Source organism: Entelurus aequoreus, linkage group LG07, assembly GCF_033978785.1.
Source record: "Entelurus aequoreus isolate RoL-2023_Sb linkage group LG07, RoL_Eaeq_v1.1, whole genome shotgun sequence".
Lineage (NCBI taxonomy): Eukaryota > Metazoa > Chordata > Actinopteri > Syngnathiformes > Syngnathidae > Entelurus > Entelurus aequoreus.
The window spans coordinates 56747200-56808147 of NC_084737.1; the positions used below are offsets into that span (position 1 = coordinate 56747200).

Consider the following 60948-nt stretch of genomic DNA (forward strand, 5'->3'; position numbering starts at 1 on the left):
CTTCCCCCCACATTAGGTCAGCCTGGGGGTCTTCAAAACCCTCCTTAAAGGCCTACTGAAACCCACTACTACCGACCACGCAGTCTGATAGTTTATATATCAATGATGAAATCTTAACATTATACCACATGCCAATACGGCCGGGTTAACTTATAAAGTGACATTTTAAATTTGCCGCTAAACTTCCGGTTCGAAACGCCTCTGAGGATGACGTATGCGCGTGACGTAGCCCGGCGAACACGGGTATGCCTTCCACATTGAAGCCAATACGAAAAAGCTCTGTTTTCATTTCATAATTCCACAGTATTCTGGACATCTGTGTTCGTGAATCTGTTCCAATCATGTTCATTGCATTATGGAGAAGGAAGCTGAGCAAGCAAAGAAGAAAGTTGTCGGTGCGAAATGGACGTATTTTTCGAACGTAGTCAGCAACAACAGTACACAGCCGGCGCTTCTTTGTTTACATTCCCGAAAGATGCAGTCAAGATGGAAGAACTCGGATAACAGAGACTCTAACCAGGAGGACTTTTGACTTCGATACACAGACGCCTGTAGAGAACTGGGACAACACAGACTCTTACCAGGATTACTTTGATTTGGATGACAAAGACGCAGACGTGCTACTGTGAGTATGCAGCTTTGGCTTCTAAACATTTGATCGCTTGACCGTATGTGCGCAACTTTTTTTTGCGTATGTACGTAACTTTTTTAAAATATATAAGCTTTATGAACCTTGGGTTAGGTGAACGGTCTTTTGGGCTGAGTGATTGTGTGTGTTGATCAGGTGTTTGAATTGTATTGGCGTGTTCTATGGAGCTAGGAGCTAGCAGAGGAGCTAGGAGCTAGCGTAACAAACACGCAGGTGTTTTTATGCAGGATTAATTTGTGGCATATTAAATATAAGCCTGGTTGTGTTGTGGCTAATAGAGTATATATATGTCTTGTGTTTATTTACTGTTGTAGTCATTCCCAGCTGAATATCAGGTACCGTGAGTATGCAGCCTTGGCTGCTAAACATTTGATAGCTTGACCGTATGTGCGCGTCACGTACGTAACTTTTTAAAAATATATAAGCTTTATGAACCTTGGGTTAGGTGAACGGTCTTTTGGGCTGAGTGATTGTGTGTGTTGATCAGGTGTTTGAATTGTATTGGCGTGTTCTATGGAGCTAGGAGCTAACAGAGGAGCTAGCATAACAAACACGTAGATGTTTTTATGCAGGATTAATTTGTGGCATATTAAATATAAGCCTGGTTGTGTTGTGGCTAATAGAGTATATATATGTCTTGTGTTTATTTACTGTTGTAGTCATTCCCAGCTGAATATCAGGTCACCCCCGGCTCTCACAGCATCTTCCCTATCTGAATAGCTTCAACTCCCCACTAGTCCTTCACTTGCACTTTACTCATCCACAAATCTTTCATCCTCGCTCAAATTAATGGGGAAATTGTCGCTTTCTCGGTCCGAATCTCTCTCACTTCATGCGGCCATCATTGTAAACAATAGGGAACTTTGCGTATATGTTCAATTGACTACGTCACGCTACTTCCGGTAGGGGCAAGCCTTTTTTTTATCAGATACCAAAAGTTGCAATCTTTATCGTCGTTGTTCTATACTAAATCCTTTCAGCAAAAATATGGCAATATCGCGAAATGATCAAGTATGACACATAGAATAGATCTGCTATCCCCGTTTAAATAAAAAAAATTCATTTCAGTAGGCCTTTAAGTCCTACCTCTTCTCGTTGGCCTTTGACCCGAGCTGAGTCCGCCCACTATGCCACCATTTCTAGTCCCCCCCCCTCCCACCCCTTCTCTTTAGTTGTATTTTTCAATTTGTTGCACTTTTATTATTATTATTTTTTATTCAGCAAATTTTTTAAACTTTTTATTCGACCCCTTTTACCGTATTGCATTTGCACTATCTTGTTTAGCACATTCATTGTTTATGTTCTTTGTATGTTTTTTGTTTTGCTTAGTTTTTTTGTTTTTTGTTTGCTCCATGCTTTTTTAACCTGTAAAGCACTTTGGTTCAATCTAAAAAGTTGTTGAAAATGTGCTATATAAATAAAGTTGACTTGACTTGACTTGACTTGACATCCTGCTTCAAACCACCTGCTCACCACCTCATCCATCCTTTATTAATGTTTAACATTACATTGTTATTGAACTAAAAATTATAAAAAACAATAAAAAAAACATGGTAAAAAAAGTTACAGTTAAAGTACCAATTATTCTCTGCTTTTGACCCATCACCCTTGATCACCCCCTGAGGGGAGCAGTGAGCAGCAGCAGTGGCCGCGCTCGGTAATAATTTTTGGTGATTTAACCCCCAATTCTAACCCCTGATGCTGAGTGCCAAGCAGGGAGGTAATGGGTCCCATTTTTAGTCTTTGGTATGACTCGGTCGGGGTTTGAAGTGACAGTGTGCACAAATGTAACTCGTGGTGAAATAGGTCAATAGGAAGTAATGTAGTTTTTGCCCATGCAGGAACCAATGGTGACTAACAAAATTACAACAAACTATTGCTGAATGTTTCTAAAGAGCAAACGCTGCAGGAAGTGTTCAACTACCATCCTTCATTAGCTCTCACCTGCTGGTGTGCTTAAGACACATTGTATTAAAAGAATGGAGAAAGTAACATAAACTTCTCTCCTAAAGAAAGCAAAACAAACAGGGCTGCTAAATATGAGATCCATCAAATATTGTCTCTACTTTTAACTAATCACTATAAATTATTATCTAACAGTATTGCTTTATTTCACTTTATCTCCACCCCCCCCCCCCCCCCATGAATCTAGACTGAATATATGGATCATCAAAACATCCATCCATCTATTTTCTACGCTGCGGGGGTCGCGGAGGTGCTGGAGCCTAGCCCAGCTAAAATTGGGCGGAAGGCGGGGTACACCCTGGACAAGTCGCCACCTCATCACAAATAGACAGCAAGCAAAACTAGTTTGTCTTCTACAGTCATTTGACTCGTTTACTCCAGGGGACCTGGAGTATGGAGTGCCAAATGTAAAAGTTCAGTCACACTTTTCTAGCAGATATATTTCTCACATTTAGCTCTTTTTCATCACATTTAAAGGCCTACTGAAACCCACTACTACCGACCACGCAGTCTGATGGTTTATATGGTTGACAAGATGGCGGCGCATTGCTATGTAGCGGCTTGCTAACGTTCTTGGGAGTGTAGAGCGATTTGGCAAAAAACACCCGTCATTTCTGTCAATTTCATGGCTGGCTCAAAGCGTGAACACTCTGTGATCACATACGACCGACAGACAATTCTGGATGTGGATGGATCGGGTCGTTATAGACTGAAAGATGCATGTACGGTGGACCTCCTCGCTAGCATGGGAATACTTTGCGGGCTACATCGAGCGGCCTTTGTAGCAGCGGAGTCAAGTGCTAGCGGTGACCGCCAACGGAGACGACGTAAGCGGTGTGAGCGGAAGCAGAAGCGGGGATGCCGAGCGGGGCTAACAACAAAGGGAAAAGCTAACAAAAGAAGCGTGGAGTCTCCGGGTAAGAAGCCATTTAAACTAGAACTAGCCGGCGCCAGGCTGGATAATCCCTGCACACATAGCAATTCTCTTAGAATAAAACACAACTCACATAATGTTTTTTCTTTTGTGACCGTGTCAGAGGCAGACATACATTGTACTGAGGTGGCTAACTATGATGCGTTCAGTTTATCGCAACATCTAGCAAACAATCGGACAATTCCCGTCGTATCAATTCCTAGATATGGTCGAAACTATTTAAAGTGCACTACGCATAATAAACGCAACATTATTAATATTGCTACTTCGGATAATTTCAACAAACAATCCTCAAAACAGCCCACTACCTATAATATGGGCTTTTTAAACATAAGATCATTATCTTCCAAAACGCTATTAGTTAATGAGGTCATTAGAGACAACAAACTTGACGTCGTTGGTCTTGCCGAGACCTGGCTCAAACCAGACGATTTTTTTGCGCTAAATGAGGCATCTCCTCCTAACTATACCAATACACATGTTGCCCGACCTCTTAAAAGGGGAGGCGGTGTCGCACTAATATACAATGAAAACTATAATTTTACACCTAACCTAAATAATAAATATAACTCGTTTGAGGTGCTCACTTTGAGGTTTGTCACACCGCTGCCTCTCCACCTGGCTGTTATCTACCGCCCCCCTAGGCCCTATTCGGACTTCATCAGTGAATTCTCAGAGTTTGTTGCTGATCTAGTGACGCACGCCGACAATATAATCATAATGGGGGACTTTAATATCCATATGAATACCCCATCGGACCCTCCATGCGTGGCGCTCCAGACTATAATTGATAGCTGTGGTCTTACACAAATAATAAATGAACCCACGCATCGCAACGGTAATACGATAGATCTAGTGCTTGTCAGGGGTGTCACCACCTCTAAAGTTACGATACTCCCGTACACTAAAGTAATGTCCGATCATTACCTTATAAAATTCGAAGTTCTGACTCATTGTCAACAAACTAATAATAATAACTACCGCTTATAATAACTACTATAGCAGCCGCAACATTAATGCTGCCACAACGACGACTCTTACTGACCTACTGCCTTCGGTAATGGCACCATTCCCAAATTATGTGGGCTCTATTGATAACCTCACTAACAACTTTAACGACGCCCTGCGTGACACCATTGATAGTGTAGCACCGCTAAAGCTAAAAAGGGCCCCTAAAAGGCGTACCCCATGGTTTACAGAAGAAACTAAAGCCCAGAAATGATCATGTAGAAAGCTGGAACGCAAATGGCGTGCGACTAAACTTGAGGTCTTCCATCAAGCATGGTGTGATAGTTTAATAACTTATAAACGCATGCTTACCTCAGCTAAAGCTAAATATTACTCAAATCTCATCCACCTCAACAAAAATGATCCTAAATTTTTGTTTAGTACAGTAGCATCGCTAACCCAACAAGGGACTCCTCCCAGTAGCTCCACCCACTCAGCAGATGACTTCATGAATTTCTTTAATAAGAAAATTGAAGTAGAAAAGAGATTAAAGACAATGCATCTCAGCTACAACTGTGTTCTATTAACACAAATACGACTGTATATACGACGGATACCGCCCTCCAAAATAGTTTCTCTCTCTTTGATGAAATAACATTGGAGGAATTGTCAAAATGTGTAAATGGGACAAAACAAACAACATGTTTACTTGACCCAATTCCTGGGAAACTTATCAAGGAGCTTTTTGTATTATTAGGTCCATCAGTGTTAAATATTATAAACTTATCACTTTCCTCTGGCACTGTTCCCCTAGCATTCAAAAAAGCGGTTATTCATCCTCTACTCAAAAGACCTAACCTCGATCCTGATCTCTTGGTAAACTACCGGCCGGTGTCCCACCTTCCGTTTATCTCGAAAATCCTCGAAAAAATTGTCGCACAGCAGCAAAATGAACACTTAGCGTCTAACAATCTCTGTGAACCTTTTCAATACGGTTTCAGGGCAGATCACTCTACGGAGACAGCCCTCGCAAAAATGACTAATGATCTATTGCTAACGATGGATTCTGATGCGTCATCTATGTTGCTGCTTCTTGATCTTAGCGCCGCTTTCGATACTGTTGATCATAACATTTTATTAGAGCGTATCAAAACACGTATTGGGATGTCAGACTTAGCCTTGTCTTGGTTTAACTCTTATCTTACTGACAGGATGCAGTGTGTCTCCCATAACAATGTGACCTCGGACTATGTTAAGATAACGTGCGGAGTTCCCCAGGGTTCGGTTCTTGGCCCTGCACTCTTTAGTATTTACATGCTGCCGCTAGGTGACATCATACGCAAATACGGTGTTAGCTTTCACTGTTATGCTGATGACACTCAACTCTACAAGCCCCTAAAGCTGACCAACACGCCGGATTGTAGTCAGCTGGAGGCGTGTCTTAATGAAATTAAACAATGGATGTCCGCTAACTTTTTGCAACTCAACGCTAAGAAAACGGAAATGCTGATTATCGGTCCTGCTCAACACCGACATCTATTTAATAATACCACCTTAACATTTGACAACCAAACAATTACACAAGGCGACTCGGTAAAGAATCTGGGTATTATCTTCGACCCAACTCTCTCGTTTGAGTCACACATTAAGAGTGTTACTAAAACGGCCTTCTTTCATCTCCGTAATATCGCTAAAATTCGTTCCATTTTGTCCACAAGCGATGCTGAGATCATTATCCATGCGTTCGTTACATCTCGTCTCGATTACTGTAACGTTTTATTTTCGGGCCTCCCTATGTCTAGCATTAAAAGATTACAGTTGGTACAAAATGCGGCTGCTAGACTTTTGACAAAAACAAGAAAGTTTGATCATATTACGCCTATACTGGCTCACTTGCACTGGCTTCCTGTGCACCTAAGATGCGACTTTAAGGTTTTACTACTTACGTATAAAATACTACACGGTCAAGCTCCTGCCTATCTTGCCGATTGTATTGTACCATATGTCCCGGCAAGAAATCTGCGTTCAAAGAACTCCGGCTTATTAGTGATTCCCAGAGCCCAAAAAAAGTCTGCCGGCTATAGAGCGTTTTCTATTCGGGCTCCAATACTATGGAATGCCCTCCCGGTAACAGTTAGAGATGCTACCTCAGTAGAAGCATTTAAGTCTCATCTTAAAACTCATTTGTATACTCTAGCCTTTAAATAGACTCCCTTTTTAGACCAGTTGTACTGCCGTTTCTTTTCTTTTCTTTTCTACTCTGCTCCCAACCCGGGGTGGACCGCTAGCCTGTCCATCGGATGGGGACATCTCTACGCTGCTGACCCGTCTCTGCTCGGGATGGTTCCTGCTGGCCCCACTATGGACTGGACTTTCGCTGATGTGTTGGACTTTCACAATATTATGTCAGACCCACTCGACATCCATTGCTTTCGGTCTCCCCTAGAGGGGGGGGGGGGGGGGGGGGGGTGTACCCACATATGCGGTCCTCTCCAAGGTTTCTCATAGTCATTCACATTGACGTCCCACTGGGGTGAGTTTTCCTTGCCCGTATGTGGGCTCTGTACCGAGGATGTCGTTGTGGCTTGTACAGCCCTTTGAGACACTTGTGATTTAGGGCTATATAAATAAACATTGATTGATTGATTGGTATATCAATGATGAAATCTTAACATTGCAACACATGCCAATACGGCCGGGTTAACTTATAAAGTGCAATTTTAAATTTCCCGCTAAACTTCCGGTTGAAAACGTCTGTGTATAATGACGTATGCGCTTGACGTCAATCGTTGAAACGGAAGTATTCGGACCCCATTGAATCCAATACAAAATAGCTCTGTTTTCATCTCAAAATTCCAAAGTATTCTGGACATCTGTGTTGGTGAATCTTTTGCAATTTGTTTAATGAACAATGGAGACTGCAAAGAAGAAAGTTGTAGGTGGGATCAGTGTATTAGCGGCTGACTGCAGCAACACAAACAGGAGGACTTTGAGGTGGATAGCAGACGTGCTATCCGACGCTAGCCGCCGACCGCATCGATGATCGGGTGAAGTCCTTCGTCGCTCCGTCGATCGCTGAAACGCAGGTGAGCACGGGTGTTGATGAGCAGATGAGGGCTGGCTGGCGTAGGTGGATAGCTAATGTTTTTATCATTGTTCTGTGAGGTCCCGTTGCTAAGTTAGCTTCAATGGCGTCGTTAGCAACAGCATTGTTAAGCTTCGCCAAGCTGGAAAGCATTAACCGTGTAGTTACAGGTCCATGGTTTAATAGTATTGTTGATTTTCTGTCTATCCTTCCAGTCAGGGGCTTATTTATTTTGTTTCTATATGCAGTTAAGCCCGATGCTATCACGTTAGCTCTGTAGCTAAAGTGTTTCGTCGATGTATTGTCGTGGAGATAGAAGTCACTGTGAATGTCCATTTCGCGTTCTCGACTCTCATTTTCAAGAGGATATAGTATCCGAGGTGGTTTAAAATACAAATCCGTGATCCACAATAGAAAAAGGAGAGAGTGTGGAATCCAATGAGCCAGCTTGTACCTAAGTTACGGTCAGAGCGAAAAAAGATGCGTCCTGCACTGCACTCTAGTCCTTCACTCTCACGTTCCTCATCCACGAATCTTTCATCCTGGCTCAAATGAATGGGGTAATCGTCGCTTTCTCGGTCCGAATTGCTCTCGCTGCTGGTGTAAACAATGGGGAAATGTGAGGAGCCTTTCAACCCGTGACGTCACACTACTACCGGTACAAGCAAGGCTTTTTTTATCAGCGACCAAAAGTTGCGAACTTTATCGTCGATGTTCTCTACTAAATCCTTTCAGCAAAAATATGGCAATATCGCAAAATGATCAAGTATGCACATAGAATGGATCTGCTATCCCCGTTTAAATAAAACAATTTCATTTCAGTAGGCCTTTAAGTTTTAATGTTGACTCTAAATTTTATATCTAAATCGAAATGTTAAATCTAATTCTGAATCTTAAATGTTAAACCGAAACCTAAATTTGAAATCTAAATGTTAAATCGAAACATTATATCTAAAACTATATGTTACGTCTAAATCTATATTGTTAATCTAAATCTGAGCGCTAAATGTTACATGTAAATCTTAAATCTAAACCTAAATGCTAAATCTAAATCAAAAGTTTAAATTTAAATGTGAGCGCTAAATGTTCAATCTAAACCTAAATGTTAAATCTCAAATCTAAATATAAATGTTAAATCTCAACCTAAATGTTAAATCTGAATCTTTCATTTGAATCTTAAATGTTAAATCTAAACGTAAATAATGAATGTTAAATGTAAACCTAAAAGTTACATTAAAATCTTTCATTTAAATCTTATCTAAATGTGAGTGCTAAATGTTAAATCTAAACCTAAATGTTGAATCTAAATCTTTAATTAAAATCTATTAACCCCCCCCTCCCAACAAGGCTTACACCCCTGATCTAAAACATTAAAATGTTTGTACATCCATCCATCCATTTTCTACCGCTTGTCCCTTTTTTTTGGGGTGAGGTGGTGACTTCTCCAGGGTGTACCCCGCCTACCGCCCGAATGCAGCTGAGGTAGGCTCCGGCGACCCTGAATGTTTGTACAATCACAGGAAAATTCAATGTTATTGCAAAATATATATATATATATATATATATATATATATATATATATATATATATATATATATATATATATATATATATATCAAAACATTGCAACATTTGCTGCAACTTTGTGAAAGAAAAAAAACTGCTGTGAAATCAAGCATCAATCACAAAAAAGTGGGTTTATTTACTGTCTCACACTCGGGGATAGGATGAGGAGTTTGTTATCTGCTAGGAGCTCAGAGTAGGAGAGGGCTCCTGGACGCCTCCTCTGTGAAATGTTTCAGACGTGCCAACCAGGAGGAGGCATTGTAGTACACCTGTGTAGTATATATAGTACATAGTATATAGTACATACACTATATTGCCAAAAGTATTTTGCCACCTGCCTTGACTCACATATGAACTTGAAGTGCCATCCCATTCCTAACCCATAGGATTCATTATGATGTGGGTCCACCTTTTGCAGCTATTACAGCTTCAACTCTTCTTGGACAGCTGTCCACAAGGTTGCGGAGTGTGTTTATAGGAATTTTCGACCATTCTTCCAAAAGCGCATTGGTGAGGCCTCTCAGTCTCTGTTCTAATTCATCCCAAAGGTCTTCTATCGGTTCAGGTCAGGACTCTGTGCAGGCCAGTCAAGTTCATCCACACCGGACTCGGACATCCATGTCTTTATAGACCTTGCTTTGTGCACTGGTGCACAGTCATGTTGGAAGAGGAAGGGGCCCGCTCCAAACTGTTCCCACAAGGTTGGGAGCATGGAATTGTCCAAAATGTTTTGGTATCCCGGAGCATTCAAAGTTCCTTTCACTGCTTTACACCACTGCATCCGACACCTTGCATTGGACTTGGTGATGTATGGCTAAGATGCAGCTGCTCGGCCATGGAAACCCATTCCATGAAGCTCTCTGCGTACTGTACGTGGGCTAATTGGAAGGTCACATGAAATTTGGAGCTCTGTAGCAACTGACTGCGCAGAAAGTCGGCGACCTCTTTGCACTATGCACTTCAGCATCCGCTAACCTCTCTCTGTCAGTTTATGTGGCCTACCACTTTGTGGCTGAGTTGCTGTTGTTCCCAAACTCTTGTATTTTCTTATATTAAAGCCGACAGTTGACTTTGGAATATTTAGGAGCGAGGAAAATTCACGACTGGATTTGTTGCACAGGTGGCATCCTATGACAGTTCCACGCTGGAAATCACTGAGCTCCTGAGAGCGGCCCATTCTTTCACAAATGTTTGTAGAAACACTTTCCATGCCTAAGTGCTTGATTGTATACACCAATGGCCGGGCCAAGTGATTAGGACACCTGATTCTGATCATTTGGATGGGTGGCCAAATACTTTTGGCAATATAAAAGAGGGAAGACTGCCTGGGCTCCCAGACCCAGATAAAGTGGGAAAAAAATGGATGGAGGGATGTTATTCAAGAAACATTTCCCTTTTTAAAGTAATTGTAACTTCATGTCATTAAGGTGGGAAAAATACTTTTTATTAGGACATCTTCAAAATCCTCACCAGCAGGTTTGCATTTGTCATAATTGAGAAAAGTTGATAGTTCTCCCCGATGTCGCCTGGAAAAAAACCCACCCACATTAAGCTTTTGAAATATTTCTATCTTAATGTGATGAAAACCAAACATAGCAGACATGAAATATTCCGAACAAAAACAACAAGAGAAATACAACACAATGCTAAAATAACACCAGGATGTGCGAATACACACGTTTAACAGTAGCAAACAACAATAATATACAACAGTTAAGCTGGTCAAATGTATTATGGTAAAAGGCAGGCTGCATATGAAGCTGACATGGAAAAGATGGACTGTCGTTCCTTTCAGCGCGGACTCATGCAGACGCCGCTCTAGGATGTGTTGAGCAAGTTGCTGAAAACTGAAAAAGATGAAAATAAATATGTTGAATTCACAAATATGTTCTTAGGAATATCATCTTATTTGTGCTTGGAAACAAACATTCTCAAAAAAGAATATTTATGTGGAATTTACAGAAAGTTATTTAAAAAAAGTGACAAAATGTGATAATTATTTCTGATAAGTTCAATCTTACAGAGATCATCATTTTTATGGTAGGTTTATTGTAAGAGAGCATAGAATGTAAATAAAAACTGATAATAAAGTGTATAAATTAATTAGTATTAGATTAAAGTCAATTTGTATTTGATTCCAATACAAAAGTGATTTAGTACTTGGTAAATTTAGTATTATTGCCATGTTGGTGTAGAGCAGGCCACACTTTGGACACTTTTATTCCACACAAAAAGTGGAATACAACAGCAAACAGATGTAATGTAACGAGAAAATGTTGCAACATTGACACTAATAACAGTGTGTTTTACTTAAAAAATGCCTTTGCTCAAAAAATAAAAACTTATAATCGACAGATACATCTGAAGTTGATTTAGAGCAGACATGGGCAATTATTTTGACTCGGGGCCCCATTGGTCGGTAAAAACGCGTCTGGGCGCTGGTGTGTTTGTCTATATATACTGGGCTGCAACTAACGATTAATTTGATAATCGATTAATCTGTCGATTATTACTTCGATTAATCGATTGACAATCGGATAAAAGAGACAAACTACATTTCTATCCTATCCAGATTTTATTGGAAAAAAAACAGCATACTGGCAACATACTTATTTTGATTATTGTTTCTCAGCTGTTTGTAAATGTGGCAGTTTATAAATAAAGGTTTATTAAAAAAAAATATATATATATATTTTAAAAATAAATGAATAAATAAACTCTGCACATGCGCATAGCATAGATCCAACGAATCGATGACTAAATTAATCTGCAACTATTTTAATAATCAATTGTAATCGATTAGTTGTTGCAGCCCTAATATATATATATATATATATATATATATATATATATATATATATATATATATATATATATATATATATATATATATATATATATATATATATACACATACATACATACACACACAGTACAGGCCAAAAGTTTGGACACACCTTCTCATTCAATGTATTTTCTTTATTTTCATGACTATTTACATTGTAGATTGTCACTGAAGGCATCAAAACTATGAATGAACACATGTGGAGTTATGTACGTAACAAAAAAAGGTGAAATAAATGAAAACATGTTCTCCCCGTGACTGCGTGGGTTCCCTCCGGGTACTCCGGCTTCCTCCCACCTCCAAAGACATGCACCTGGGGATAGGTTGATTGGCAACACTAAATTGGCCCTAGTGTGTGAATGTGAGTGTGAATGTTGTCTGTCTATCTGTGTTGGCCCTGCGATGAGGTGGCGACTTGTCCAGGGTGTACCCCGCCTTCCGCCCGATTGTAGCTGAGATAGGCTCCAGCGCCCCCCGCGACTCCGAAGGGAATAAGCGGTAGAAAATGGATGGATGGATGTTTTGTATACTAGTTTCTTCAAAATAGCCACCCTTTGCTCCGATTACTGTTTTGCACACTCTTGGCATTCTCTCGATGAGCTTCAAGAGGTAGTCACCTGGAAGGGTTTTCACTTCACAGGTGTCATAGTTCTGATGCCTTCAGCGACAATGTACAATGTAAATAGTCACTAAAATAAAGAAAACGCATTGAAATGAGAAGGTGTTTCCAAACTTTTGGTCTGTACTATAGTGACTGACTGATGATTGTGTTACAAAATTTACCGGTCTTATGCTTTTATTTCAGATTTTTAACATGACACTGTGAGTTTGTCTGCATGTGGTGTTTTTTGACACAATATTTTAGTTGCAAAAAGTGTCACACATTCCGCAGTGTGTGTGCTTGGTTCCCTTTTTTAAGTAAAATTTAAACACGTGCATGTTGTTCAGCATCGGTGAAGTAATTGCTAAAATGCCGTAGAAAATGGTAAAAGCTAAACACACAATACAGACTCACAATATTACTGATAGAATACTAAAAGTATTTTGACAGACCATCTCAAAATCTGAATGGAATTTTACAGCCTTTTTGCTGAATAAAAGAATGTCATGAAAATAAATAATGTAGGATTTGTAATATTAACTATGATCAATAAAACACCGAATATTAAAAACATATGAACAGGTCTCCTCTTTACTTTCCAGACAACCGTCTCAAAATCAATCTTTAACAATAAAGAAAAATGCAACAAATATGCAACAAACGCGGCGAAACATTAACGCAAAGGATAAAAGAACACCCACAGATCCATATAAAAATAATGAACATAATAACACGTTTCTGCAGAACAGACCTTTGTTGTAAGAATCTGCTCTCGTGTTCCTGACACTCAGGTTTTCAGGATGGCGGCTGTAAACAAACCCCGCCAATGTCCTTAATCCTAACCTGACTCTCGCCAGATCCTTGTAGTTCGCTGAGCTCCACACAAAGATCTGGGCTCGAGAGTAATGCAAACTCCTTCAAGAAAGCAAAAAATAATGAACCGATCAGGATTGCCGGGCGGGATTTGATGGATGTGACGAAGCGCCGAAGCGACTGTTTGGTTCAAACAACAACGGAGCGAGGAGTCGTGTGCTGACATTGATTCTGCATATTTTCTTTGCACAAACGACATCGATCGTCTACTGACATTTCTGCGTTGTTTCAGTAAAAGTTATCTAACTTTTCGCTCTGTCGTTATCTAATATGTCGGCTGTTTTGTTTTGGATTTCTCATCAGCGTCACGGGTTGATTTGGATGTGAGCGGTTGAAGTAGCACGTCATTCAAGATGATGGACAAGTGGTTTATCCAATCACATACAATGATTTTTCTGAAATACAGCATGACTCCAGGATCTCATGTATGAGGGGCATGGGATAGGCGTCATGCTGGGTTTTGGCGTTCAAGCCCCTGTAGTCCACACAGAATCGGGGTGTTCCATCCTTCCTGGGTGTCAGAACAACAGGAGAGGCCCACGGAGATGTTGATGGCTCTATCACTCCAGTGCTGATCATTTTTTTTATTTGTTCCTCGATTATTTCTTGTTTTTGACTGGACACTCTGTAAGCCCGCTTCCTCACAGGCATCTCATCCATGGTGGTGATTTGATGTTTAATTACCCTGGTGGCCCCAGTAGTCTCAGTCCACACAGTTGGCCACTTCTGCAGCAGTGGTCGCACCACCTCAGGTTGGGATTCGAGGAGGGGGATGGCAGACTGATTAACTTGGGGTTCTTCATTTATGGCCATGTAAAAATTAATGGAGGAACCAGGGTGAGTCCAGCGAAGCATTTCTCTGCCTTTGGGGAGAAATTTGAATTCTCTCCCTCCGGGCATGACATACCTCCTGAGATGAGGTTTGAGTACCATTTGTGATGTGGTCATGAAGTCGAGACCTAACAACAAGGGCATACATAAGTGGCCCTCAGCCATCACATGAATCTGTAGGGTGGTATGACAGTCATGCAGATTGAGGAGCAGGGTGGCTTTTCCAACTGCTTGGTTTATTTGTCCATTTGCCATGACAAACTTTGGAATTCCGCTTGGCTCCAGAACCTCGCCGCACTTCCTCACAGCCTTCCACAGCGTATGACTCATTAGTGAGTACGTGCATCCGGAGTCCAGGACTCCATCTCCTTTAGAGCCGCGCATGCTAATAGGGACCACCAGGAGGGATTGTTCGCCCATAGCAGCAGCAAGGTCGGCCCCACTTCGACTCGGCCCATGCTCCATCTTCTTGCCAGATCTTTTTGGAGGGTTGCTTTGTTGGACACGACTCCAATAGTCTTTACTATTTGTCCAATCTCGTTCAATCAGGGATCCCACCTTGACCAGCTGTTCTACCGTTGTCACGATTCCACGTAGACTACTGGCCAACCTGGGATTGCAGGCACCGAGTATGCGGCGCACGATCTCGGCTTCCTCCATGTCATGTCTCCACTTCAGGCAGAGGGCACGATAATCATATGCGAAATCTCGCAAGCACTGATTAGGAGTTTGAAGAATGGAGTGGAGCTGCATCTCAATCTCGGATTGGTAGTCAGTTGGCAAAAAGGCTTCCAGGAAAGACTGCTTAAATGTAGACCAGCTGGTTATGTTACTGCGGGCTGCCGACCACCAACTCCTGGCAGGACCTTTTAAGACAGCATTGAGTGTTCCCACCAGCTCAGCATCGCTCAGAGGGCGGAGTGCTAAAAAGTTTTCACACTGTTCGATGAAATCGGTGACATCGGCTGAACCTCTGGACTCTCCAAACTGGGGAAATTCCATCCTGATGGGTGGTCTGGCAGTGACAGCAGGTGTAATGGCGGTGACAGCAGGTGCAGTGGTGGTGACAGCAGGTGCAGTGGTGGTGACAGCAGGTGCAGTGGTGGTGACAGCAGGTGCGATGGTGGTGACAGCAGGTGCGATGGTGACAGCAGGTGTAATAGGGAAGGTGATGTCTCTGACAGGCGGGTGGTGGCGGACTGGTATGGCGGCTGCAGGAGTGGAGAAGCTAGCTGGTCGCCAAAACCTTCGGGTTTTAGCAAGGGTATTTTTCAATTCCTCTCCCCACCTTTCATCTCTTCGACGCAGACATGCTACGACAGCTTGGTCGAAGTTCTGCACCTTCGTGTCCACATAGGCTTTCATCCCTGCCGCCATGGCCTCCATCGCTGCCCTAAGTCCATCCTCCCGGTTAAGGGTGCTGTCGACCGCTTCTGTAAGTCGGTTCTCCAGAATGTCCACTCGTTGTTGCAGCGTTAGAAGTTGCTCCAGGACAGCTTCTGGTTCCACCCCATCCTCTTCCTCTGCTGCCGCCTCCTGTCTGGACTGTTCTAAATACATAGAGTCCAGCAAGTTAGTCAGCTCAGCAACACCATTTGGATTGGGCCTACTGGTGACATGGCGGAAAGGGTCAAGGGGCGGAGTTGAGTCCTGGGCTGCATCAGCAAAGTCCTGTCTGTCATCTTCCTCCATTAGGGAGTGGCTGCTGGTTGACATTGCTCCAATTAACCTAATTATGTGTAAGTATTTATTAACTGTCGTATATGTAAGTGTCTATGTGTGTAAATGTATAAAAATAGTATGTCTTTATGTACCAGAAAATGGATGTATATATGTATCAAAATGTAGAAAAAATGGTGACACAATAGGAGTGTGTGTCACACTGCTGACTATTTAGGGAAAAAAGTGAACCCAATATACATTTATATTTTAACAAGACAAATAATGTTTATGTACTACTTATTCCCCTTAACGTGTTTCGCAAAAAAACAACGAAAATATGAGCCGCTGATATCAATGATACACTAAGCCCCGCTTTCCCCCGTACGGGCCACCACTCTGTAACAAACGCACCCAAGTTCCCCGGGTGTCTTTGCCACTACGCAATTAAGGAGTCACGGGTGGGACCTGATATTCAGCTGGGAATGATTAATATATTAAATAAACACAAGACATGTATAACTATTAGCCACAAAACGATCAGGCTTATATTTAATATGCCACAAATTAATCCCGCATAGCAAACAACTCCCCCCTCCCGTCCATATAACCCGCCAATTTAAATCAAACACCTACACAACACACTAAATCCCACAGCCCAAAGTTCATTCAACACATATATTCCCCCAAAGTCCCAAAAATTACGTACGTGACACGCACGTAGCGTGACATGCACGTACGGGCAAGCGATGATTGTTTGAAAGCCGCAGCAGTGTACTCACGGTACCGAGACTGCGCATCCAACTCAAAGTCCTCCTGGAAAGAGTCCCTGTTCTCCCGGTTCTCCACAGGCCAATGGAAAGCACACCAAAAAAGTCAAAAGGCAGATTATTCCAAGAAGTGGCTCCGTGGCAAAAAACACTGCGTCTGACAGGTGCTCCAGGTGGTTAGTGACGTCACTTTCCGCTTCCGCCATGTCACCAGTAGGCCCAATCCAAATGGTGTTGCTGAGCTGACTAACTTGCTGGACTCTATGTATTTAGAACAGTCCAGACAGGAGGCGGCAGCAGAGGAAGAGGATGGGGTGGAACCAGAAGCTGTCCTGGAGCAACTTCTAACGCTGCAACAACGAGTGGACATTCTGGAGAACCGACTTACAGAAGCGGTCGACAGCACCCTTAACCGGGAGGATGGACTTAGGGCAGCGATGGAGGCCATGGCGGCAGGGATGAAAGCCTATGTGGACACGAAGGTGCAGAACTTCGACCAAGCTGTCGTAGCATGTCTGCGTCGAAGAGATGAAAGGTGGGGAGAGGAATTGAAAAATACCCTTGCTAAAACCCGAAGGTTTTGGCGACCAGCTAGCTTCTCCACTCCTGCAGCCGCCATACCAGTCCGCCACCACCCGCCTGTCAGAGACATCACCTTCCCTATTACACCTGCTGTCACCATCGCACCTGCTGTCACCACCATCGCACCTGCTGTCACCACCACTGCACCTGCTGTCACCACCACTGCACCTGCTGTCACCACCACTGCACCTGCTGTCACCGCCATTACACCTGCTGTCACTGCCAGACCACCCATCAGGATGGAATTTCCCCAGTTTGGAGAGTCCAGAGGTTCAGCCGATGTCACCGATTTCATCGAACAGTGTGAAAACTTTTTAGCACTCCGCCCTCTGAGCGATGCTGAGCTGGTGGGAACACTCAATGCTGTCTTAAAAGGTCCTGCCAGGAGTTGGTGGTCGGCAGCCCGCAGTAACATAACCAGCTGGTCTACATTTAAGCAGTCTTTCCTGGAAGCCTTTTTGCCAACTGACTACCAATCCGAGATTGAGATGCAGCTCCACTCCATTCTTCAAACTCCTAATCAGTGCTTGCGAGATTTCGCATATGATTATCGTGCCCTCTGCCTGAAGTGGAGACATGACATGGAGGAAGCCGAGATCGTGCGCCGCATACTCGGTGCCTGCAATCCCAGGTTGGCCAGTAGTCTACGTGGAATCGTGACAACGGTAGAACAGCTGGTCAAGGTGGGATCCCTGATTGAACGAGATTGGACAAATAGTAAAGACTATTGGAGTCGTGTCCAACAAAGCAACCCTCCAAAAAGATCTGGCAAGAAGATGGAGCATGGGCCGAGTCGAAGTGGGGCCGACCTTGCTGCTGCTATGGGCGAACAATCCCTCCTGGTGGTCCCTATTAGCATGCGCGGCTCTAAAGGAGATGGAGTCCTGGACTCCGGATGCACGTACTCACTAATGAGTCATACGCTGTGGAAGGCTGTGAGGAAGTGCGGCGAGGTTCTGGAGCCAAGCGGAATTCCAAAGTTTGTCATGGCAAATGGACAAATAAACCAAGCAGTTGGAAAAGCCACCCTGCTCCTCAATCTGCATGACTGTCATACCACCCTACAGATTCATGTGATGGCTGAGGGCCACTTATGTATGCCCTTGTTGTTAGGTCTCGACTTCATGACCACATCACAAATGGTACTCAAACCTCATCTCAGGAGGTATGTCATGCCCGGAGGGAGAGAATTCAAATTTCTCCCCAAAGGCAGAGAAATGCTTCGCTGGACTCACCCTGGTTCCTCCATTAATTTTTACATGGCCATAAATGAAGAACCCCAAGTTAATCAGTCTGCCATCCCCCTCCTCGAATCCCAACCTGAGGTGGTGCGACCACTGCTGCAGAAGTGGCCAACTGTGTGGACTGAGACTACTGGGGCCACCAGGGTAATTAAACATCAAATCACCACCATGGATGAGATGCCTGTGAGGAAGCGGGCTTACAGAGTGTCCAGTCAAAAACAAGAAATAATCGAGGAACAAATAAAAAAAATGATCAGCACTGGAGTGATAGAGCCATCAACATCTCCGTGGGCCTCTCCTGTTGTTCTGACACCCAGGAAGGATGGAACACCCCGATTCTGTGTGGACTACAGGGGCTTGAACGCCAAAACCCAGCATGACGCCTATCCCATGCCCCTCATACATGAGATCCTGGAGTCATTGCAAGGTGCAAAATATTTCAGCTCCCTTGACCTGCAGAGTGGCTACTGGCAGGTTGCCATGGATGAGGATAGCAAGCCAAAGACTGCCATGATCACACATATGGGCCTATATCAATATAAAGTCATGCCATTTGGACTGCGCAATGCTGGGGCGACCTTCCAGCGTTTAATGGAGACAGTTCTGGGTGAGCTTAGGGGAAGGATCTGTTTCGTGTACATTGATGACATCATTGTGTTTTCACAAACAGAAGAACAACACCTGCTTGACCTTGAAGTGGTGTTTGCAAAATTACAACAAGCAAACCTTACTCTCAACATCAAGAAATGCCACCTGCTTCAAGATCAGCTCACCTTCCTTGGACACCTAATATCAGGCAAAGGAGTGGAAGTAGATCCGGAAAAAATATCAGCAATAACTGCATACCCCCCTCCCACAGACCTGAAGAGTCTTCAGAGGTTTCTTGGCATGGTCGGCTGGTACCACAAGTTCATCCCCAGGCTGGCCGACATTTCGTCTCCTCTAAACCAACTAAAGAAGAAGGATGTTCCTTGGGAGTGGAGTCCTACCTGCCAGGAGGCCTTCGACCACCTCAAATCCCTTTTACAGTCTCCACCAGTGCTTGCTCAGCCCCATCCACAAATCAGTTTCCAGGTTCACTGTGATGCCAGTGACTTGGGCCTCGGCGCGGTCCTGATGCAACGCCTTGAAGGTGAAGAACGGCCAATTGCCTTTGCCTCCAGAGCGCTCCAAGGAGCTGAAGTCCGCTACTCCACTGCCGAAAAAGAGTGCTTGGCTGTGGTGTGGGCAGTTGAGAAGTGGAGACATTTCCTCGAGGGAACAACTTTTGATGTCTTCACGGACCACAGTGCTCTTGCCTGGGCATTCAACTGCCCTAAGACTTCGTCCCGACTTACACGATGGACGCTGAGACTACAGGGATTCACATTCAGAGTCCATTACAAGAAGGGCTGCTGCAATGTGGTACCGGATGCACTGTCACGGGCACCCCAATCACCAGAAGGGAAGATTTGCCTTGTTGTTCCGAAAACCTACTGGTCAGATCTCCCCAGCACACTGCAAGATCTTTCTGAGGCTCAAAAAACTGATACAACATGTCTGGAATGTGGACCTTCTGTTGACCAACCTACACCTGGCCGGATCCACTATCAACTTCAGCAAGGGGTGTGGTACCGGGGAGTACCATCTAAGTATGGCGGCTTCAATTATCAGCTGGTAGTGCCATTGTCTCTGGTGCCGCAGTTCCTGGCCTACTTTCATGACAGTCCATTCGGAGGACATCTGGGGAGAATGAAGACGCTCTTGAAGATTCTGGAAGTAGCTTGGTGGCCGACAGTAAGGAAAGACGTCTGGAGTCACGTCCAAGCATGCAGGACTTGTCAACAATACAAAAACCCCTACGACAAGCCAGCTGGACAACTCCAGTCCTCTACTGTCAACGCCCCAGGAGAGATGCTGGGGGTGGACTTCATGGGACCTTTTCCCCTCAGTAAGGACCGGAACTCTGTGCTGATGGTGGTGGTGGACTACTACTCCAAGTGGGTAGAGCTTTTTGCCCTGAAAGACGCCAAAACTCCCAAGGTCTGCCAAATTCTCAAAAATGACATTTTCACTCGCTGGGGAGTTCCCACATATCTTGTGTCTGACCGAGGGCCACAGTTCACAAGCCAACTGATGTCCCGTCTGTGCGAATCCTGGGGGGTAACCCATAAACTAACCACAGCTTACCACCCCCAAACCAACATGACAGAACGAGTCAATCGCACCCTCAAGACCATGATTGCCGCCTTCGTAGGGAACCATCATCAGGACTGGGATAAGTGGCTGCCTGAATTCCGGTTTGCCCTTAACACCGCTGTCCATGAGACGACTGGTTCAACCCCTGCCAGGTTGACTCTCGGGCGGAATCTGATGGGACCCCTGGAACGACTGGTGCACAAAGCTCCACCACCACACACATCTGCATATCACACCATACTTACACACACACACCTAAAGGAGGAAGTGGAGAGACATGTAGGCGCGTCCAAAGCTCGACAAGCCAGATATTATAATGCACGACACAAAGATGTACACTTTGTAGTTGGGGATCTGGTCTGGATTAGGGCGCACCCACTTTCCAAAGCTTCAAGTAAATTCTCTGCCAAACTAGCACCCAGATGGTTAGGGCCTGTGCGGGTAGAGAAGAAGTTGGGTCCTGTAAATTACAGTATTCGTTGGTTGACTGATAAGTGTAAGGTGGATACTATTAATGTGGTAAACATGAAACCCTATTATGGTCCCCATAAGCCGCTGGCTGGGGGGGGGGGAATGTAATGGCCATAGGGGTCCATCGATATATATATATATAATAAATTGCCAGTCACAGTTAACTTGTGCTCAGCTGGGAAAATAAATATATATATATACTTATTGTCATCCATTTACTTATTATAAACTGTTACAGGCGTATTTAATAATCTTGTTAATATTAAATATGTACGTAAATAATATGTGGGGATATAAAAGGCATCCGGTTCTATCGGACCGGGCGGAAGCGGAAAGTGACGTCACTAACCACCTGGAGCACCTGTCAGACGCAGTGTTTTTTGCCACGGAGCCACTTCTTGGAATAACCTGCCTTTTGACTTTTTTGGTGTGCTTTCCATTGGCCTGTGGAGAACCGGGAGAACAGGGACTCTTTCCAGGAGGACTTTGAGTTGGATGCGCAGTCTCGGTACCGTGAGTACACTGCTGCGGCTTTCAAACATCCATCGCTTGCCCGTACGTGCATGTCACGCTACGTGCATGTCACGTACGTAACTTTTGGGACTTTGGGGAAATATATGTGTTGTATGAACTTTGGGCTGTGGGATTTAGTGTGTTGTGTAGGTGTTTGATTTATATTGGCGGGTTATATGGACGGGAGGGGGGAGTTGTTTGCTATGCGGGATTAATTTGTGGCATATTAAATATATGCCTGATCGTTTTGTGGCTAATAGTTATACATGTCTTGTGTTTATTTAATATATTAATCATTCCCAGCTGAATATCAGGTCCCACCCGTGACTCCTTAATTGCGTAGTGGCAAAGACACCCGGGGAACTTGGGTGCGTTTGTTACACATCTCCTATTGAGAAGTCCCAGATCCTTGTGTGGAGCTCAGCCAACTACAAGGATCTGGTCAGGTTACTTTGATCCAGCCACACACAAAGAAGTTGTAGACCTCCATGCTTTTCCAAGTTTCTCTCTGTTTTGTCGTGTAAAATGGCGTCTGGAGTACAAAAGTTCGATACGTCTAGGAAGGCGACCGACGTATAATCCTTGATATCACTCCTGTCTTCAATGCGGACTATGATGCAGCTTACTGCGTGGATTGTTTTCCCGGAATGCAATCGGACCAGACCAGTCATGGCTTGAAGGTAAATACATAAAAAGGGTACAAACAAAAAGCGCTCACAGCGGAGGCACAAACTTAGCGTGGGAAACAAAAACTAGCACTTAGGCCGACTATGGACATGAAACAAAAGTCACTAACTGTGGCATTGATAAACAAAAACTTACTTGGCAGAGCATGAATCCATGGCATGAAGCGAGCATGAACAGAGCAGATACAGAGTAGGAAATGAGCAATGTCGCCAGGCCGACTACCTGGCAACTACAGGCTTAAATAATAATGTCTTGATTAGTGGCAGGTGCGTGAGTCCAAATGAGCCAGGTGCGTGAGTCACATGAGGACAGGTGAACTAATCGGTCGTCATGGTAACAAAACAAACAAGAGTGCACAAACAGGAACTAAAAGAGTCCAAAAACCAACAGAACATAACCAAACAAAACATGACCACATAACATGACAACTCCGCAAATCTTTTTTTGATAAATAATAGGCATCTATTCCATTGCATAGTTAGATTTTTTTGCCCGTACCTAGTTTTTGTAGAAAGATTTAAGCCTCTTGTACTCAGATAGTTTGCGCGCTCATCTTGGCTTGGTTGACCACCACTGGTTTTCACTTCGGGGAAGAAGTCATGTATTGGAATACAAACTATTGGCGGTTCCAGTTTCAATGGTAAAGGTTTAAAAAAAAAAAAATGTCGGAGACGTCCAGTGGGCTGGGTTGAAAACCTTAACGACCGCATACAGCCCATGTCTGATGTAGAGATTGAAGAGTTGAAAGTAAAAATATTATATATTAATATACAACTTATTTTTAACACTTTTATGAGTGGAGGACTTTTGGATCCCAGTCTGATTGTTTTTTTAAACTGTGATTGTTCAAAAAAAAATAAAAATGAATCAAAAGCAATGTTCTTATGAATGATTGAGTACTTCACATCAAATATTCCATTAAAAAAAAATGTTTTGGTGGAAATTTTGCACAGTTTTTGTTTTCGTGATTGATAAATACGTTTTTCTTTGGAAAAATAAAAAAAAAAACAGGAAAAAAAAATAAAAACTTCATGGCAGCGAGGAGATATATTTAAATATTGAAAGTAAAAAAATATTAATATTTGATTATGTTTAACACTTAAAATGACTGAGACCCTTTTGGGGCCCCGAGACCTTTAATAGTCACCATATTGAGGGGAGCCCTAAGGGTTACAATATATATTGTATTGGTTTTGAATATGAAAAATATCAAAATGGCCCCCGCATGCTTTCATTTTTCAGAGTTTGGAATTGAAGAGAGTGTTTGGGTGACAGGCATATTTTATTCACACAATGAGTTGAGATTAGGAGTATTTTCTTAAAGGGACAGGACTCATTTATGTGTTTCATAGACACATAACCACTATGTGGGGTCACAATGATTAATGTGTAGTAAATATTTCCCATTTTTTCTCTGGGTTTTTGTTAGCATTCTCTCTCTCATTTCCAAAATGAGTAGGGGATGAAATATTAGTATTTCTTCACAGTACAGTACAGTGATATATGTCTCCAAGTGTTGTGGACGCCTTGCACACATACTTTGCATACCTTTAGGTTTATTTCTGGTCCTCTCTATGGCAACACCGAGGTGCTGCTGCTCGCCACTATTTGTACACTAACTGGTGACCAGTACAGAGTGTACCCCACTGTATATTGCCTAAAGTAAACTGGGGTAGGCTCCAACTCACCCGCAACCCTTTCTGTATGTGGAGAGCTTACATTGTTTTTTTTTTGTAAAATTGCATGAATATGTGTGTATAATTTAAACACTATATAAACAATGTATTGTACAATGAAGGGTTTTAGTCATTGTTACTATACAGAAAGAATGCTTACAGTATTATTCATGTTTCACTATCACCAGTGAATTTACGTTCCAAGTATTTTTACATTGTGAACATTTTCTCACAGTATTTGTATTACTTAAATGTTCAACAGCAAATTAAATTAGAAGGTGTATTCCTGCATTTCTCCTGTGCTTGTCATTAATTTTGCCATATTGGATGTTTTGAAGTTAGCCAATATTAAAATAACTGCTAAAAACCTACCTTGAGGATTAGACTGGGTACCATGATGGCCTTTGCCCATCTCTGGGTCAGCACCTGCACATAAACCAGTTGTACAACCTCAGCACCAACATAAACTATACTATGTAAGAAAGGGTCCAGAATTACCTCCTTGAATCTTGAAGCACAGTTTTTTCTTTTGGTAAGCAAAGTAACTTGATGCTGCTCCTAGAATAGCCACTCCAATGGCGCTGGCAATTCCTGCAATTGTCCCGGATCCAGCCTCTTCAAAACAAATCAAAATACATCTGAGAATTTTGCTTGATGGACCTTGAAGTGAAGCAGTCTGAATTGTACTTATTGATTTATTCACAGCAGCAGATCAAGAAGTTTGGACACACCTTCTCCTCATTCAATGTGTTTTCTTTATTTTCATGACTATTTACATTGTAGATTGTCACTGAAGGCATCAAAACTATGAATGAACACATGTGGAGTTATGCACTTAACAAAAAAAGGTGAAATAACTGAAAACATGTTTTATATTCTAGTTTCTTCTAAATGGCCACCCTTTGCTCTGATTACTGCTTTGCACACTCTTGGCATTCTCTCGATGAGCTTTCAGCACACCTGTGAAGTGAGAACCATTCCAGGTGATGCTCATCGACAGAATGCCAAAAGTGTGCAAAAAAGTAATCAGAGCAAAGGGTGGCTATTTTGAAGAGACTAGAATATAAAACATGATTTCAGTTATTTCACCTTTTTTTTGGTAAGTACATAACTCCACATGTGTTCATTCATAGTTTTGATGCCTTCAGTAACAATCTACAATAGTCATGAAAATCAAGAAAATGCATTAATTGAGAAGGTGTGTCCAAACTTTTGGCCTGTACTGTATATCTATGCATGATTAAAATTAGTCAAGAAAAATAAAAAATAATGTACATAAATGCAATTTTATTGTCAGAATGTTATCCGGGAACATTTTTAAACATTGCGCGGTCAAAATAAATTTAATGATTAATCTAAATGTGTTCATGAATAATACGATCATTTTTGTGATTAATCACAAGCTAACTTGTTAATTTTGACAGCCCTAATAAAAAAAATACATCTGTGAAAATGATTCAAAAGGAGTATGATGTGTGTCAGAAGAGTTCTTTGATGAGCCCTTGAGTTTGGGAAAAGGTAAACAAAATCACACAGAGTCAGGTCAGGTTGCTCCAGCTCCGTGATGTTCTCTCCACCAGGAACTGTCGAGAGGTCAGATGGTGGCGCTTTGAAAGTAAGTGGCCTCGAAGAGTCTAATTCTGCACGAACTAAGTAAGGTATTAGTGGGGTGTACAACATGTATATATGTACTGTATAGGGATGTCCGATAATGGCTTTTTTGCCGATATCCGATATTGTCCAACTCTTAATTACCGATACCGATATCAACCGATACCGATATATACAGTCGTGGAATTAACACATTATTATGCCTAATTTGGACAACCAGGTATGGTGAGATAAGGTCCTTTTTAAAAAATAAAATAAAATAAAATAAGATAAATTAAAAACATTTTCTTGAATAAAAAAGAAAGTAAAACAATATAAATACAGTTACATAGAAACTAGTAATTAATGAAAATGAGTAAAATGAACTGTTAAAGGTTAGTACTATTAGTGGACCAGCAGCACGCACAATCATGTGTGCTTACGGACTGTATCCCTTGCAGACTGTATTGATATATATTGATATATAATGTAGGAACCAGAATATTGATAACAGAAAGAAACAACCCTTTTGTCTGAATGAGTGTAAATGGGGGAGGGAGGTTTTTTGGGTTGGTGCACTAATTGTAAGTGTATCTTGTGTTTTTTATGTTGATTTAATAAAAATAAAAAAACGATCCCGATAATTTCCGTTATTACATTTTAAAGCATTTATCCGATGTCCGATATTATCGGACATCTCTAGTACTGTGTGTAGTATATTTTGAAGTATCATTTTAACTGTGTGCGCATTAGAAAAAAGTCCAAAGTAAATTCAGACTTCTGCACCAAATGCTCGTTTTATTAATTTGCTTTTCTTTTTTTTTTTTTACAAACTGTTTCACCCTAGAGAAAAAAATTATAAATAAAATCAATCAAACAAATATATCCTTAAAAGCCCCAAAGTAATATGACATGGACAGTATCCCCATGATGAGATAATGTAGATGGTGTCACCATACAATGTTTCATCACACTTACATTTCTACTCTAACACTTGTAGCTCTCATGATCTTGAATGAATCAGAATCATGATGAAAAAATGTGCAGCTTCATTAAAACTGACACCTGGCACCATTTTTGGTTGATATTTACATCAAGTACTGCTAATAATACAAAAACTGTGACCTACATTCTGCACACAAAACAAATAGCAACAGACTATGAATACACAACCCAAACAATGAAAGCCAAAAACACGAAAATGAGACAGGAGAGAAGAACAAATGTTCCAACGAGAACTGTGACGAGGAAACCCAAGTAGTTTTGGCTGTAATCGTTGGAAATGCTCAAGTTGTTTGTGTGACATTGACAAATGTTGCAGTGATTTGTGGTCCTTTCCTAAGAAGGGACAACTTTGTAACTAATGTGTCTGACATCAACAAGGACCTGGCGAAAGTACATTTCCTGGGCCAAGCCTTCAGTCTGAGTTGAGAAAGCCCCGTAAATAAAACAAGACAAAAAGTCCATTTGAATTGGACTTTCTTTGAATACCCATAATAAAGTCCCTTAGTAAAAGGTACAAAGCTGAGAGATATCTAAATGTCAATCCTCTTCAAGAATTAGTCCAATCAGACCAAAGTTTGGACCAGTTCCAAGATCCTCTCTAAGATCTGTTTAGCATTGGACAGCCACATAAAGAATTCCTCCGGCATGTTAGAAATTAGCATCTTCAGGATTTGGCGCCACGGAAGATCTGGGTCTGCAACAACACAAAATTGGACCATAGTTTTAGCCACATAGACCGGACCAGACCGACACCACACCAGGGTGAAAAGTCACACTTGAGAGCTAAGTAAAATACAATCAAAGTAAAAACGCTCATGAAATTAAATAATTGGTGGAGCTGCCACAGTTGAAAGAAAAAGCAAAGTATTGTTTCACTGCACCTCTCATAAGTCAGAATTAGGAATGGGAACCAAAACCCAATTCCATTATGGCACCGGTGCCGCCTTAAACCATAGTTCCAGTAAGTGGTAACTAAGTGAATGCAGACTCATGCACCTGAAACGAGTGCTTAAAGATGATGTTATACAAGTAACATCTTGTAAGTAATGTAGCGTCCCAACAGAAGTCCAATGCTCTGTATAAACTTTATTGCTGACCTGAACACTTTAACAGCAGCCCTCATAAAAACGTTAGTGCCGCAGCCCTGGGCTAGTCAGTAGCCACATCAACAACACATCACTTCCTCATTCTGCACCAATGGTGAGTGAAGTAGCATTCAGGAACACCGGGAATTAAGAGCATCAAACATTACATTTCCAGTAAGTCGTTTTTTGCACGTTCTAAATGTTTTGAATTGCTGTAATAGTAATGACAATTTGTTGTACATTCCATTTATTAGTTTTGAATAAATTACTCGTAGGGATGGTTATCGGTCACATTTGAACCAAAACGGCAACACTCCTCCGGTACCTGGTAATCGATACCAGTGCTCAGTGTGTTAATAAATATTAATTGTTTTTGACAATAAAACACTTTTTTTTTTTTGCAATCTTTACAAATAATCTGATTATGGTCATTTCTGTCCAGTTGTTAAATCTTAATTTAATATAACATGTCTGAGTCCCATTTTTAAGTATGACAATAAATTGCAATTACAGTTGCAAGTCCAAGACATTAGATGGCAGTAATGTATAGTTTATGGTGTCTTGGCTAGTCAGTTCAGTCTTTGCTAGGTTAGGGTTAGGGTTTTTTTGTTGTTGTTGCGCCTTTAACAGTCTTAATACTGTCAGTATTGTATTTATTATGCACCAGCGGTTTGATTTTAACGTGCATCTTAGTCATACTTTTCAATAACAAATTTGGAGGTGTTGAAATTGTCATGTAAAATTGTTAAGGCTAATCACAAACATGTCAATAGCAAAGCCAATATATATTAGCATCAAGCTAGCACATGTTTGGAAAAGTGGAGCTTTACTAAAGGGTATTTATTATTATTACCCATTTATTTATTTATTATGCAAAACCAACTTTTCTTACCTATTGGTATCTCTTTTTGTGTATTTTGATCACCATAAGCTCTAAAATATTTCAATCAAACCATGGAGGCATGGCGGAGATATTTATAAAACAACCTTGCCTGCCTTCATACTTCCTCCAAACGAGCCGTTTGGAATTTGCCGAACTATGATGTTTTTCCCATGATGTCAGCAAATATTTCTATTTATGCTAAAGATTTACCCGAAGAACTTTGCCTGAGTCCGCCATTGTATTTAATAAGTTCCCTAATTTTCTCCATCCTCTTGTTGTGGGGCAGACTGTCTTGTACATGCACATGCATCCCCTGTTGTTGCCATTTCGACAGCATGCTGTTTCAGTTCTCACGTATCTAGTCTTCCATACACACACACATACATATATATGTATGTATATATATATATATATATATATATATATATATATATATATATATATCCATCCATCCATTTTCTACCGCTTATTCCCTTCGGGGTCGCGGGGGGCGCTGGAGCCTATCTCAGCTGCAATCGGGCGGAAGGCGGGGTACACCCTGGACAAGTCGCCACCTCATCGCAGGGCCAACACAGATAGACAGACAACATTCACACTCACATTCACACACTAGGGCCAATTTTAGTGTTGCCAATCAACCTATCCCCAGGTGCATGTCTTTGGAGGTGGGAGGAAGCCGGAGTACCCGGAGGGAACCCACGCAGTCACGGGGAGAACATGCAAACTCCACACAGAAAGATCCCGAGGCCGGGATTGAACTCACGACTACTCAGGACCTTCGTATTGTGAGGCAGATGCACTAACCCCTCTGCCACCGTGCTGCCCATATATATATATATATATATATATATATATATATATATATATATATATATATATATATATATATATATACACAAATATATATATATATACACACACACATATATATACACACATATATATATATACATACACAAATATATATATATACACACACACATATACATACACACATATATATATATATACATACAAACACACATACATATGTATAAATATACAACCATATACAAACCCCGTTTCCATATGAGTTGGGAAATTGTGTTAGATGTGAATATAAACGGAATACAATGATTTGCAAATCATTTTCAACCCATATTCAGTTGAATATGCTACAAAGACAACATATTTGATGTTCAAACTGATAAAAAAAATTTCTTTTGCAAATAATCATTAACTTTAGAATTTGATGCCAGCAACACGTGACAAAGAAGTTGGGAAAGGTGGCAATAAATACTGATAAAGTTGAGGAATGCTCATCAAACACTTATTTGGAACATCCCACAGGTGAACAGGCAAATTGGGAACAGGTGGGTGCCATGATTGGGTATAAAAGTAGATTCCATGAAATGCTCAGTCATTCACAAACAAGGATGGGGCGAGGGTCACCACTTTGTCAACAAATGTGTGAGCAAATTGTTGAACACTTCATAACATAATTTAATGTTATCTAACTCTGTATTACAAGCCAGAAAAGTGCGGAGGACATAAAGAGAAGGTAGAGAAAGTGCAGGGGACGTTCCCGGTGCCTGCCTTGCCCATGTACACAGTCCATTAAGTTTCTCTACAATTTAACACGTTTATTACAAAAGCCAGTGTTTCCCCATATAGTGTTGATTTACTTGTGGCGGGGTGCTACAGGTAAAAAAAACAGACAAAAATAAAAAGTATTTTTTCTTTTTAAGATTTTGCCATGCAGTAAGTAACTTCAACTTCCACGTTATATGTGTCCTTCCATCTCCTACAATAATGTTCCACAAAACTTAGACTACATTATTTATTTTAAAATTTTGAGTTTGTGGTTTGAGAACGAAATGTCCGTAGATATGGTGCATTAAACCTTGGTATGGATCATTTACCTTGAAAGTTGAAAGTCGAGGCTGGGAACGACGCATTCCATTTACGAAGTCGGAAATCAAGATGGACACATCCACGAAAGCAAATTTTTGCTTGCCTTGTCGTAATATAAACAACTTGTGGAAAATATGGACTCTTTCTGCAACTTTCAAACATGGTGGTTAAAGAGGAAACACAAACGCTATTGCTAGCAATGTACGTATATACCACATGAAATAAATGCAGTTCACACTACAGTAACGTTACCATATAAAAACGTCCAACAATACATTGTATATGGTTGATTTAGTGCAACAAAGACTAATCAGAAGTGGTAGTAAGAAATATTAGAGAAGCTTATAATATGGTTTATGACATCACATGGACAAAGATAAGACCTTCTGGAGGAAAGTTCAGTGGTCAGATGAAACAAAAATGTAGCTGTTTGGCCACAATACCCAGCAATATGTTTGGAGCAGAAAAAGTGAGGCTTTTAATCCCAGGAACACCATGCCTACCGTCAAGCATGGTGGTGGTAGTATTATGCTCTGGGCCTGTTTTGCTGCCAATGGAACTGGTGCTTTACAGAAAGTCAATGGGAAAATGAAAAACGAGGATTAACCCAAATTCTTCAGGACAACCTAAAATCATCAGCCCGGAGGTTGGGCGCAGTTGGGTGTTCCAACAGGACAATGACCCCAAACACACGTCAAAAGTGGTAAAGGAATGGCTAAATCAGGCTAGAATTAAGGTTTTAAAATCGCCTTCCCAATGTCCTGATGTGTGGACAATGCTGAAGAAACAAGTCCATGTCAGAAAACCAAACAAATTTACTGTAGCTGAACTGCACCAATTTTGTCAAGAGGAGTGGTTAAAAATTCAACCAGAAGCTTGTGGATGGCTACCAAAAGCACCTTAGTGCAGTGACTCTTGCCAAGGGACATGTAACCAAATATTAACATTGCTGTATGTATACTTTTGACCCAGCAGATTTGCTCAAATTTTCAGTAGACCCATAATAAATTCATATAAGAACCAAACTTCATGAATGTTTTTTGTGACTAACAAGTATGTGCGCCAACCACTCTATCACAAAAAAATAAGAGTTGTAGAAATTATTGGAAACTTAAGACAGCCATGACATTATGTTCTTTACAAGTGTATGTAAACTTTTGACCACGATTGTATGTGTGTGCACTTCATGTGTACATTAATGTACTTTTCTTTGTGTGCTTAGTTTTACTGTAACTTCATTGTGGAGACTTTCAAACAACCTCAAGTTGTTTTTTCAATCTCTTGGCAAACTAAATTCCAACATTCAGGGACGGCTGAATAATACATGTCAATACACCTAGGGCAGGAGTCGGCAACCCGCGGCTCCGGAGCCGCATGCGGCTCTTTGACCACTCTGATGCGGCTCAGCTGCATACTTGCCGAGCCCCCGATTTTCCCAGGAGACTTATGGATCTCAGTGCCTCTCCTAGATAACTCCCAGGGCAAATATAATCCTAATTTCACTCTAATTACTAAATTAAGGGCGTGCCCTAATTGCACTGCAGTAATTGTTCTCTATAGCATTTACAAACAGCGTGCCAGCCCAGCCACATTTTGTATGTAGCTTTTACTTGCACACGTAGGAGACAGCAAGGCATACTTACTCATCAACCACACAGCTTACACTGACGGTAGCCGTATAAAACAACTTTAACACTGTTACGTTACAAATATGCGCCACACTGTGAACCCACACCAAAAAAGAATGAAAAACACATTTCTGGAGAACATCCCACCGTAACACAACATAAACACAACACAACCAATACCCAGAATCCCATGCAGCCCTAACTCTTCCGGTCTAGATTATACACCCCTCCTACCACCAAACCCCCCCACACATCAACCCTCCCCCCCTCCGTGCGTCGGTTGAGCGGAAGAGTTAGTGCTGCATGGGATTCTGGGTATTTGTTGTGTTGTGTTTATGTTGTGTTACAGTGCAGATGTTCTCCAGAAATGTGTTTGTCATTCTTTTTTGGTGTGGGTTCAAAGTGTGGCGCATATTTGTAACGTAACAGTGTTAAAGTTGTTTTATACGGCTATCGTCAGTGTAAGCTGTGTGGCTGCGGAACTAGTACGCCTTGCTGTCACTTACGTGAGCAAGCTGAAGCTGCATTATACATGTGGTCGATCAGGTACACTGTTTGGGCAGGCTGTAGAGGGCGCCATCACGCCCTGATATTCGGGAGTCTCCTGGAAATAATGAGAGGGTTGGCAAGTATGACACTATCAAGCGCCATTCATTCAAAACTTGCGGGCCACACTAACATCAAATTTCCATATTAAGGTGCGTGCCGGTGCGTGTGTCTGAGACCCCTGGTTAACATAGCACAAAGCAATTTAAGCTTTGTATGCGGTGTTTTTCATTTAAAATTTAAAAATTTTTTTTGTGGCTCCCATTATTTTCTTTAATTTGTGAAACTTGCTAAAATGGCTCTTTGAGTGGTAAAGGTTGCCGACCCCTGACCTAGGGTGTGCAAAGTTCAGCCTGTATTACATTGTACTAATAAAATAAGCAGCAACACAAATAGAGGAAAACGATATAAAAAACCATATATCTTAATACTAATTACTAATAAATTACACAGATTTGTTTGAAATTAATGTTGATATTTTTTTTTACACCTTTCTTAAGAAATTATATGCACCATTACCGTGCAAATCATATATTAACATCATATTGACACTGCCCCAGCCATGCCCTCACCATATCTCCTAGCCACGCCCACACCGCCAATCTGTGGAAAACACTGAAAGCAAATCAAAAATTGTGGAAATTTTTACAAAATGTCAGTGGCAGGGGTCTTACATTACCATGGACTGAAACGGTGCAGGAATGAAACTTCCAAGTGACAGTAGATAAAAATTTACATATGTTCACCCTTGAATTTGCAATCCAGGTGCCTTCTGGAGGCAAGTGTGTTTGGGCAGATGAAACAAATTAGCCCACAACGACAACAGGTTTGTCGTGTTTGGAGTATGTTTTGGTGTCTGTACTGATTCACAGCACAAAGTGGATGAAATCATGAAGAAGGACTACCTCCAAATGTTTCTAATTCACCTCAAATCAACAGTTAGACAGCTAAAACTTTGACACGATTGTGTGTTACAATTGCCAACAGAACAATGAGCCCAAAAAACATCAAAATTGCTTTTGGAATTAATAAATCAGCTAACATTCATCTCCTGGAATAGCCTTCCCAAAGCCCTGACCTCAACCCTATTGAACATTAGTGGATTATGCCTAAAAGCTGGGAACGTGCCAGGAAACCAACCAAATATAAATGAACTTAATCAATTCTGCCAAGAAGAGTGGTCAAATATCCAACCAGAAGCATGTTGACTACAAAAAGTGTCTGGTCGATGTGAAACTTGCTAAGGGATATTTAACCAAGTATTGAAGGGGCTATACTATGTGGAAATCTTAATATAATAATATAATCTTAATATCAATATTGACCCTGTGGAAATTAGAGAACCTTTTTCAACAATTCTGGTTTTTCAAAGTCATTAATTACATAAGGTGTATTATAATTTTATTTTCGTTCAAATAAATCATTAATGGCCCAAAATAACCATAATATAACTTTCATGCATCACAGTAACGATTGATTGGATTATCGGGCTCAAGAGTTGATTTAATGAGGCGACGGCAGTCACAATGAGGTAACAAGACAAAAACATTTGAAAAAGCATGAAATAAATGTAATTATTTACCTTGAGGCTGATCACCAGTATCTGTGAAGATGACAAAACATGATTATTTTACAGTTGTACATCATTCTGGATAGAAAAAGCATATTGACTCTTGCTGTTACCATTCATCCTATAGAATCATGGGTCAGCAGACTATCCAAGCTGACTTATGTAAGAGGTGGTCACCAGTCAATCAACCAGTCTCTGTTGAAGGTTCCAAAATGTCTTTTCACTTGACAAGGCCAAGCTCTATTGCGGGATTGCAACGAGACTTACTCAGGTTCCTATATGAATGGCAATAATTCAATATGGCTCCTGTTCATTTATCTTTAGCAGCACAGATGTGAGCATATTTTAATGGTTTAGTAGCAAAAATACAAGACACATATCACTTCAAATCAGCAAGACGGGGAAAACTTGGTTATGGTGTTAGTTTATTTTGATAATGCATACAATTAGATATTAATACATAACATATTTCCAATTTCTCATTACAGCATGTTCAAAAAGAAATAGGAGGAAGCAGATCTTATTAAATCCTACCCCTTTTTATCATAGCGTAACACTTTTTATTTTTACTTAACACAACTGTGAAAAAAATCAATAAATTAATAAGTAAATGAATAGACAAACGAGTAAGTCAATAATTATTAAGTAAATAAATAAACAATTAATACAGTTATCATTAATAAATAGGTAAGTCATTTATGGTTCAAATTATGAGATAAATAAAATTATCTTTTAAAAAAAACCAAAAAAACCTTCAAGATGTTTTTAAAATTCTTATTTGTACTTTGTTAACACTTTGAACAATTTCTTAACCCATCCATCCATACATCTTCTTCTGCTTATTTGAGGTCAGGTCGCGGGGGCAGCAGCCTAAGCAGGGAAGCCAAGACTTCCCTCTCCCTACCCATCTACTTTGTCAAGCTCCTACCGGGGGATACCGAGGCGTTCCCAGGCCAGCCGGGAGACATAGTCTCCCAAACGTGTCCTGGGTCTTCCCCGTGGCCTCCTACCGATAGGACGTGCCTTAAACACCTCCCCAGGGAGGCGTCCGGGGGGCTTCCATCTGGCTCCTCTCGATGTGGAGGAGCAGCGGCTTTACACTGAGCTCTTACCGAATGACAGAGCTTCTCACCCTATCTCTAAGGGAGAGCCCCGCCACTGATGGAGGATCTTCTCATTTCAGTCATAACCCAAAGCTCATTACTCCTTCTTCACAACGACGGATCAATGCAGGGTCCGCATCACTGCAGACGCCGCACTATCCGCCTGTCGATCTAACGATCCACTCCTTCCCTCACTTGTTAACGAGACTCCGAGATACTTAAACTTCTCCACTTGGGGCAAGATCTTCCCAACCTGGAGATGACCCTCCACCCTTTTCCGGGAGAGAACCATGGACTCAGACTTGGAGGTGCTGATTCTCATCCCAGTCGCTTCACACTCGGCTGCGAACCGATTCAGTGAGAGCTGAAGATGCTGGCTAGATGAAGCCACATCATCTGCAAAGAGCAGAGACCTAATCCTACAGCCACCAAACCGGATCTCCCTAACGCCCTGACTACGCCTAGAAATTCTGCCCACAAAACTTATGAACAGAATTGGTGACAAAGGGCAGCCTTGGCGGAGTCCAACCCTCACTACAAATGGATCCGACTTACTGCCGGAAATGCGGACAAAGCTCTGAAACCGATCATACAGGGAACGGACCACCACAACCAGACTTAAACTTTCCACGTGCAAGATTGAATCTATTTAAAAAAGTTATTTAATAAGAAGCCAAAAAGTGCAAAAACAATAATGTTCGTGTTGGAGGAGTTGTAATGACTGCAGGGCCACAACATTAGGTACACCTGCAGACTGCAGCACGGATTTCATATTTCATTCATTCACAACTCCTCCATCACGAACATTATTGTTTTTGCACTTTTTGGCTTCTTATTAAATAACTTTTTTAAATAGATTCAATATTGCACGTGGAAAGTTTAATTTATAAATTTAACCCCCAATTCCAACCCTTGATGCTGAGTGCCAAGCAGGGAAGAATGCTGTAATGAGCTTTTAAACATAACCCGTTAACTGCTGCCAATCAAATGGTGAATAAGATACTCTTTAGGGTTCATATGTTTGTAAATCTGACTGTGATGAAGTCAGTGCCTCACCAGCCATGAACCTCACCGCACGTCACTGATATACACACACACATATACATACATATATATACATATATACATATATATATATATATATATACATATATATATATATATATACACATATATATATATATATATGTATATATATATGTATGTATATATGTATATATATATATATATATATATATATTAATATATATATTAATATATATATTAATATATATATATATATATATATATATATATATATACATATATATATATATTAATATATATATATTAATATATATATTAATATATATATATATATATATATATATATATATATACATATATATATTAATATATATATATATTAATATATATATTAATATATATATATATATATATATATATATATATATATATATATATATATATATATATATATATATATATATATATATATATATATATATATATATATATATATATATATATATATATATACATATACATATACATATACATATACATGTATATACACTACCGTTCAAAAGTTTGGGGTCACATTGAAATGTCCTTATTTTTGAAGGAAAAGCACTGTACTTTTCAATGAAGATAACTTTAAACTAGTCTTAACTTTAAAGAAATACACTCTATACATTGCTGATGTGGTAAATGACTATTCTAGCTGCAAATGTCTGGTTTTTGGTGCAATATCTACATAGGTGTATAGAGGCCCATTTCCAGAAACTATCACTCCAGTGTTCTAATGGTACAATGTGTTTGCTCATTGGCTCAGAAGGCTAATTGATGATTAGAAAACCCTTGTGCAATTATGTTCACACATTTGAAAACAGTTTAGCTCGTTACAGAAGCTACAAAACTGACCTTCCTTCGAGCAGATTGAGTTTCTGGAGCATCACATTTTTGGGGTTAATTAAACACTCAAAATGGCCAGAAAAACAGAACTTTCATCTGAAACCATCCATCAATCCATTTTCTACAGTCTATTCTTGTTCTTAGAAATGAAGGCTATTCCACAAAATTGTTTGGGTGACCCCAAACTTTTGAACGGTAGTGTGTGTATATGTATATGTATATATATATATGTGTGCAAATGAAAAATATATTAACATTATTTGATTTGAAAAATTCTGCCAAGCCTTATGTTCATTTGGACCCTGTGTAAGTTAAAGAAAATCCTCATGAAATTTAAACATTTGCACCCAGTACTTTTTTTTAAAAGTAATTCAATATGTTGTATAATCATTCCACACTGAAATAAGAAAGGTTCAAATTAATCATAAAAGCCAAAAATTAATATGATATTGATGGCCTGCTGTATCTACCTGATTGATTACATGGCCCAAGAGCTGGTTTAATGATGCCAGCAGCACTCACACAAAAGTAAGTACTAAGTTATTAGTTAAGTGGGTTAACTTCTATTAAGTGGGTTATTTACCGTAGGGCTGGTCAGCACGACCTGCAAAGATGAAAGAACATAATTATTTGTTCTGAATATACAATGCTTAATGATCCCCTTAATGCTGATGGGTCTTTTATAATAATAATAATAATAATGGATTAGATTCACATGGCGCTTTTCTACATCAAAAGAAACCTATGATGTGCCCTGTGGAGTTTGCATGTTCTTCTCATGCGTGCGTGTTTTCTCCGGGTATGTTTTTAGCCTAACAGTCCAAAAATATGCATGTTAGGCTAATTAAAGACTCTTAATTGTTCATAGGGTTGAATGTGAGTGTGAGTGTTGCTTGTCTATATGACCCCTGTGATTGATTGGTGACCAGTCTAGGGTGTACCTCGCTTCCACCCGAAGCCAACTGGGATAGGCTCAAGCTCACCCGTGACCCTAATATGGACGAGTGAGATTAAAAATGGATGCATTAATTTTTACCGTTTATCCTATTCAGGGTTATGGGTAAACTGGAGAGTATTCCAGTGACACAAGGAAAAGCTGACTAAATTTAGGCTTTAACAAGAAGTTTACTGCCACTCTGTCTGAAATAATGAAATTTAAACATTTGCACCCATTTGCATATTTCTTTCAGTATGAGAAACTCTATACAAACTTTTGACTGGAAATGCCATCCTAAACATTAAGATTAAAAAAACATAAATGCATGTTATTGCACTACTAAAACTGTGTTTAAAAAGCTAGCCGGTAATGGCGTCTTACCTCCTCCTCCCTCAGGCTTGTACTCTCCACCACCTATGTCATACAAGTCTTTATCATCAAAAGAACTGCCTCCACCTATATGAAATGACAAACAACATACAATGTAGGTCTACTGTATAATGTGTTTTTAAGAACAATTGTATTTGCTATGCAAAAAGACATATTGCCAGACTAACCAATATGCTGTTGCTGGACGCAAAGTAATACTTAAAAATGAATATACAGTGGAAGTTGTGGAACCCGTTTGTCAATGCCTATCGGATGTGCTGACTGATGTCAACATAAGCAGTTGTTAATATAACTGAAATAAAAACTAGCCAAGCACATAGACTCGTGACTTTGTCCAGAGCAAAATTAAGTGAAGTTAATTATATTTACATAGCATTTTTTTCTCTAGCGACTCAAAGCGCTTTCTGTTGTGAAACACATTATCTATACCTTTAAGCTCCATTTAAACCAGTGTGGGTGGCACTGGGAGCAAGGTGGGTAAAGTTTCTTGCCCAAGGACACAACAGGAGTCACTAGGATGGCAGAAGCTGGAATTAAACCTGGAACCCTTAAGTTGCTGGCATGGCTGCTTTACCATTTGAACCGAATGGGTGGGTGGGAATGGGTGATACATTTTTTTTTTTCAGTTTGTTGAAATAATTTCTGTGTATAATCTGTGCATATTTCTTTTTTTTATATTGTCACATGATATTTTATACCGTTATCTCACAGATCGACTGCAGTAGTTTACTTGTGCAATGTTACCTCGTTTTCCTATGCTCTAATTTTTGTATGATTCGGTTTTCAAAAAAAATGTTAATCTCGGTTATCAAACATTACACATAACAGACTAGATGGTTTGCCCGTGTATCATTCTGCTGAATCGAGTATCAAAACCAAAATCTCTTGTTGTGGTAACTAAGTACGACCGCCATGGGGCCAAAGAAAGTTACGTGTGCCCGCACTTTGATTCAATTCAAGGAAAATAACTCATAACATTACATACTACGTTATTATTGCTTTTACTTTGAAGCCTAATTTGCATTGAACAGGAAGTCACTTTGTGCACTTTGTTGTTTTCTGCTGCTTGGCGATAATAATGACAACACATGTTGACATAAAAGGACCCATTCTTCAGAAAAATGTCACTATTCGGTTCAGGCAGGAACTTTTTAGTGCTAAGAACACGGTGGTTCAGGACTTAAAGATTTGATTAACATAGACAAGTTGTCAACATAAATGGGGTCGACTCAAGCGGGTTCCACTGTACTGTAAATTGATTAATACGTTTAAACATTTGCACACTTACCTCCTCCATGCTTTGGGGGCTTGATTGCAGGTTTGTCAGGTTTATCATTTGGGTCTATAAAAAGGAGGAAAGTGGGAAAGCTAATGTATTTATGTAAGTATTTACAGTGCAGTCCCTTTACTATAGAACATTAGCTTCATTACTAACCTGTGGCATAATAAGAACACCTTTGACATCCATCCATCCATTAATACAGAGTGTAAGATACCTTTTATACGTGGCTTGGTGCTCTACTTTTAACTGGGTCGTATGCATCATTACTATTATCCTAGTAGTCCTTGACCACATATAGTGCTTCCACCATTTAGCTGCTCATCTGCTGCATGTCTGTTGGACTATTTTTTCCTGCCTTTCACAATTTAATTCCATATGCATGTATTGTTTTTGCCTACCTGTTGCTGCCTAAGCTAGTTATTACCTGGTTTGTTGGTAAGTGTATATTTTCTGCGTCATTCCTGCCTCCTAGTTAACTTTGCTCGTGGTTCCGTCCCTGCAGCTCTTTATCTTTATGCTTTTTGTTGTTTGTTTTTTCTACCTAGTGGTACTTTTTGTTTTTTCCCCTTCATGCTGTTTTTGTGTTTTTTGTGAATCTTTTTTTGTAAGTACTGTCTCAGTCTCTGCTTTCGGGGTTCACCATTACGATGCCATAACAGTAAACCTGCAATCTTCTCCTTAAACCCTCGGATTCCAGAGCCTCCTTCCTGCCACCGCTCAAGAGCTGCATAGAGACACATACCCCCTCAAGCGGTTACGTGCTAACTATTATCAGCAAACTGTAAAGAATAATTAGATATTGGATATATTTGGATTAATATTGTAAAATCTGGTGTGGAACTGTACTTTGTTCATGAAATAGCTATCAGTGAGGTGGCGAGAGCAGAGGAACAGTGAACGTGAGGTAGGTCTTTAGCTCCCAAGAAACAAAAGATCTTCCCATTGCTGCCTGAAGGATAGCTGACAGCGTCTTGTTTGAAATATAGCTCTTCCGTGAGGGTGACGCCAGACTTGCAATTCTCTTCCAAAACACTAAGGGGCAGTGTCTCCAGGAGGAGCAACCAGAATCAATTTACTTTTAATGGAGGTTTACTTATAAACCAGAGGAAAAGACGTTCGGATCCGGCCCGCCAGCGTTCAAAATCAGGCCCGCGGGAAGTCCCGAGTATTAAAAAAAAAAAAAAAATTAAAAAAAATAAAATTAAAATAAATACTTTTTTTTTTTGTTTTGTCTTTTCTTATCCACTTTGTACCGCTATATGCGCTATATATATCTAATATATATATATATATATATATATATATATATATATATATATATATATATATATATATATATATATATATATATATATATATATATATATATATATATATATATATATATATATATATATATATATATATATATATATATATATATATCAAATATATATATGTATATATATATATATATATATATATATATATATATATATATATATATATATATATATATATATATATATATATATATATATATATATACACAGCCCGGCCCCCGGCCAAATTGTTTTAACCAAATGCGGCCCCCGAGTCAAAAAGTTTGGGGACCCCTGATCAAGATGGACTGTGAAACTTCCGAACGAGTTGCGACAAAGGACGCTATTATTATTTGCAACGCTATTCGGGACATGGGTTAAGAGAGAGAGCTGTCATATAATTGCTAATAAACAAAACTGTTAAGTGCCTGGTGTTAATGTGTATGGTCATGTGTTATTGATGTTTGGCAATAAAAGTTAAAAAGAATGTCATACTTTGTGACTTTCTTCTGGACGCAACAACGACACATTAAGCCGAAGACCGACACATTCGGGAATTATTTTTAGAGTGCACCGAGAAATAAAGTACACAAAATCTGTTTTCATGCAAATATTTAATCACTGTTGCTTAACTTCATTCAATAATTTCTGCATTTCAAACACAAAGTTTGCTTTCCTGTGGTCGGGGACCCTCCTATGAAAAAACTGACCAATCACAGGTGCGTCTGCGCCGCTGCTGATGCCAAGCTAGGATTTTTGGGAGGTGCACGCATGGCTTGCGGGAAGATACGCAGGGGGAAGGGCAAGACGACGTTGCTTACGCAAGTTACGTGACGCGAGATCCAGAATTAAAAACACCAACCTCCCAATATGGCACTTGTACATCATGTAGAATAAGACATTTTAAACATACACTTTATATAAGTCTTAAAGGGAAACTGCACTTTTGGGGGGGAACTTTGCAAATCATTCGCAATTGCTATGTGATACAAGAATACATCTTTCTTTTTTATGTGTGTTAATAAATACAGAAAAATTGCGAGCAAGAGGCAGGTAATGGAGAGTCTCTTTCCGTCTATAAAGCCTGCTAAAAACACATCTAAAAACCACCAACAATGCTCCCTTTACATGTCGTGACCTGCATTTTAACCAAGCTTCAGCGACATATTTATTGTAGGAACTAACATCAAGGAACTACTTTTTGGGTGTAGTAACACAGCACATTGTTCATAGAGACAACAGGCCGGCCACTAACGAGAGGAAAGATACTGAGCTGATGCTGCTGAATCGCCAGAGTTTGTAAAAGTTAATTCTAGAGTATAAATCATGCCTCGCACATGTAGAGTAAAAGGTTGTGGCTGGCTGGCTGGCAGGCAGGCAGGCAGGCAGGCAGGCAGGCAGGCAGGCAGGCAGGGACGCATGCACGCACGCACGCATGCAATAAATTAATACTTTACACAGAGGGACAATAATCCCTGAATGTTTAATGAAGAAGCACTAATGGCTTTACTTGGAAAGGCAACATCCTCTAGGTCAAAGCCATATGCACACACAAATACAAGTTTGATAGTGTAGTAGATTAAGATACAAAGATGCAGGCTAGAAATATGTTTGTGCTCATACTCAATGAAATAAATCCAAAAGCCTACCAGAACCTCCAGGGTTAGGTTTAGGTTTATTAGGTTTCTTCGGTTCATCTGTTAAAATGTACCACAAAAAGTTGTTGTTTTTTCTCTTGGAAAACAAAAACTGACTATCCAACTAGTGGGGTCGTACACGTTAGGCATCATGGGATCTATATGTTTTGAAATAAAAATGTTACCTGGTCCTACGGCATCAAAGAGGTCAAATCCATCTGTGGAGAGAAAGGAAGAATAATTGCTTGAGATGTTAGTATGAAAAGGTTTTAAGACATAAAAACTCAAAAAACTAATCTATTATTAGTAACAAATAAATCCACACAAGTGATTGCTGTAAAAAAATTTCAATTTGTTGAAAACATGCTCCAGTGAGAAAGTAAGGTTTTTCAAGCTGCATTTCAAGATGAAAATATCCACAAGCCTCTATTTCAGGTGTATATAACGTTTTCCAGGCTAAAGACCTTCAAACTGATGGAGCGATAGAGTATCTTGTATAAAATGGTGTTTTAAATTAAACTGGTCCGGAAGGTACTTTAACTCATGATTTCTGTGGTTGGCTTATCTCTCCGGTGCTTGTGTTTTTGTTGTGTTAAAAAACTATCAATTTTCCTGATCCAAACACTTAAAAATGAACTAGCTGTGAGCTGAGAATGGACTCTCAGTCAATGAGGGGGACCCTGACACAGCATAGGCACGGATACATAGGTAAAGCAGCAATAGGGTCGGGTCCTCCTTGAAGGACTGGTGAATAACGCGGTACCATACTTGATAGAACTCCTGAGTGTCGCTGAATGTGTGCATTGTTGACTAGAAGCCGTCTTCTGCCACCATTTATCTGTTCACTAGTGTGTTGGATCAATGTTGATGTCTAATCAGACAAACTTTTCACGACCGCCTTGCAGTACCCAACTACGGACACGGACCTCCTGCTCTAACTCACAAAGTCAAATTGGCTGTGTTCAACCTTCTAAAAGATTTCTTTTTTTAACTCACTCATTCAATCTTAAAAATATTTCTCCAGCAACTTTGTTAAATTGTCCGAACTAGGCTTACTTTTCTTTGCTCTAAACGCCATCATCTAGTTTTGTGTCTGCCGACAATACTGCTTGCTAACCATAGCTCTGTGCTGGCGGTAGCATGTTTTGCATTGAGGTGATAGGATATAAAAGCCAACGTATTTGGTGGTAAGCAACGTCTTTATTGCACAGTTTGAAAACAGCAATGCTCTTCTCCGCACTTCTTCTTTAAGCCTATCTTTGTCATTAATCTCAGCCAAATGTTAAAATGCGCTGACGTCACTCAAAATATGTGCTTTTGTGGTGTAGGTGCCAGGGATTATGGACTGAGAAAAGTTCTGTGGTTGAAATTAAGTGTGTTATTTTTTTATAACACCTCAATTTTTTGTGTAATTAATCATAATCATCATTGTAAAGTTATTACAGTTACACTGTATGCTTTATCTTGCATGCAAATCACAGAATGTCAAAGTGGTGGTTTGGTGCATATGTATCTTAATAGAGAATACAAACCATCCTCTTTAGGATTTGCTGGGGCTTCTGCTTTTGGTGGAGTTGGCACTATGGGAACAGAAACAATGTTAGTGGGTCTTTCCTTATATGTACCTTGATTAAAAAAGGAATAATCATTTACAAAATGGCAATTTTGCATGACAGAATTTTCACAACACGAAACAAGAAGTAGAAAATGGATGGATGGAAACATGTAATAACCTACCACAGTGGCGGTTTTTAATTTTTCCTATTTTAACTAAGTAAACTGATTAGTTTAATATGATAGGCTCCAGCGACCCCCGTAACCCTGAAAGGGATAAGCGGTAGAAAATGGATGGATGGATTATTAATTTGACTGTGCAAGAAGAACAACCAACTGCTGGTTACTTAGAGAAATAACAAAATGTAGTTTAAAAAGATACTGGCTGAAAACAGATATGTACTGTACTAACTTGACTGTGGACCTTAGCGACTGTACCTCAGGCATGGTGTCTGAGGCTGCGTACACAATAACAAACAATTTTAAAAACAATATAAAGATATCCAAGCAGTATTGTATCCAATATATAACTATATCAATAAAAAAAGGCATTACAATTAGAGCTCAACCGATTATTGCCGCCAACATTTGGCATTTTGGTGTATATCGGTATGGGCCTCTTTTTATTATTTTTTTAGTTACAGTTTTTTTTACAACTACAACATAACTACATCAGCAGATACAATATATACACATATGATAGCAGTATTCAGTATTTAAAAAAAGAATAATGTAAAAATAAAACACTGCTCAAGCACCTGCATGTGGAGAGTTGCCTTTTTCCCCACTGCAGCACTTATGCAGCAAGCACCCAAGAAATTATGTCAGCTAGCTTGAAAAATGTCTCATCAATAAGCTACATGAAGGAGCCCAAGAATTGGTTTTATTCAAATGTTTGCAATATTTAATGGTTTCCCGCGAGGAAACATTACAACAGGGGTCACCAACGCGGTGCCCGCGGGCACCAGGTAGCCCGTAAGGACCAGATGAGTAGCCCGCCGGCGTCCTAAAAATAGCTCAAATAGCAGCACTTACCAGTGAGCTGCCTCTATTTTTTAAATTGTATTTATTTACTAGCAATCTGGTCTCGCTTTGCCCGACATTTTTAATTCTAAGAGAGACAAAACTCAAATAGAATTTGAAAATCCAACAAAATATTTTAAAGACTTGGTTTTCACTTGTTTAAATAAATTCATTAATTTTTTTACTTTGCTTCTTATAACTTTCAGAAAGACAAATTTAGAGGAAAAAATACAAACTTAAAAATGATTTTAGGATTTTTAAACACATATACCTTTTTACCTTTTAAATTCCTTCCTCTTCTTTCCTGACAATTTAAATCAATGTTCAAGTAAATGTATTTTTTTTTATTGTAAAGAATAATAAATAAATTGTAATTTAATTCTTCATTTTATCTTCTGTTTTTTCGATGAAGAATATTTGTGAAATATTTCTTCAAACTTATTATGATTAAAATTCAAAAAAATTATTCTGGCAAATCTAGAAAATCTGTAGAATCAAATTTAAATCTTATTTCAAAGTCTTTTGAATTTATTAAAAAAATGTTGTTCTGGAAAATCTAGAAGAAATAATGATTTGTCTTTGTTAGAAATATAGCTTGGTCCAATTTGTTATATATTCTAACAAAGTGTAGATTGGATTTTAACCTATTTAAAACATGTCATCAAAATTCTAAAATTAATCTTAATCAGGAAAAAAAAAATATATATATATATATATATATATATATATATTACGCATATACTTACAGTGTTTATATAAAATGATGTTGGAGGTGTTAGAGGTTTTTTAGAGTGCTTTATAGGCGGAATAAAGCAACTCCCTCGGCTCCATTGTAAGCAGACTTTTGCTCGCATTTAATTACAAATTAGAATGCATAAAAAAACAAAACATATGTGTTCTTGTTTTACAAAAGGATTTTGAATAATGCGCAAAATTCCAAAAAAAGTGCAGTTCCCATTTAAATCCATTAACTGCTTCAAAATGGTATAACATTGAGTAGATGGCAAGTTATTGTGATATAGAGAAATCCCATATTTTTACCAGTTTTCCCAGGAGACTTCCCATATTTTCAAATGCAAACGTTGATGCGCCTCTGACCCGCAGAATTACACACGTATAATAAAGATGTTTGGGAAAGCTTCTGATAATTGTTGGTGCTTAATTAACCTCAACATCAGTGCCACATTAAACATTATGTCGCTACTGGTCTGTTGTTTCCTAAAAAATAATGTAAAAAAAAACTAATTAAAGCGTTGTCCAGCTGTTCACTGATGTACACTATTCATGTTTAAATAACTTTTACTGTAAATATTGGTTAATGACCTCTTGACTACTAACAGTCGGTATTGGTATTGACCCTGAAAAAAAACATATCAGCCGATATTTAGTTACAATGCGAGACCAAGTGAGGTGGTTGCTCTTTCAGGCTTCTGCTTTGCCAAAAAGTGCATGTCAACTGGTAAATATGCTATTTTTTTAAACCCAACTGATGTACAATTTTTTTTTTTTTTCCACCGCAATGGAAAAAATGCAAGTTTTTGAAAAAAATCTGTGGCTCAGATCATCATTAAATATTGGGCGATTGATTTTAAAAGGTCCTGGATGAATCACCTATGCAACCTTGAAATCTAGCGACATAAAGGTCAAAAAGTACTTGGTAATAATATGGCTATCCTTGACACATCTGACTATAAAATGTTTGTGCAGAAGGCATTAGGCTTGTCCATGTGTGTGACAAAATATCAATATGATAAACTATCGCAGTACTTATGTTACGTTTCATGATGACAGATTTGGCAACCTTAAGTTGTGTTATGTTTTGTTCTTTTACATGTCTTTTTGTTATGTTTATCCCACATTCAATTGCTGGTGATGTCTGAGCTGGGCGGAGCTATGAGACACGCTGCAGCTATTTCCTATTTACACACCCTTTTAACCAGTATGGTGGTAAAAGGGGTTGGTACGTGTGCCTCACAATACGAATGTCCTGGGTTCGATCCTGGGCTTGGGATTTTCCTGTGTGAAGTTTGCATGTTGTCCCCGTGACTGCGTGGGTTCTCTGGCTTTCTCCCACCTCCAAAGACATGCACCTGGGGATAGGTTGATTGGCAACACTAAATTGGCCTTAGTGTGTGAATGTGAGTGTGAATGTTGTCTGTCTATCTGTGTTGGCCCTGCGATGAGGTGGCGACTTGCCAGGGTGTACCCCGCCTACCGCCGGAATGCAACTGAGATAGGCTCCAGCACACCCCGTGACCCCAAAAGGGACAAGCGGTAGAAAATGGATGGATGCCCTTTTAACCATTTAGCTGCGAATGGGAGCACTTGGCGATTCTCAATTTTGGAGCCTCTATGCTACACGTTATTTCCTAACTTTAACACTGCAGTGTTTCTTTGTAGTCTGTTTTTTGTTCCTTTCATGAGTCTTTAACATAACCACTGTGTTGCTTTCCAGTCCTATATCCCGTCTGGCCAGTCAGGTTTCTTTCTGAAAAAGTTTGTTGGCCACGTTACAGTGTGCCTTGCCACCTAAATAGTTTTTCTTGGCACCGTAGTTTTTTGTACAACCTTATCTTTTACATTACTCACCTACGCTGTCTTTGCATCCTGGGATTCACTCTTGCTGTGTTACACAGCCTCAACAATTTTACGTTACGTTTAAACCTCATTTTCAGTTTTATTATCAAAATACAGCCACTCTAAACTTCTTCCAACGTTCTTCATTAGTGGGTTGAGTTGCCAATATGTCATCCATGATTGTGCAGAATTCACCAGAAAAAGTAAAAGCAAACAACAGCGCTAATATGATGGACTGTGACGTTAAATTGATGCAACAGCATTGTTTGAATCAAAAATGTGGACTTTGGAACGTGAATGTGAATGTGAATGTGACAAAGTTGGCTAAGGACTTTGCACAGTGTAAGTTGTTCAGGTTTGTTTTACCCCTAAAAACACACTAATATGTTGTAAAGTGTTAACAGCGATATGTCGCTAATTGCAATATGACCATATGGAGATATATTACTGTGAACGTGAGGCATGCATAGTATCGTTTTGTGAGGTACAATGAGATTGTCAAGCTGTAAGGTAGCAATTTCATATCAGAGGCTTCTTTCTCGGTGAGCACCTTTGCAGTCAATGTAAAACTGCAAAGCAACACTGTGGCACTGACACTGGTGTTCTAGCAGTTTCCCTTTCATGGAAGACTTCAGCCTTGGTTGTTTCTGAACATTTTAACAATTTCTCGTCAGGTGGTGGTGGACGTTTGGGATTACTTCCAGACCCAGATGGGTCTGGCAAAGTGATGACACTTCCAAAAAACTTGTACTTGCATACAATAGTTTACTGTACGGTAGGCATATCAGTGAGCCCAGAAACATTTGATCGGGTGTACTCACCTACATCATCAAGCGCATCAGACAGGTCAAATCCTGTATGAGAAAAACAACAGTTATTAATTTATTATAAGACACTAAATTGGCCCTAGTGTGTGAATGGTTGTCTGTCTATCTGTGTTGGTCCTGCAATGAAGTGACACGTTTTGTCCAGGGTGTACCCTACCTTCTGCCCAAGTGCAGCTGTGATATGCTACAGCCCCTCCGCAATCCCGAGGGGGACAAGTGGTAGAAAATGGCTAGATGTGGATGGATGGACTTTGTTTCATCCTTTTGTTTGTTTTTATAATAGCCTGCTCTAAGTGATATCATGACTAAAGGATCACATGAGGCAGTATTTATAACCCACATAATTCCCTTCTCCGCCAAATAATCAGGAAAGTTTAATTTTTCGTAATTGTAATTCTTGGAACTAAATCGTTCCTGTGGCCATTGTTCTGTGCATTTGCACAGCAATGAGGTCCTTGGAATATCAACGTTAAATTAGGCTGATGAAGCAGCAGAAGCAACAAACCATGCCATTGTATTATTGTAATTCAGAAACAATAGTAGTGAGATAATATTACTGCAAGTTATAAATTGTATTAAATTATCAAATAAGTCAATATACACTCTTTGGTTGTCATGTTTATTGTGCAGTACAAATACACACGATATTATATTGTGTATCCACACATGATGCTAAAGGGAAAGCCATCAGTCAAGTGGTGGGGCAGGTTGCATCTTTTGGCTCAGGTACACATAATAGCGTAATCTAAATGTTGCTTTCTGAAATTCTTTCCTCAGTTCAACCAAAATCCTGGTTTTCGCCAAGGCATCCAGAAGGTAGTCATACTGTTGTCTGAGTTGATAGCTACAATACTGTTGTTTTGTGGCGTGCAACAATATCTAAAATATTTAACTCAATATCTGTGCATCTGTGTTGGGCGGTCAGGGCCAGCAAGGCTTCTCTGCTACAATTTGAATTATAGTATTTATTCCAATTAATTATTTTAATTTATTCTCAACAGTCTATTATCGTCATTTTGTTGCATGTCTCTAGGTTTCACTGCTTCTAGTGTGTATCTTGTTTTTTTTTGTCAGATTAGTTTTTATTTGTTGCCTAGGGACTTCAGAATCAGGAGTGCCCGCCAATGTTACTTAAACAAAGTTAGTAATGGGGCTGTTTCTTTAACCAATCTGATGTCAGCTTCACAGCACAGCGCCAGCTGGCAGGCATACAATGACGCACAGGTGATTAACTCCCGGCGCGCGGGCAAAATTCGTACCGAGAAGCCTGCGGCCCCGCAAGGCCGATTTCAACAAAGAAAGAACTCCAAACTAACGTCAATTACACCTTGCCTATAATGCAAATTTACTTTGTGAAATGTATTTAACAACAGAGACCACAGTGATATTTACAGGATGCATTGCACTAACTATTATTACTAAGTGTGTCAGATTACCATCAAAAAGAGCAATAATTTATTTTACACTGCTAAGAACGACACCCCTTTACTTATTACACCCTGTTTGTACAAAATAACACATAAAAATATGTGATCATAGAGTCAAAGGTGATCATTTTAACGACAACAATGCATGCTGGGAAACTTTGCTGCACAGATGCATGCTCAAACTTGCCAACTCTTCCAGACTCTGCAGAAGACTCATGGAAATTGCCTTTGTCTTCCAAAATACAAATTTAAAGGGAAACTGCACTTTTTTGGAATTTTGGCTATCGTTCACAATCATTATGAAAGACATGACGGCGGATGGATTTTTTATTTTTAAATGCATTCTAAATATTAAATAAAATTCAGCTTACAGTACCAGTACAATAGGAGGTCCTCTATTCCGCCCATAAAAGCCAATAAATAACCAATAACTAGCCATTCAAGAAGCGCCAAAAATACTCCATTTACATTTTGTGACTTGAATATTAACAAAGTATTAATGATATTGTTGTTATAAGCGCTAACGCACACAAACTATTTAGAGTGGGGACTTGATTACTACTGTGTCCCTATGTTTACATCATTGAGTGGTCTGCTGTTTCCTCGCTTCCCTGCTCTTTGGAGGTTTGGAGGTTTATTGTTAGATCATAAATCATGCCTTTCACCTAGAAAGATGGTACACTTTGACAGTTGGTACACTTTGACAGCCATTGAGGACCCAGAACTGGTGAGAACGACACGAAAAGAGTCTTGGTCACCTCCACTCCCCAACCCTGTTTCTTTGCGAGGATTATGAGACATTCTTCATCTAAATGGGAATATATGAACCTCTTAGCAGTCTTTATCCTATTGACAGCAGACCTTATACAGTAAGTGAGGTTGTATGTTTGTTGGCTCTCATAAAGTCTGTATTGAGTAATAATCAGTGATAAAGAAAAAAAAAGCAAACGTTGTGATGCGTTTTTGAAAATAATGTGAAATGTTATTATAAATGTGCCCTAATGGAAGTGTTTGGATTTTTTTTAAGGGCTTTATAGGCGTAACTGAGCAGCTCCTCTATAAGCTCCATTGAAATCTGACTTTGATTGCATTTATTTAATATTTACAATGCAAAAATAAAAAATAAATACATAACATCCATTGTCACATCTCTCATAATGATTGTGAACGATAGGCAAAATTTCAGTTCCCCTTTAAGTTAAAAAATATCTCAGATTATGATTAGAGATGTCCTATAATATCGGCCGATAAATGGTTTAAAAAGTAATATCGGAAATTATCGGTATCGGTTTCAAAAAGTAAAATTAGTGACTTTTTGAAACGCCGTTGTATGGAGCGGTACATATCCGGTAAAACACGGATATAAACCCAGACAGCAGCCCCTCCCCTCTCCTCTCCCCCCTCTCCCACACACAACACAGGAGTTGACGACTGCAGCATGACGCTTGATGACCTCATCAAACCGCCGCGAGCAGCGCATAACAACAAGAGTGTGTTGTTGCCGGTGCTGTAGCCATGGCTAACAAGCAAGCTCGCTTGGTGACTGACTAACGACACCATGTCTATGGTTTGGGATTATTTTAAAAAGTGTGTCTGACGGATAAAAATGATTGACTGCAAAAAGTTGGTTATGCGAGGAGGAACCAAGACGTCTTCCTTTAACACGAGCAATTTGATCTCCCACCTCTTCAAGAATCATAAGGAGATACACGATGAATACAAGCGGAAGATGGATGAAAAGCAAACGCAGAAAAAAAGTAGTACCACACAGTTGTCGCTTAAAGACTCCGCCGAGAAAAAACAAAAATACAACAAAAACCACCCCGGGGCGAAAGCTCACGTTGTGGTCAGGGAAAACGCACGCAGTATGGCAAAAGCTTACGGTGGAGTTTGGTGTGGATAGTCTGCCTTGCATGGCGCACACTTTGCAGCTTGCAGTGATTGGAGATGCCCTGTCTCAACGCAGCATTTCAGAAGCTCTGACTGACTGGTAGGCCACTTCAAGAACGCACCACTATTTTACAGCACATTTGTGTTACTCATACAAATACATTAGAGCAGGGCAGATCGAGCCCAGTTTATAATTTCCTGTTATACAGTATACCAGGCAGTCTTGCACTAAATATTATTGTTTACTTCATTACTCTAGTATACTCTGGACTGAAGCTGTGTGCCTTCATTGTTTTTGTAGCTGTTGTTTTAAAGCATGTTTAAAAAAAATAAAGAATAATGCACTTTCTTATACTTAGACTTTGTGAAAGTCAAAGTATAGCATTTCCCATAGTTGTAGTGGGTATTCGGATTATCTCAGGGTGAGCATATCCCAAATTCCAAGCTGCTGTTTTGAGGCATGTTAAAAAAAATAATGCACTTTGTGACTTCAATAATAAATATGGCAGTGCCACGTTGGCACTTTTTTCCATAATTTGGGTTGAAGTTGTTCTCTTATTTTGGTAAACCTTGTTAGATTGTTTAATGCATCCAGCAGGGCATCACACAAAAATTTGGCATAATAATGTGTTAATTCCACGACCATATATATCAGTATCGGTTGATATCGGAATCGGTAATTAAGAGTTGGACAATATCGGAATATCGGATATCGGCAAAAAAGCCATTATCGGACATCTCTAACTATGATGTTTTTGAATGTCTATAAAATATTGTAGCTTTTGTCCGGCTGTTAAAAGGATGATGAGGAGGTGGTCGATCAACAAATTACTTTACTAAAACAAGCCAAAATAACATCTTCAGCCTGCACACAAGCAGCTCTCTCAACGGCTCCAGATGATGTTGTAGTGTACATGTTTAAAGTTATTTGGCGACATTGCATTACAAGACAAAGAGTTAACTATGTTTTTTGGGTTAGTAATGATTGTTTTCATTTCCTAATTGAAATGCTTCTTTCTCTGTTATACCACATCTTGCTGTATTGCCTTTTTTTTTAACACTGGACAAAAATATAAATGGAAAACTAAAACTCTATATGCGCAAATTTCTGTCAAATATTGTTGACAAATGTGACTAAATGAAATATAGTTATCTTGACCTCGGCTTAATTGGAACTGAGCTTCCGCATGATTGGATGAGCTGTCTGATGCTAAATCCCTTTTTGATTGACAGCAAAATGATCAACAATCTTGAAGTATAATCACTGCCAGAGGATTTTTGCAAGATTTATTCCAAAGTTTCGAGTTGATATGAAGGATTTTACAATTGTAAGTGATGTTTTTCTTTGTATAGAATAGCACCTTTATATATTTTATCTATTATTGGAGACCGTACTTGCATTTAGGGAGTAGATAAAAATGAGCTTCTCCTACTGTACCTGGAAGACCAGCAGCCGACAATTGTGTTTTGAAGCAGAGCTAATCTATCCACTTCACAGATGTGGCATATCAAGATGCTGATTCGACAGCAAGATATTGCACAGGTGTGCCTTATTAGGCTGACTACTACAAAATGTGCACAGAGCTTGCAATAGGCCATTTGACCGCAGGAATGTCCACCAGAGCTGTTGTCTGCGAATTGAATGTCCATTTTTCTACCATAAGCTGTTTCGGAGAAGTTGTCAGTACATTCATCCGGCCTCACAACCGCAGAGCACATGTGATCACACCAGCCCAGGACCTCCCACATCCAGTATCTTCACCACCACCGCTGCAATAATCACTTTGTATAACCAAAGAACCCGTCAAAACTTACAAGGCATCTAAAAACCAACGAGCCAACGCCTGCCAGTGGGAAGAAAATGGAATGCATACAAGGTCTGTCATGTACTCTAATTGTGCATTCAAGCAACCTTGAAAGCATACAAGGTGCACTGTGTAAAAAAAACATTCAATATAGTGGAGGAGCTGGTTTGTGCCAGTGTGAATAAAGTAGGTGCCGGGAGATGCAGCGGTAAAGTCAGGCCTTTAAAGTAAATCACACCAGTAAAATAAAGTTGCACAGCAGCATGCTGTTGGGTCTTTCCACCAACACCAATTCCTATATTCACGCCCACCTCCGAACGGAAACTGTTGGTAGTTCTGATTTTCTCTCATTTTCAAATGGCAAAGTTGAATGACAGCGTCATGTATCGACTTTTAGGACGGTAAATAGCTACTTAAAGGAGTTTTCAACACTGCCTGGGGGGACAAAAATAGGCAGCAACGCAGAACGCCTGACTATTTTGGTATTACGTAATGTTTCCATTAAGATCAATATGTTTCTAAAACACCCAACAATGTAGCGGGACCATATCGTGTATGCATTTAACAGTATTGTACTGTATATTGAGACATTAAGTGCAACTACAAACATTAAAAACGGTTTGGAACGACTATTAATAACACTTAGCTACATTGCCATTGAAAACATAGAACATGCCTTTATTTAATGATTAGCTCAGCATTTCAAGAATTTTGTGTAAAAAAACAAAAGAAAAACTTACCATCCTGCGTAAATGTGCCTTTTGCCAGGAGAAAAAGTAAACAGGCTGACAAAACAAACTTCATGTTGCTTTGGTTTCTCTGGTTTGTAAAGCAGCTTAAATGAAAAACAGTTGGGAAGATTGTGCTAGAGGAGTGAGAGAGAGAACATGTCTGCTCGATGGGATCCACTTACAAAACCCCGATGAGTCAACTTTGGGCAGGGCAAGGCTGGTGGGGTGTGGCGGGTTGTTCCACTCAAAACACGTTCCGTTCATGTGACAAATGACTCATACCAATATGTCTAGGCGTTTCTGTCACAGTACCGTGTAACAATAAAAAACACGTTTGGAGAATTTACATGAGTCGATAATCCAAAGTAGTTGTTTCTTTATACATTGGCCTTTACTACCATCTAGCGGAAAACAAGCGAAGTACATGTTCATTGTGGCGGATTGAGTTAGTGTCAAACTCAAATACAGAGTGGGCCATAATTTAAAACTGAACAAAGCCGCGGGCCAATGTTGAACAAATTAACCTTTTAATAGGGACCCAAACAAGTATTGCATTGAATATTGAACATCAAGGCTTATATAACTTTATAGTGACATGCAAAATCGAGTTTCAAATCATAATAATTAAAAAATATCAATGGCATATCAAATACAATTCAAATAAAAATTGAATGCCTCTTTTCTATGGTAAATATCAACATTAACTTCTTCCACATGCTAATAAATTTGAAAATAAAATAACAATGAATAAATAAACCATTCAGGACTTTAAACTGCTCAGTTTGCAACACACTGATCTAATCTGATGTGCCCAAGCCAGATACCTGCCATCTTTTCTTGGATGCTAGTTCATTAATGTCGTGGCTCAGGCTTTGAGCTGAGACAACCTTCATTATCCAACAAAGGTGTTCATCAGTCATTATATCTCGTAGTCCGCCGGGACCACAGTCTTGGGGGCGTGCCTTAAAGGCACTGCCTTTAACGTCCTCTACGAGCTGTCGTCACGTCTGCTTTTCATCCATTCTAACAACGTGTCGGCCCGATCACAAAATATGTGCGGCGTCTGTATGCACAAACATGTGAATACAATTAAGGCATACTTAATCAACAGCGATACAGGTTACACTGAGGGTGCCCGTATAAACAACTTTTACACTGTTAGAAATATACGCCACACTGTGTGAACCCACACCAAACAAGAATGACAAACACATTTTGGGGAGAACATCCGCACCGTAACACAACATAAACACAACAAAACAAATACCTAAAACCCTTTGCAGCACTAACTCTTCCGGGACGCTACAGTATACACCCCCCCCCCCCCCACCCCCCCGTTACCACCAAACCCCCCACACACAAACACACCTTGTAGCGTCCCGGAAGAGTTAGTGCTGCAAAGGGTTCTGGGTATTTGTTCTGTTGTGTTTATGTTGTGTTACGGTGCGGATGTTCTTCCGAAATGTGTTTGTCATTCTTGTTTGGTGTGGGTTCACAGTGTGGCGTATATTTCTAACAGTGTAAAAGTTGTGTGTGTGTGTGTGTGTGTGTGTGTGTGTGTGTGTGTGTGTGTGTGTGTGTGTGTGTGTGTGTGTGTGTGTGTGTGTGTGTGTGTGTGTGTGTGTGTGTGTGTGTGTGTGTGTGTGACATATCATGTGTCTGGATCAGCACTTGTTGGACTGGATGAAAAGCAGACGTGACTATTATTGGGAGGGGCAGTGAAATTGGGAGTCTCCCGGGAGGGTTGTAGTGATGGGATCGGCAGTTCTTTTGACTGTACTGAATCACTAGAATCAGTTCCTTAAATTGATTTGTTCAAAAAATTCGTTCACACACACACACAAAAAAAAATAGGAGGGGGGGGGGGGCGTGTGTAGTACAGTACAGTGCAGACATTCGCGGAACAAGCAGCAAATAGGGTGAGCGTTAATCTAACAACAACTGTAAGTGTTGTTGAAACTTACACTTAATATTTTTGTTTTAAGGGTTAATATTTTTTGTTGAAAATTATTATGGTTGTGAATTCATTTTACATTTTTTGTAAATAAGACACATTTTGTTTACTATTAAAAGGGGCAATTTATTTCCTATGTTACACCGCTATTCTCGCGAGGTTTGGTTTACTATTAGAGACTGCGAGAACTGCATTCGCCCAGACATGAAAAAGACTTTGAGCAAGCCATCAGCAGCAGCAAGAACATTTCGCTAGCTGAACAAGGTATTTTGTTATATTGTGTCGAATTGTTCTGTATATTTATTAAGTACATTGGTTTAATCATTGTACGCTTATTTAGTATGCACAAGACTGAAGTATTTGCTGCCCAAGAACCTCCGAAGTGGCAGGCGGCCACGAGGTAGCTATTTTGTTTAGCACTTTATTTTCCTGTGACTGAACTATGTCTAAAGCATTGTATTTCATGTCTTGTCCTGTAGTTTTCACGGCATAAACCCAAGTAAAGAGCCCGTCTTTAAGAAGCCGTGCCAGTGTTGTCATTTCGGAGTCACAACAACAACAGTTGCAGTAGAAGGGATAATAATAATAATAATAATAATATGAATCAGATCCCCAAGGAGAAATTTATTTTTGTTACAATAACTGTGTAAATAATAACCTATGTATGTGTATATACATTAGTTATTATTTTTATTTTAAATCTTAAAACAGCCTGCCCTACACATTACCCCCCGCCCCTCCCCTGTTACAGGGTGATTGTATTGACATACTGTGCCACCCTGTGGCAGCCACGGTGACCTCACCTATAACATATCCCTGCGTCACGTGGGTTTACCTCCGTTGTACTTCCTACATGCAGCCTGAATACACGGTACTGAGACACAGCAGGACTCTTGTCATCTTTATAATGCACCGCACCTTATAACATGGTGTCAGAAGTCCAAGCAGGACCCGATTATGCCCCACATTCTGTCCGTTGCTGAGACAGTGTGCGTTTATTTGTTTTGGTGAGTTTTAGCAGTTTCAGTTAGCCTGTTAGCTTTAGCACCGCGTTGGTATAATGGCTTCCAACATCCCGCCTCCGGAGCCCATGACGATGGCTGGGGACACTCACGGCAACTGGAAAAACTTCCGAGCAGAGTTTGAGGATTATCTGCTGGCGACCGGGCTCAACGAGAAGGAGAAGCCCGTCCAAGCAGCGGCGCTGAGACGGCTAATGGGGAACGACTGCCTCCATGTTTACAAATACAACCTGGGACTCACTGCCGACCAACAGAAAGATGCCGGTGCTATTCTGGAGGCACTGGAGGGATACTTTACCCCCACGAAGAACGTCACATTCGAGAGGTACGTTTTTGGAAACTTAAAGCAAGAGGAAGGAGAACTCATAGATGCTTTTGTTACAAGGCTGAGAGAAAAGGCTGCCTCTTGTGAATACGGAGCTATAAAAGATGAACTCATAAAGGACAAGCTAGTCCTTGGCATTGCTGATGAGGGCGCCAGACGTCGTTTGCTAAGAGAAAATGATCTCAAATTGGATCAGGCAATCATGATCTGCCGTGCAGCCGAGGTCATGGACAATAAATTAAAGACTATGTCACTGGGCAACTCTGGGCCTGGAGAGAGCATCAATGCCACGCAGGGAGGACAAAGATATGGACGCAGGTCTGCCGGTAGGCCATCTGAGCCCTCCAACATCAGTTCACAGCTCCAGCGCATGAGAGACACAGTGGAATGCAAGTACTGTGGCACAAGGCACAAACGTGGGCGAGACCAGTGCCCTGCATTTGGTAAATCCTGCCGCTCTTGTGGCACTGCCAACCATTTTGCCAAAGTATGCATGAAGAGGGGTCAGCACGCACGCCAGTTGAACACTGTGGATGACCCGTCGACAGGGGAACAGGAGGACATTGATGGAGATGAGAGAGATGTGTACACAGCAGAGAGCGTGGGAACTGTGAACACGCAAGGGAAGAAGTGGTTTGTCAATCTGCCACTGCAACAGGGGGTCCAGAGGTGCCAGCTCGACTGGAGCCACCTGCAATGTGATTAGCATGAAGGACAAGATGAGACTGGCGCCCAGAACGCCTCTTCAGAAGAGTCTCACCAGATTGAAGCTGTACAACAGTGAGTGGATGAACTCGCTGGGGTTGTACAGCACACAGTGTGTCATTAGGGGCAGAACACACAAGCTGGACTTTGAGGTTGTGCGTACAGGCCAGAGGCCCTTGCTTTCAGGGGAGACATGTGAGAGACTGGGTCTGATACGATTCACCATTCCTGAGGAGCTAAATAAAGTGGAACACTGCAGGATGGGAGACCTGACCAAAGAGCGTCTCATCAACACATACCACGACGTGTTCACCAGCCCAGTTGAGTCCCTGCCTGGTGATGTTCACTTTGAGCTGGACAGCAGCCTGGCGCCTGTGCAGTGTGCCCCCAGGAATGTTCCAGTGGCCCTCAAGGCAGCTGTTAACACTAGAAGTCCCAGCATTTTTCTGTCTACCTAGAAGACCCAGAGAGGGGTCATTTGGCCCGACGCTTTTCCCGAATACACTAATCACTCATTTTGTTATGGTAATGAGGCTGTTAGGGGCAGTTTGTCTAGGTAGACAGAAAAATTATACATGTGGGAAATGCCGAAAGGAGCAATGGCAGTGCCAGGATTGTGAGTGACTGCTCAAATGTATGTCAGTCACGTTTACATGGACATGGTTTTTCATTCTTTGTAAATATGCTTTTTTCTTTGTAAATTTTTTTTTTTAAACTATTTTTGGCACACAAAAATAACAATTGCTTCTGCAACAACCCTCCACACCAAAACTGGGAAAACAGTTGCTTTTTCATTCTTTGTAAATATGTTTTGTTTTGTATTTTTTTTAACAATAAATGTCAGAGTGTTGATCCCTTCATTCTGTTGATCCTTGCAAAAACACACACAACCTACCTCAGAACTAAAGCTTGAGCTGTAAGGTCCCCTCCCCCACACAGGCTCAAGTGGCCCCCTGCCGTGTGCCACTAACAGCCACATTTTCATAACAAAAGGAGTGTCCACAGGGGGGACTAGGGGTCAAATGACCCTCTTGTGTGTTTTCTAGGTAAAAATGTCAATTGACCCTTCTCTGGGACTTCGCGTGTTAAAGCACAGCTCGATCAATACGAAAAGGATGGACATTTAACCACAGTCACACAGCCCACAGACTGGATCAGCAATCTGGTCATAGTGAAATAACGGATAAATTGAGACTATGCATTGACCCAAAGCCACTCAACCGAGCCCTGAAACGGTCCCACTACCTCATGCCCACTTTAGATGACGTGTTGTACAAGCTGCCAAAGGCGCGTATATTCACGCTGGTGGATGCGCGTGATGCATTCCTGCAGTGCCGACTGGATGAGGAGAGTAGCCTGATGACAACGTTCTGGACACCATGGGGCAGAAAACGGTGGCTGAAGCTCCCCTTTGGTGTGTCAGTGGCTCCGGAACTGTACCAGAGAAAGCAACATGAGCTCCTAGCTGGATTAACTGGGATTGAGCCCATAGCCGATGATATCCTCATAGTTGGCTGCAGGGATACGGACGATGGGGCCAACCGCGACCATGACACAAACCTAATTTCCCTAATGGACAGATGCAGAGAAGTTAAGCTCAGGCTGAGCCTGAAAAAGTTGCAGTTCCGAGTGAAGGAGGTCCGTTTCCACGGCCACATACTGTCTGCCGAGGGCCTCAAGGCTGACCCTGACAAGGTCAGGGCGGTTCTGGACATGCCGAACCCCACAGACGCTAAAGGGGTCAAGCGGTGTGTTGGCTTTGTGAACTATCTTTCCAGATTTATGCCCCGCCTGTCAGAGGTATGTGAACCATTGAGGAGGCTGCTAGACAAAGACGTGACGTGGCACTGGCTGCCAAAACATGATGCTGCCATGAAGGAAATGAAGACACTGGTCACAGCAGTACCGGTCCTACGTTATTATGACGCCATCAAGCCAGTCACCATACAGAGCGACTCCAGTCAGACAGGCCTGGGCTGCTGTCTGCTACAGGAAGGGCAGCCTGTCACTTTTGCCTCCCGCGCCCTGACCCAGACGGAACAAAACTACGCACAGATAGAAAAGGAGTGCCTGAGCATCGCGTTCGCCTGTCAACGCTTCCACTACTACCTATATGGACGGGGTGATGTGACAGCAGAGACCGACCACCGCCCTTTAGTGTCCATCTTCAGTAAGCCCCTCCTCAGCGCGCCCAAGCGCCTACAGAGCATGCTCCTGACACTTCAGAATTACTGCCTTACGGTGGTGTACAAGCCAGGCCCTGAAAT

The 60948-nt window shown here is 40.5% G+C and overlaps 1 protein-coding gene across 6 annotated transcripts; it reads right to left on the reverse strand.

The window, feature by feature from the left end:
- Positions 1–9259: 9259 nt before the first annotated feature.
- Positions 9260–55047, reverse strand: cd99 (CD99 molecule). Of its 6 annotated transcripts, XM_062054042.1 has the most exons (12): positions 54685–55033; positions 48817–48849; positions 44374–44421; positions 43027–43059; positions 42854–42901; positions 39910–39963; positions 38613–38687; positions 37878–37898; positions 34290–34310; positions 24576–24692; positions 24450–24503; positions 9260–10994 (listed from the first exon to the last, which is right to left on the reverse strand). In XM_062054042.1, the coding sequence occupies exons 1-12, from the start codon at positions 54746–54748 to the stop codon at positions 10966–10968; spliced, it is 597 nt and encodes a 198-aa protein (XP_061910026.1). In that variant the 5' UTR covers positions 54749–55033; the 3' UTR covers positions 9260–10965. The 6 variants fall into 6 exon arrangements, with proteins under 6 accessions (XP_061910026.1, XP_061910027.1, XP_061910028.1 ...); XM_062054043.1 differs by lacking the exon at positions 37878–37898 and having other exon boundaries at positions 54685–55038; XM_062054044.1 differs by lacking the exon at positions 42854–42901 and having other exon boundaries at positions 54685–55029.
- Positions 55048–60948: the final 5901 nt, after the last annotated feature.

Coding starts and splice junctions, on each gene's coding strand:
- cd99 (XM_062054042.1), bottom strand. CDS start 54,748: ATGAAGTTTGTTTTGTCAGCCTGTTTACTTTTTCTCCTGGCAAAAGGC. Junction 42,902..43,026: donor CTTTGATGCCGTAGGACCAG/GTAACATTTTTA, acceptor ACATTTTAACAG/ATGAACCGAAGAAACCTAAT. Junction 10,995..24,449: donor TACCCAGTCTAATCCTCAAG/GTAGGTTTTTAG, acceptor CATCTTTTTCAG/TTTTCAGCAACTTGCTCAAC.